Source organism: Callorhinus ursinus, unplaced genomic scaffold (assembly GCF_003265705.2).
Source record: "Callorhinus ursinus isolate GAN/ISIS: 27379988/994484 unplaced genomic scaffold, GSC_fseal_2.0 scaffold24, whole genome shotgun sequence".
Classification (NCBI taxonomy): Eukaryota; Metazoa; Chordata; class Mammalia; order Carnivora; family Otariidae; genus Callorhinus; species Callorhinus ursinus.
In genome coordinates this window covers 1,317,958-1,378,760 of record NW_027397086.1, presented here as the reverse complement: position 1 = coordinate 1,378,760, position 60,803 = coordinate 1,317,958, and the positions used below count along the sequence as shown (strand labels likewise).

The window sequence follows — 60,803 nt, the reverse complement described above, 5'->3', positions numbered from 1 at the left end:
CAGTGCTTCCCAGGGCTGCATGTCCCCACACTGGCCTCGCGGGGGCCATCAGTGCCCTCACCGCGCGGACTGGCCCCTTCTCTTTGCGTCCTTGGTCTCGGTCTCGGTCTCCGCCTCCGGTAACTGTCCCAGGTCCCTTAACTGGATTCGGAGGTGGCTTTGGATGAGTACCCGGTACTGAATTGCTTACTATACTAGAAAGTTGAAGAACCTCTGGTTCTGCGGAGCTGTTGGCCCCTGAGGAGGAGTGTGCTGGGAGGGGCAGGCAGCATGCTCCGGCCTGGGGCCCGCGGGTGGGTGCAGTCGGCTCTTGATGCACGTGGGAGATGCCTGGAGCGCCCTCCTGCTTGTAAGCGAGTAGAACAGACACGCGTGACTTGCGGTGCTCCGTGAGAGGTTAGCGGCAGGGCTCCAGGGCACCCCGAGGCCCCTCCAGTGGGGCAGCACTCCTGCAGATCAGAGCACCATCTCGTCCTCCTGCTCTGGAAGCGTCGAGGCCGGGTCCTCGTCCCTCCTGTCTGTCCCATCATTCCACGCTCCACCTGCATTTCCAGAGAAAGGCGTTTGTGGGACCTTTTCCCCCATTCCATCATCTTTTCTGTTCTTACTTTATCCTCTTGGCTTCATTTATTTTTGTTTATTAGTTTGTTTTGTGTTCTGACCCTATTTTTCACGTAGGCCCAAGCGACAGAACTGTATGACTAGTACAGGTAGCTAGTAACACAGAACGGTAGTGTCACCTGGAGTGGGGAGGGCAGCTCTGTGGAGAAGCAGATGTTGTCCCCCTGCTGCCACGGGCGGCGCTGAGCGGCATCTGGCCACAGAGGCAGACCCAGAGCTGACAGAGCCACCCGCGTCTGGTGAGTGTAGGAGAGACGGCAGCGGGCCTTTTGGAGAACATGTACAAGATAGAAGTAGGAGCCTGCACGAATGGCCTTTTGTTTTGTTGGTGCTGTGGTAGGGTGGGGAAAGTGGTGTGTTTCTGTAGGACGGTGTTTCCCAAGTTTTCTGGAAACGGCTTCTGAGGCATGCCCTGCCAAAAAAGGGTTCCCTGGTCAGGGAACACTGGGGGGGCATGCTTGGGGGTCGTGGCCCTCGGCACAGGGTTTGGGCACCCCCACTGTCGAGGGTCCTGAGGAACTCCGCACACAGCTCTTCTCAAGCTTTAGACCCCTAGTCAGCATCCAGGAGAACTGGTTGTCTGGTCAACGGAACACATTCAGAAAGATGTTCCAACAGATTTTTGTTCCTTTGGGTTTTTCTTTCCATTCGCTCCCCCCCCCCGCCACACACACACACACTGCCTAAAAAAGTGCAAACTGGGAATAAACTTGGCACCATTCTGAAATCTGCTTAATAGACCGTTGGTGTGGGTCACAGGGTCCCATTGGTCCAGACCCTCTAGACCCTGAGAGACGGTCGGTGCCCGTCTACCTGTCCGGTCAGTGTCTGCCCACAGCCGGGGCCTCAGCCCCTTTGCCCTTGGCCGTGTCTCTATGAGCTGCCCCGGCGCCCTCTGCACTCCGCTGTCTGAGGTCTTGGCTTTCCTCCGTCCGAGAGGGCGCCACCCGAGCCAGGGCCGCGCCGTGTGCTAGGCTTGACTCGGTTTCTCTGGCGACGCGTGTGTTCTCACCCCCTGCCTTTGGTTTTTTCAGGCCTAGCTCTGCTAGCCCCAGTGGGAAGCCCTCTGGATCAGCAGTTAACATGGGCTCTGTGCAGGGACACTACGTTCAACAGGTAGAAGATGGCTTTCCAGACCCTCCAGCCCCGGACGCTTAGGCCCATCTCCAAGCGCCAAAAGAGAAGGGACTGTCCAACCCATTTGAGTGCTCCTCTTAAAAAGAGAGACGTGCCCTAGCGCTTAGAGCCTGGCGCCGGGAGCCGGCAGCCCGAGTCCCTCCCGGCGAAGGCATTTCTCCTCTTGACGGGCGTCTGGATCCTTCCTTGTCCTGCAGAGAAGGGAGGATGCGGATTCCTCTGAGGAGGTGGCGCCAAAGGTGGACCCTGCCCCCATAGCGATTTGGGCTGTGAAGGCGCTGGGACTCGGTTAGGTCTGTGGGTCAGCTCTAGAAGCCGCGCGTGTGCGCGTGCGCGTGCCGTAGCTCTAGTAAGTGCTGTGTCTCGTCTCTGTCTTGGCTGGGTGGGAGTGCCCGTGGAACGCCGCTCTCCCATTTTGTAACAAAAAGGGTTTCTCAGTGTCTTTGCCTTCAGGCACTGTTCTCCACTACTCTCAAATGCAGTGGCGCTCCAGAGCTCACACACGGCAGGCGTGGCTTTTTATTAAAACCGCATTCCTGGCTGATGGAGGCGGAAGTTTGATCGCTCATTACGTTCCTCCTAACTTGGTTCCCCGGAGGGTCGCTCCCTGAATTGCTTGGACTGAGCTGCTAAAGCTTTCTTGCAGAGTTCACACCCTGGTGGGGGGCAGAGTCAAGGCTGGCCGCAGACCTGCAGGTTAATGGGACCCTGAGTGGGAACCTCGAGGCCAAATGAGGGTCCTGGGGAAAGATTTCTGGAGAGCCGGAGTTGGGGCGGGGCGGTTGTTGAAGATGGGGAGGACCAAGTCCATGTAGTGGCCCCGCGCCCCTCGGCAAACATTCAGGAGTTCCAGTTGTGAGGTGCACTTGGATCTGCACGTGGGCTTTTTGCCCTTGGGGCATGGCGTGCACTGATTTGAGAAGGTCCTTCCAAGTCGGCCTTGGATGTGCCACTCTTGCCGAGGCCCGTGGCCATCACGGGGTGCTTCCTGGAGGACCGAGCATCTTCCTGCCTCCCTGAATCACTGCCCTCAGCACCTGTGGGAGGGGAGCAGCAGCGCATGCCGTGTCCTTCCTCGGGGAGGTCCTTCTCGGTCTGGTCCTTCCACCAAAGGATGGGCCTCTTAGGGTAGCTTTCCTCTGTGACTCAGGAGCAGGCGGGGAGGGGGGTGTGTGGTGGGAGCTATGTACCCAGACAGATGTTTCTGCATAAGGGTAACTGTCTCTGTCTCCATTCATCTGTCCAAAGGCCAAACAACGAGTGGATGAAAAACCCAGCCTGGGAGCCGTGAAACTGCAGGAGGCCCCGTCGGCCGCCTCCCAGATGAAGCGAACAGGAGCAATCAAGCCTCGGGCGGTCAAAGTGGAGGAGAGCAAGGCCTGAAGGTGCTTGGCCACGCCTCCCCCCCCCCCCCCCCCCCCCCCCCCCCCGAGGACAGGGCCGCCGCTCCGCCTTGGCACAGCCAGACGCTCGGACATCTGGGACATCTCTCCAGACCCACCGTCCAACCACCTGGCCCGGACTGAGAGACCTCCCTTCCTTTGTCCACTCCTGAAAGCTCCATTGTCCAACAAGCTTGCCCCCGTGGATATGTGGCATTGACCTGCTCGCTTTACTACGAAGCAAACAAGCAAGCAAACGACCCCGTCCCCACGTTGTCCCCGTCTCCTGTCCACAGTGACTGTGGAGTGACTCGAGCCTTTGTGCAGTACAGATGAGCCCGCCCCGCCCCATCCCACCCCTCCGCCAGGGCGCTTTCTCTGCAGCGCTGCCCAGCCACCCCGCCCCGCCCCAGGCACAGTGGTTTGGCAGCAGGGCCATTTTAGTTTGAGGCTTTTTGTTTTAAAAAGCAGCTAAAGTTTTTACAAAGGAGAAAGGAAAAGAAAACAAAAACAAGCTATGTGTGCATAGCTGAACTTTTCTACGTTCTTCTCCATCTCCTCCCTCACCCCTCCTCTGTCCCAGCCCCACACTTCTCCCTCTCTCCTGGGCCACTGGGCCATCCCTGCCATATCTTAACACAGGACTCTTGGGCAGACGTCCCCCCGCACGCTCTCTGTGGGTTAACCGGTGCGCGTGCTCACAGAAAACGTGGAGGCCACGCCAGGGGGGCAGCTCCGTGCTCGGGAGCAGTGAGGGAGAGAGGCCCGTGAGGTTGGTGTCACGGTTGGGTTCTAGCCTCTGGCCTGTGGGTCGACTGCTGGAGCTTAGGGGCATTTTTAGTGTAATCATGACATAGAATTTCTGTCCTGGACTCTGTTAAAGCCAGTGGACATGCTGACCACAGGGCAGCTGAGGTAAATCATGGAGATACAGAGTCACTGGTGTTTCCCGGCACGGCCCGGACGGTGCGAGCTGACAGCACCACAGGCCCCGTGCAGGCCTCTGCGTCTGGGGCTCTGGCACCTGGGGGCTGCTGTTTGACCTGCACGCCCTTCCTCGAAGCCTTCCGTGACATGCCCTCCTCCTCTCCCCCTGAGCCTGTCTCTTGTCTGGATCCTCCTGTCCTGCCAGCTTTCACACAGCTCGCCCCTGGAAACCGTGAGGCTCCCTCACGGGGGGACGGGCGCTGACGCCTGGCTGATGGGGTCTGCGGCAGAGGCGTGCGGCCCAGAAGGCTGCTCCCACCGGCAGACCCGGGTGGTTGGGGCACAGGGGCCTGAGCCAGGCTGTGGGCAGCCTGGGAGAAAAGTGTGTAGCAACGCCGCTAGCAAAATATTTGTGTGAGCCATTTTATGCTGGGTTTTTTGTTGTTTCTTCTTAAAATAAGACCTAGAAGGAAATCATCCCCGATTTTGTCATTCCAAGGAGAGGGGAAGGGAACTGTCAAGTTTTGCACGTGCTCTTCGGGGTAACTAAGCGGCCAGCCACGTTCCTAAACGAGTTGCTGCCTGCCACCGCCGGGCTCTCCAGGGAGGGCCTGGCCCAGAGCACGGGCAGTAGGTGGGTGGGGATGCGCCCCGCAGAGCACGCCCTCGGGCCGCCGCTGCTGCGAGACGCCCGCGCTCTGAGCGCTGTGTCCAGCATGGGACCGGGAACGGCACGCGCAACTCCTCGGGGCCCTGTACTGCTTTCAGGAAGCGGGGCTCGTCCTGCCAGCGAGAGTGCAGGGCGGACGCAGGGGTCCTCCGGAGAGGGCCGGTGGTCTTGACAGATGCTCTAGTGCTTCGTCGACAGTTTTGCGCTCCCCTTCTGCCTCCACCCTGACCGCGCGCTCCTACCAGCTGGTCCCCTTCGGGCCGGAATCTTGCTTCTGAGGTCCCTTCTCCTAGGGTTGCTCGTTTGACGAGTTGCCCGCACTCACCTGCCCTGTGTGCTCATCTGCTCTCTCTCTTCCCTGCGGGTATGTGACTGCCGTCCCCGTGACCAGCTGCCCTGCCCCCCCCCCCCCCCCCCCCCCCCCCCCCCCCCCCCCCCCCCCCGCTGCCCCTGCGGGAGCCACACACGCTCACCGCCACCCGTGCACTCAGCATCACAGCCAGGCCCGCACACCGAATTCCAGGGCGCATTGTATGTCAGAAGGAGAGAAAGGTTTTTCTCGTTTTGAAATACAACAGAACAGCCCCGGATGCTGTTCCAAGCTCAAGGTGTTGTACCCTTCCGGTGGACGTGCCGTCAGCGCAACAGAGCTTCCTGGTTGAGAAAAAATAAAAACAAAAGGTCACCTGTTCGCCAGCCCTTTTCCCTACCCCTGTATTTTCTCTCCTCCCCCTCCCGAATAAAAACAGAAAACACTAGAATTTATTTATATGTATTGATGTTGTAGGTCTAGGTGAAAAAAAGTAAATGTTTCACTGCTCTATTTATATATAATGTCTGAATTATTCTGTGCAGGAAAGGCCAGGAAATTGCATGTGAAGTTCAGTGCATTCACCACCTCTGTGTGCCCGAGCTGCGGTCTCTTTCCCACTAAGATACAGATTTTAAATTGGGCTTGGGGCAGAGGGCAGGTCTGAGGCCTGCCTGACCCCACGTCCCTTCCTCGGTCTGATGAAATGCAGTTTTTAGTGCAGAGAGGTTTTAAGGTGCAATATCTCTTTTCACGTGGTTTTAGAACCAAACTCAAGGTAATAGGGCTTAGGGTCTTAGTCTGGTTTCAACCCCCATCCTTAGAGCGCAAATCCATGGGGAGGCCTCTGCCAGGATGCCATGGGGCCTTTGGTGGGAACAGGTGAAGAGCAGCAGTTACCTTTCTGGGGCTGCTGAGATTGGGGTGGAGGGGGAATGGTGGGGGGTGGGGTCAGAACCCTGTCACTGCACCTCTCCCTTCCTTCTGATGCTGGCAGCTGGGCCCCGGCCATTGATGGTGCAGCCTGTTGCTTGGCAACCAGTGACCCTGCAGTAGTGTCTGTCCAGTGTCAACTGCTCAGTGGGGTGACATCCTGGAGTGTGGGGTCGAGTGTCCAAGAGGCCTACCACCCCCCTTGAAAACCTCTCTGCCAGTTACATTTGGTCTGGTTTTCTTTACTGTTGCTTCCCCTTTTTTAGTCCACATTATTGTTTTGAAACTTGGAATTCATACACTTCTGGCTCTGGGTTCCTTATAAGGGAAAACAGAGAATGACTTATTCAGAAATTGGTTGAGTTCCAAAGATGTCATTCCAGCCACTTCTAGGGATATTGGGGAATCTTGTGGAATACTGACCTCGGGTCTCTCCAGCTATGCCCTCGCCCTCCTGTCTTCTGGATCTGCCCTCTGGATGGGTGATGAGGTTTGTGACTGATGCTCAGAGCCGAGGAGGCTGAGGGTGTGCACATGGGTGCACGGCTGTGTTCAGAAATGGCTCACTGTGGCAGACTGGTGAAGCCCCGCCCTGCTGTTCGGTTCCCCTCCACCAAATAGCTGCATGTTGCCTCTCAAATATGTATTTGTCCCTTTTCACTGCTTGCAGAGCAAGCCTGGGTTAGGTGGTCTGTGGGAAATGGCCTTTGACAACTAAGGACACTACAGTGTTTGTGCTTAGTCATGTTCTGTGCTGAATGGGAAATGCAGACTTCCAGAAAGCCAGCTCTTCCTGCTTGAAAACATGAGATGGACCCAAGAGATCACCTGGGACTGGGTGGCTCAGTGTTGGGGTCAGGCACTGTGCCCTAGCCATGCCCTCCATCAGGACCACCAGTACATACTTGGCTAGTGCTCTTCCAGGCGCCTCTGACCTTGCCGTTCACCATCTTCCCACCCTGGCTGGGTGGCTGTGTCCCCGGGACCCTGTCTTCAGCATGTTATGAAGCCTCAGAGAGGAAATGTCTATGAAGGCTCTGTGTGGAGGACTTTCTTCCGTGGTTTAAAGGGGGATTCTGTACTCTGAGCTTTTGACCTCATGCCTTGCGTAGTAAAAAGGGTTTGGGTTTTTTGTTGTTCTTGAGGGTTTTGTTTTTGTTCCCTTTTGTTTTGGCCTTTCCTCTTTGTCTTTTCATGTAGACCAGATATTTGAAAGGGCAGACGATGGCTAAAGGTGTAATGTGCAGCTTGTTTATGTATTTCCTGGGAAGCTTTTTGCCTTGGATGGGAAATGGAATCGTGGGTTCAGCAGGCCATGGTGGTACACGCACCCTTTGCCCTCCCCTCCGGAGCAGTACCTATTGTTTCTCCTTTCAAATATGTGATTGTACTAGCTCTTTCCATACGAAAGAATTCTCCTTATTTAAATAAAAAAATTAAAAAAAAAAGAAAAAGAAAAAGCCCAAAGCTGAACATGCTTTCTCAGGCTGTGTGTCCCTCGATTTTCTGTGGTCATTTGATGAGAGAGATGGAAGAGTTTTTATGGACAGCTTATGTGGAAATCGGGAGTGACTTGGCTGAAACGCTGTAAAAGCAAGGTGGGGGAGAGAAGGGATTGAAACCTCTAGACAGGGCGCGCCTTCCGAATGGGTGAGCATTAATGCTGGTCCTTTCCCCTGGTGGGTGATATTAAGGTGTGCAGGACATCTGCCTGCCCTGTGCCCTCCCCCTACTTCCCCTGAGGAGTGGGCGGGTCAGAGGAGAAAGCATCTGATTTGTCATGGTTTATTATTATTTTTTAATTTTTAAGTAAGCTTATGACCCCAAGATCAAGAGTTGCATGCTCTACCAACTGAGCCAGACAGGCGCCCCTGCTTTCTCGCGTTTTTGTTGGTTGTTTTTTTTTTTTTTTTTTGCCACTTTTTAGTGACCCTTTTCTATTGCTGGGAGGAGAGGATTATGCGGCGCTTTCCGGTAGGAAAGGTAGGAAAGGCGAGCGCTCCAGGCTTGGGGAAGTGAGGGATCAAGAGCTTGGATTTGAGTCCCAGCGGTGATGCTCGGTTCTGCCCCCACCCACCCCAGTTGCATGACTTTGAAGGACACTCCACCCCTTGGAGTCATAATTTTAACTGTAAAATGTCGATTTAACAGTACCTACCTCCTGGGGTAGTGTGGATTCAAAGAGGTCAGTTAACACAGTGGCCTAGCACCAGTTAAGAATATAGGAAACTTATAAATCATCCCCACGTAGAACATTTCCATGAGGAAGGACTCCCTGTCGATTCCTTCCTCCTGACTTAAAGGAATTGGGACCCCGGCACGGGCTGTCCGGGCTGTCTCAGCTCTAGTGGCCACACCCGTTCCCTGCATTCACTGCCCCTGGCGACGGGTGGTTTACGGAACTTCACCAGGAGCCAGCCAGCCCCATTCCTCCCGGGGCCCAGGGAGCCCCCAGCCTCAGGCGGGATGAGCCCCCGCTCGCTCCCTTCTCCACAGCCTTGAGCGAGGCATGGGTAAGTCAGAAAGAAGTAACCCTACATTTTTAACCGGTGCCTTCTAACGCTGGGTTGACCAACGTTCGCGGGGCAAAAAAAAAAAAAATCTTGCACAGTGAAGAACCGTAATTGTAGTTCTTAACCCTGCAGTACCCATCCATGAGATGAACACACACGTACACGAAAGGACCAGGAAGTGGGAGACTGGAAAGAAGGGTGGCGTTCCCGTCGTCCCGCCCCGCCGTTCTCCGGGCCAAGGGCGCTGTGTCTCCTGCAGGGCAGGCTCGGACAGGCCCCGCGGGGAGGCCCGGGAAGAGTGGCGGCGGGGGAGTGCAGGGGCCCAAGGGACCCTGGGGAGCGGTGGGCGGGGACGCCGGGGGTGCGGGGGAGCGGAGGCGGGGGGCGCGGGAGCCCCAGGGGAGGCGGGGCGGGAGAGCGGCGGCCGGGGAGGCCGGAGGCCGGGGATGATGAGACCCCGGGGAGTCTGCGCGGGACGCGCGTGCGCGACTTGCGGACAAGCTGGGGCGGGGGCGGGGGCGTGGGCGTCCGGCCCGACAGGGGGCGGGGCCGAGGGCAGGTGCGCCCGGGAAGAGAGGGGCGCCCCGGCAGGTGCAGCCTTGGGAGAGAAGGGGGTGCAGCCTGAGGGAGAAAGGGAATGCCTGGAAGAGGAGTGGGGGCCTCTCAGGGTCCATGAGGTCTCTGCCGAGAAGAGGCCCGCCAAAGGGGCGGCAGCACTGACCCTGCCCGCCCTCCCGGCGCACGTGCGCACCCGCGGGCTAATGGCAGACACCCGCACGCGAGGTGCTCGCCGGACCGCACTGAGATGCACAGGGTTAAGGCCCGATTGTCTTTTTTTTTTTTTTTTTTTTTTTAAGACACCGGAGCGTTCAGTGGGCACGGCGTTCCTGGACTACTAAAGCCGTCAAGCACGTTACTACAGAGGAGGGTCTCCGCGCCGCTCCAGACCCTGAGAGCCCTTGCGGCGCACGCGCGGTGCTCTGGCCGAGGGCGCACGCGCGCCGCTCCCGCGAAGGGTTCCGTAGGCACGGCGAGTCGAGCGTCGAGCAGGCGGTGCGTGGGCGGCGCCGAGTGCCGAGCGGTCTCGCCCCCGCGCGCGACGAGAACCCCTAACCGTCGCCGCCCCCCGCACCCCCGCCGGCGGGTCCGAGGCAGGGCAGGACGCGGGGAGCACCTCTGCGGGAACTCGACGAAACGAGAGTACGTTTGGGGCGCCAGGCACGAACGCCCAGCTGAGATCCCGGGGAGTCTGCGCGGGACGCGCGTGCGCGGCTTGCGGACGAGCTGGGGCGGGGGCGTCGGCGTCCGGCCCGACAGGGGGCGGGGCCGAGGGCAGGTGCGCCCGGGGAGAGAGGGGAGCCCCGGCAGGTGCAGCCTTGGGAGAGGAGGGGGCGCAGGCTGAGGGAGAAAGAGAATTTCTGGAAGAGGAGTGGGGGCCTCCCAGGGCCCATGAGGTCTCTGCCGAGAAGAGGCCCGTCAAAGGCCAGGTGCAGCTTTGGTGCGAGAAGGGGCGCTTAGCGTAGATGCAGCCTTAAGACAAGTGGAGCTCAAGGGAGGCTGACGCCTCGGGGAGGAAACGGGGGCGCCTGGGTACAGATGCACCCTCAGGGTGAGAAAGGGGGCGCCTAGGGGATGGGCTGCGGCGGGGACGGGCGGGTGGGGTGGCACTAGCGGCAGATGAGGAGCCTTCTGAAGCCCAGAAGGGCGAGGTTGGCGAGGTCCGCGCTCTTCCCTAATAAGCAGCTCCTCTCTGGGAAGTGCTCAGCTGGTGTTCGTGGAGTGACTTGTTGAGTGAGTGAATATTCATTCCTGAGGTCCCCGAATTCTCACCTTAGTTGCCTCCTGGTGTCCTCCTGGCTCTCTCTCAACGACCCCCTAACGCACAGTTCTTCGTGGTGCACCTGAGAGCCGGGGGGTTGCTGCTTATTTATTGATGCCATCTCTTCCCTTCTTCTCCAGGGCATCCTCAAGGACCTGCTGCTCTACGAGATGTTGGGATTTTTGAAGCGCCCTGTGGTGGTGAAGGCTGACATCAATTTGAATGTTGTGGTTCTGACTGCAGTGGCCTTACTGAGCCGCCTGTGGCAGCTTGCCTATCCAAGGGCTGTGGTGTAAGCCATACAACCCCACTCAGGGCGAATCGGAAAGAATTGTAATTTGTTCACGTGTTGGTGACAGAAAGTGCCCTTCTGAACAGCAGAAGTGAGAGAGTGGAACTCGGTGATGGGTGTTTTGGGCAGAGGAGAGGCCAGTTTGTCCCCCAGGACAGCACATGCTGAGTCCACCTATCACATCTTGCCCTGTAGTTCTCTAGCAGGTGAAATCTGGCCCCTGAACCAGGTAGCAGCTGTAGGTAACCACTTAAAATCAAGGGTGGAGGGTGGAGGATTGATGGATTTGGAAGTGAGTCGCCATTGACCTTTGAGTGCGTTCTTTGTTCTAAGGAGAGATGACTGCTGGTGGTATTACAGGGCTGTTCACTATCTGGTTAATACGTGTGTTCAAAAAAGAACAAAAAAGTTTAACTTTTCACTGTGGAACACATTAAACGTACACAAAAGTAGGGAGAATAGTTTAATGACCCCCTCCCCAACCAGTGTATTCATCACTCAACTTCAGTGGATTTTTGGGGGGGCAAGTCATAATAAGCAGCATGTTTAAGTAATTTGGTATGTTTCTGAAAGATGAGAACTCTTAAAAATAAAACTGAATTAACGTTATCACGCCTAAGAAATTGACAGCAGTATTGACAGGATCCTTGAATGACCCTGATTGTCTGAAAACATATGTTGCCGTTGGTTTCTGCACATCTCCCTGTTAGCCCTGCACCTGGTTACCAGGTGTGATTCTGACCCTTAGTCACAGATGTAGCCTCAGGTCTGTGAGGCCTCTCAGTAGGCTGCCTGCTAGCACGTCCCTAAATGAAACTGGGGAGGGTAAATAGAGTCTGTGTTGGGCAAACATCCTGAGTGTATGGCTGTTCTTGGTGAGTTTTCCCTCCTGTCCTTGTGGATGGATGATGCTGTGCACCTGTCTTAATATTTGGGGATGCGGTACAGTTTCGGCAGAAGCCCTGACCAAGGCTGAGCACTCTCTCACCTTGTTTGGAAACAGGTATACGTTTACCCTGATACCTGTGTTTGGTGAAAATTTCTAGTTGAATATCATGCGGGTTTGCTTTCCAGTTTTGATGAAGTATATTATGGGCAGTACATCTCTTTCTACATGAAGCGGATCTTCTTTCTGGATGGCAGTGGACCACCATTTGGCCACATGCTGCTGGCCTTAGGAGGTAGGATTCATTAGTAAGAGAAGTAGCCCTTTAAAACTTGTAAGTGAGGGGTGTCTCGCTGGCTCAGTTGGCGGAGCACGACTCTTGATCCTCGGGGTTGTGAGTTCAAGCCCCATGTTGGGCGTAAAGATTACTTAAAAATAAATTAATAAATAAAGCTTATTTACAACACCTAAATAAGTAAATAAATAAATAGAATTGTGGCAATTTATTTAAAAAATAATAAAACTCGTAAGTGAAATATCTTGAGGGCAGAAACCATGTCTGATTATCATTGGTTCCCTATTGCTGCTACCGTTTGGCACTCCCCCAACTCTTTGCTGCGCGGGATAGTTACTGACTCGTCTTCTATTTCAGGTTATTTAGGAGGATTCGATGGTAACTTTTTGTGGAACAGAATCGGAGCAGGTAAAAGGTTATTTTCACGAACCTTGTGACATTGCACATGTTAGGATGGAGAGGGATCGGCTTTCATAGGGATTAACAACGTGGTTTATTAATTTGTCCAGGGCATGATAAATTCGGTACAAGTGGAAGGCTCTTGAAAGGTCTGGTAGACATCTTAGCGCTGAGTCATAGTCCTTATTTTGTCCTTGGTTTTGAGTACACATAACACAGTCTGTACTTGGTGTCTGATCGCAGTTATCGTTTGTACATGTAAGTTTTGTCTGTGCCTCAAATGTTTTTGGGAAAAGATGGGGTAGATTTATAAATAAGTAAAGCACTAACTACTTTCAGAATCATTAGGCATTGTTTCTGCGCTTGATGAGAGCTAGGCTTTGACTGCGCATGGCCAATGTCAAAGCTTTTATCTGCAGCGCACACACTCCGTCCCTGACGTGGTCCCCAGTTTTGCAAACTTGCATTTTAGGGTCTGTGAACATGACACTGTGTTTGAAAACACACCTGCAGTGCAGGAAGATGGTGCGTGCACTGTGTGCTCAGCTCTGCTGTGGTTGCTTTTCCAGAATACAGCAGCAACGTGCCCGTGTGGTCTTTGCGCCTGCTGCCGGCCCTCACCGGGGCCCTTCTGGTGCCCATGGCCTACCAGATCCTGCTGGAGCTCGGCTTTTCTCATTGCGCCGCCACGGGGGCCGCTCTGCTGATGCTTATCGGTGAGACCCAGGCCTCCACCTGCTTTGGTGTCACGCAGGGAAGAACCCAGCGTGGGCCTTGGATATGTCCCAGTGTGCAGCCCAGGAGAGCTCATGCATTTAGTAGATGTGCCCCCTGCAGGGTCTCCTACTCCCAGGATGGAAGGAAGTATGCCCACTTTGTCCAGATTTAACTCTGGGAGTCAGTCGTCCTCTTCCCAGGGTGTGGGGTGGCGGGACCGTGTGGTCAGACTTGTGCAGCTGAATACATCCACGTGCCACAGAATTGGTATTCCTTCTGCCAATGAGAAAGATAAAGACCCAGAAAGGTTCGGTGACTTGCCCAGGGTCACACGGGTCTTGCTAGGCGTGATTCACACCTAAGAACTCGCTTTCACCGTTCTGGAGCCCATCCCCTTCCAGCCACCCAATCCTGAACTTCCCCTGGCCACGTTTTGTGGCATTTAGAGGGTGTCCTTTCTGTGGGTGCTCCCATCTCCTTACATTTGCCCCTGCTCCCTGACAGCTGACGTACGTATCCTCTTTCTAACAGAGAATGCGCTCATCACTCAGTCAAGGCTCATGCTTTTGGAGTCAGTGTTAATATTTTTTAATTTGTTGGCCGTGCTGTCCTACCTGAAGTTCTCCAACTCCCAAAAACAGAGGTATGCAGAAGGGGACATGTCCTTCCTAGTTAATGAGAAAGAAGAATCTGGGTGGTTTGTTGACCTGAGAAGGTCTGATGCCTTTTCATTTGGGGAAGCTGCTTGTGGACTGTCTTTCATCATTTAGACTGGCCCTTGGCTCCTGACTTCACAAATACGTTCTCATTTTTATATAATTAAAAAACATTTTTTTTAAGATTTATTTGAGAGAGAGAGAGAGCGAGGGCAGAGTGAGCAAGAGAGCACATGAGCAGGGGAAGGGGCAGAGGCAGAGGGAGAAGCAGGCTCCCCACGGAGCAGGGAGCCCGATGCGGGACTCAATCCCAGGACCCTGGGATCATGACCTGAGCCGAAGGCAGACGCTTAACCAACTGAGCCACCCAGGCGCCCCTCATTTTTATGTAATTTAAACTAACTTGGAAAATGTTCTGGCCAAAAAGAAAAAAATTCTGCCAGGACTGAGATTTGGCAGACGGTTCATTTTTCTCGTCTTGAAGCTCGGGATTGCCAGCCGACCCCGAGAGGTCTGAGGAGTGTGCCTTCTTGGGTGATGTTTCGTGAACCGTTCCCAGCTTTGCTTTTCTGCTTTGACCCCAGGCCCTTCTCTCTGAGCTGGTGGTTTTGGCTGACGCTGACGGGAGTGGCCTGCTCCTGCGCTGTGGGGTGAGTCTGGTCCACAGGGCTCAGACAGCCTTGGCATCCTCCTTGTTCTGTGCCTCGTTGTAACGATTTCTCCTCGGGTCTTTTCAGTGTCAAATACGTGGGTGTTTGCACGTACCTGCTGGTGCTCACCGTCGCCAGCGTCCATGCCTGGCACCTGATCGGAGACCGGACTCTGTCACACGTAGGTGCCGCCGTGGAGCGGGGGCGAGTGGCCGTCCCCGGGGTGGGAGGAGGTCGGTGTGAGATGAGTGGGGAGAAAGGCTCCTCCAGAAGACGGGCCTTCGTGAGCCTCCCGCCAGTGGCCGCGGGGAGCCCAGAGCTCCGCTGGCCACCTCCTCGGGGCCTGCCTGTCTAGAGCAGGTGCACCTTCCCGAGCGGCGGGACGTGACCTGTCCATCTGGCGGCAGGTCCGTGTGCTCTGTCACCTGCTTGCCCGAGCGGCAGCGCTGCTGGTCATCCCGGCCCTCATGTACTTGCTGTTCTTCTACGTCCACTTGATTCTGGTCTACCGCTCCGGGCCCCACGATCAGATCATGTCCAGTGCTTTCCAAGCCAGCCTGGAGGTAAGGAGGGGCGCCACGGCCGCCTCAGAGAGGAGACAAGGCTAGACTCAGGGTTTTCTTTTCTTTTCTTCTCTTTTTAAGATTTTGTTTATTTATTTGAGAGAGAGACAGAGCACAAGCAGGGGGAGTGGCAGAGGGAGAGGGAGAAGCAGACTCCCCGCTGAGCAAGGAGCCGATACGGGACTCGATCCCAGGACCCTGAGATCATGACCTCAGCCAAAGGCAGAGGCTTAACCAGCTGAGCCACCCAGGCGTCCCTAGACTCAAGAGTTTTCTTATGTAAACACTGTCAAGTGTTAGGGGGAAACCAGCTCGAGACGTAAAGAATCTGCGTTAGTATTTTTAAAGAAATTCTGCATGTGCAGATGGTGTGGAAATAGGCAAAGGGATCAGCTCTTCAGTGTGACCTGCCTGAGGACATGGTGAAGTCCTACAGACTCGGGACAGGTGCACACGCATCACAGGACAAGCTCTCGTCTGGCATTCATTCCTACTGACTTTGCAGAGAATGTAAAACGTACCGATTGGGGTGGTGAGGGCAGGAGAGTCAGATGGGACCCGTTCTTGAGTGCTGGCTCTGCTGACAGCCAGGCATGCAGGTTTGGGCAGATTTCTTAGCTCATCCAAGTGCTAGTTTTCTCACCCCTTTTTTCTTTATTTTTTAAAGATTTATTTATTTGAGGGGCACCTGGGTGGCTCAGTCGGTTAAATGTCTGCCTTCGGCTCAGGTCATGATGCCAGGATCCTGGGATCGAGCCCCGCATCGGGCTCCCTGCTCGGCGGGAGGCCTGCTTCTCCCTCTGCCTCTGCCCCCCTTGCTTGTGCTTTCTCTCTCGCTGTGTCTCTCTCTGTCAAATAAATAAAGTCTTTAAAAAAAAAAAAAGATTTATTTTTTAGAGCAGGGGCAGAGGGAGAGGGAGAAGCTCCAGCAGACTTCTTGCTGAGTGCAGAGCCCATCGCAAGGCGCGATCCCAGGACCCTGAGATCATGACCTGAGCCGAAACCCAAGAGTCGAACACTTAACCCACTGAGCCACCCTGGTGCCCCGTTCTTTTTTCTTTAAAGATTTATTTACTTATTTGAGAGAGTCACCTTTCAAATGTACAGAGTTGCCTTTCTCAGAAGATGCGTGGGGCAGCTAAGTGAGGGGGTGTGTGGAAGGACAGGAGAGTGCCTGGCCCCGGAGGCAGCGTCGAGTCCCCTGTGTTAGGGTTACATGACGTAACCCGTGAGGAGCAGGTCCTATGTTCTCATAGCCAGTTCTGTGACATGATAATGACCGCCACCACCCCGAATACACACCCCCCCCCCATGGAGGTGTGGCTGTCAAGAGGCTCGGTTCCTCATGTGCCACCTTTTGCTTTTGTCTTAGGGAGGGCTAGCTCGGATCACGCAGGGCCAGCCCCTGGAGGTGGCCTACGGCTCCCAGGTCACTCTGAAGAACGTCTTTGGCAAACCCGTGCCCTGCTGGCTTCATTCCCACCAGAGCACCTACCCCATGATGTAAGGAAAGCGACCGTTGTAACTCGAAGGTCGTAACATGTTTGTTTTTTTTCACATTTTTGCTGTCACCAGCTTTCGCTGTAAGTGAAATTTCTGAGAAAGCCATGGAGCTCTCAGATTCTGATTATCAACGGATCTTGGCATTTCTGTGTATGAAACAGGGGGTCTTGGGGAGCAGAGAGCCCGGGCTCTCCCACGTCTGCTGCACCACTCGCACGCTGGGCGCGTCCTCCAGCGCCTCTGAGACCCACACTTGCACCTTGTTTTCACCCGGACACCTTGCCAGGTGGTGTTTGCAGGAACCTCGAGAGAACGCGTTGTTGTGTTGGTTCCTTCACGCAGATACGAGAATGGGCGAGGCAGCTCGCACCAGCAGCAGGTGACCTGTTACCCCTTCAAAGACGTCAACAACTGGTGGATCGTGAAGGATCCCGGGAGGTGCGTGCGGGTCCTGGGACTCCAGAGTGGGGCTGGCCGTGTGGCCCCCTCTCCGTGGACGCTTCCTCCCTCGGAGCTTCGAGAGCAGCTCCGTGCTGATGAGCCCGCGGGCAGGGGGTTGGACGCTTCCTCAGGGAACTGCCCACCAGTATCTCGCCCGGGGGGCTCCACAAACTCTACCAGCGCTCCCTGCACCCCCTGAGGCAGTCCCTTGCTCAGGCCTCACGGACGGAGGACTCCCTTGTCCCCCTCTCCCGTCCGGTCCGGCAGCCCATCTGTGGCCTCCACCTGCAAAGGAGGTCTCGAACCATCCTGGCCTCCATCTCTACCCCCTGCCGCCTCCCCAGCGCTCTCCTCCCGCTCCGGTTTCTGCAGCTCTGCGTGTCTTTTAAAATGTCCCTCATGGCAGGTCACGGTCGTGCTGAAACCCTTCCTGGCCTCCGTTGCCCCTCCAGTGCCGTCCCGACCCCTGGCGGTGGCCTCCCAGCTCCCAGCCTCCTCCCCGCCCCACGCCTGGCCGGCCGCTCACAGCACCCGCTCTGTGCTGTCACCAGGCTGGACCGATCCTACCCAGCTGGCTCCTCCTTAAAACCTGAATGTCAGCTCTGGGAGGCTGCCTTGACCACCATCCTCCCGTCCCGGGCGTGTCGACTTCCCTGTACCCACCGTGGCGCGACCGCGGTCAGCTGCTGGGTTTGCTACTTGCGCGGCCGCGTGAGGCGGCGGCCCAGGCCTGGCTGCCCCCCCACGCTCGCCACCACCCTGCTGGGCCCTTGGTGTGCGTGCGTAGACCCAGGAGGCCCCGTGTCCAGCCGGCCGGCCCTCTGTCTCGGCAGGCATCAGCTGGTGGTGAGTAACCCCCCGAGGCCCGTGCGGCACGGGGACGTGGTGCAGCTGGTGCACGGCATGACCACCCGCTTCCTCAACACGTGAGTGCACGCCCTCGGCCCTCTGTGCTCCTCTCGGGGTGTCCGCCGGGGGTGCTCTGTCCCGATCAAAGCCCGCCCAACTGCCCCCACGGCTGGCTCTGGCTCCCTCGGGGTGGACCCATGCCATAGCCTGTGCTTGGTGTTGGGAGGGGCCCAGTGACAGCAGCACAGGGAGCGGGGGGAAGGGAAACGGAGCCTTAGCGGGGTAGCCCGCAACCCCGGTGCCACCCCGGACCCCGCAGCGAGAGGTTGTGGGCGGGGGGAGCTTTGAAAGACAAGTTAGGGAGAGCATGGGAGGGCTTCCCACACAGAATGAAGTGCGGGCTCTTCCATAAAGTTAAATGGCTTAAAGTGCGTGTGAATTCAAGAAGGATTGAAATCCCAGCTATGTAGGGTCCTGAAGGGTCCGTGTGTGTCGGTGCTCGGCCCTTATCTGACTTGACCTGAGCAGTCTCTGCAAACTGATGTGCCCAGCCTCCTCTCTTCCTACCTCCACCCAGCTTCTTGGGTCATCTCGTGGCTCCTCATGCCTCCCAAATTGTGCCTTGAGTCCCTGCTTCCCCCCAAAAGCCACACTGCAGGCTCCTCCTGGCCTCTGGCCTGCTTCCCCCTGCAAAGAGCCGTTTGCTCAGCCGCCACCCTGGCTGCTTCTCTCTCTTCCTTCTGCTCCTGCCATGACCCAGTCCAGGCCTGACCCCTGTGCTGTTAGGGCTGGTGCCCCGCCCTCCTGCCTCCCTGCCCACCCCCCACCGACAGCGGCGCCCTGTGAGCACACACCGTCTACGGGCCTGGTCTCACTTCTTGGCCAGAAGCCCTCCAGCAACTCCCACCGTGTGGCCGTCACACTCAGAATAACATCCCCACTTCTCCCAGTCCCTCGGGATCGTGCCCCTGGTGACCCCTCGTGAGCTTCACTGCGGTCCCCCCTGGCCTCCCCGCTGTCCCCAGACAACCGCGTGCAGCGCCCTTAGGGCCTTTACACCTGCTCCGTCTGCCTGGAGTGGTGTTGGACTCACGTCCCCCAGTGGCCCACTCGCTGTAGTCACGTGTCAGCTGAAATGTCGCCTCCTCAAAGCCTTTCCCAGGTGCTCCCTGCTGTCTTGGTTTTATTGGTAGCGCCCCACAGCCTGGCACTCTTGTCCATGCATGTGAAGGTCTGCCTTTTCCGGGGTGTGAGGACTGTCTCCAGCTACCCCAGAGCACCCGGCACAAAGTAGGATAAAGCGTGACAACTGCGCGAAGGAGGGAGGTGGGTGTTTCTGGACGTTTGAGGTCGCCGTCCCCGAGGGCACTTTGTCCCCCGACAGCATTCCTGGTCCCGCCATTTCCAAGGCCCAGGGTGCGTCGTCCTGCTCCCGGGACAGCGAGCACCTCCCTGAGACCGGCTTTGCTGTCCGTGGCGGAGTGGCGATGCCCACACAGCGTGGACTGCCGGCCGTCAGACCCCACATCATGTGGACTTTTCCCCAGAGGTGTGATCCCTGGGGAGCGGCTGCCGTCGAGTGTCTCGTTTATCCGCACGCCCTCAGCTGGCGCACCTCGGGGCCCGGGTGCTCCTGCAGGCTGCTCAGGCTTTGTTTCTGAAAGTGGCTTTTTTCCCTTCAAGGCGTAGTGATCGGCAGGGTGAGGAACTCCCTCCACTGGACTGTTTGGTTTTCCAGGCACGATGTGGCTGCGCCCCTGAGCCCCCACTCGCAGGAGGTCTCCTGCTACGTCGACTACAACATCTCCATGCCCTCCCAGAACCTCTGGAGACTGGTGAGTCCCTGGCGGGAACCCCTCGATGGCCACCAGGAATGCGTCCTTTCTGACACGGGACATTCAAAACCGCTCTTTAGAATAACTGTGACTCAGATGTAAAATTAGTGATTTTTAGTCCTAAAAAAAGCCTGAGATGTTTTCGTGGGGGACGGAGACTTCCTCTGCAGGAGGGACGAGCTTGCGGAGCAGTTGGTCGGTGTTCCGTGCTGCCGTCTGGCTCTCGGGGCCGCCAGGTGAAGCTTTCCTCGGACTTGGCGGCCTCTGCAGCCTCGAGACCAGGTCACGGAATGACAGGGGCAGGGCCCCGGCCACCCTCCCTCCACCACAGGAGCCCTGTCCTTGACCCTCGCCTGGCGTGAATGAACACCCTGGTCACGGGGCTTCCCTGGGGACGGCTGGGGCTCCGGCCGGGGTGGCAGTTCCTTGCAGGTGCCCTCTCCTGAGGCAGCCAGGCCTCTGAGCATCAGTGGGCACATGCTGCCCCCCCAAAGTCCCTCTCCGGGGCTGCACGCGGCGTACAGGGAAAGGTGGCAGGAAGAGAGTTGTGTTCTGGGCCCTTGCGCCGTTGTGAGTTGAAGGACGTGTGCAAATAGAGCTTCAGTCTGCTGGGCATACTAACGCCCCGGCTGGGGTCTCTCCGGGCTGCCCCGGAGCACCAGTTCCCCCCGCCAGTTCTGGTCTCGCAGGCGTGCTCAGTGTAGTGCCACCGGCAGGCCCTCCCCACAGAGCCAGGGGCTGCAAGACTGCCTTCGTGTGTGTGTGTGTGTGTGTGTGTGTGTGTGTGTGCGTGTGCGTGTGTGCGCGCGCATGTGCGGCAGCGACCCCCCACCTCCCGCCTCGGTGCTTCTGCTGCTCCCTCCTCTCCTCACTGTTGCCGCGGGGTGGGAGTGCTCTCCACCCAGGCCCCGTCCCCAGGAGCTCTCCCGGTGGAACCCCCAAGACCCCCCCCCCCCCCCCCCCCCCGCCGCTGCCCTTCTGCCACCCTGACGGCTTGCTGATCTTTGTCCTGCTCCATCCCCGCCGGCGGCACCTTCACCCCCACACGCCCACATTTCCAGGGACCGCAGCTCACGGAACAAGGAGGGAGGATGGCTGACGCAGGCTGTACCTGTGGGCCCCGCCTCCTCCCCGCTCCCCCGGAGCCTTGGGTCTCCTGGCTCCCACCAGCAGCCACACGCCCTCACGGGTCATCGCGGGGCTGCGATAAGATAGGACAAGGCCAAGTGCGCTCACGATGTTAGTGTTTCCGTTACCCAGCATCAGCCGGGCCGCCCAGGACGCCTCCCGGGGACCTTCTGTAACCCTCGCCTGGACCATCTCTGCGTTTGCCAGAGAGAGAAGGCCGAGTGCGGAGGCCTCCCGACTCCGAAGGAGGGTGGTGTGCTCCCCCGGCCCAGCCAGCAGCTTGCTGCGTGGGTGTCAGGAACAAGGTCAGGGGCGCCATCCTGTTAACTCCCCGGAGCTCGGCCCCTGGTTTCAGACAGTGTCGTTGTTTGGTGACCGGTCCTCACTTGACATGTCAGGAAATTGGGGATAGAACGAGATCATCGATAAGACCTGCTTTTAACAGGACATCGTAAACCGAGAATCCGACACGGAGGTTTGGAAGACCATCTTATCAGAGGTTCGTCTGGTGCACGTGAACACCTCTGCGGTCCTGAAGGTAAAGGGGCGCCGTGTTTGGCTTGCCCGTCCTGGCTGGGGGCTCACGACATCGGTTTACCGGACCCTCCGGGCTCAGCGGGCTCTTCGTGGGCAGGACGCCTGGCGAAAGCCTGTGCCGTGTTTCCCTCACACGGAAGGGTGAGGGCTCCAGCTTCTCAGACTGGATCCTGACGTGGTGGGCCCATGGGGGACCGGCTGCCGCTCTTGCCGGCTGCAGACAGAGGGACCAGGGGCCGGGGGCGGTGCGGGTGAGCCGGGGCCCCGGGCCTCCGCGTCACGCCCCGTCTCTCCCCCCCCCACCGGTTTCGCTAGCTGAGTGGGGCCCACCTCCCGGACTGGGGGTTCCGGCAGCTGGAGGTCGTTGGGGAGAAGCTGTCCCGCGGCTACCACGAGAGCATGGTGTGGAACGTGGAGGAACACCGGTACGGCAAAAGTGAGTCGGGCCCCTGGCTTCCGTCGCTGCCACTTCCACGAGCCGCAGGCTCTTGGTTCACGCGGGGACTGGACGTGCCACGCGCTCTGCTGAGCCGAGCCCTAGACGGGCCAGCTGTGCTCTGAGGTTCCGCCCAGAGGCGGTGCAAGCTGAGCTTTCTTGAGTGGAAAGATCGGGATTTGACCGGGGCTAATCGCGTCTGGTGGGGAAAGCCAGATGGAGTGATGATGACAACGACACTGTGGGTTGTTTGAAAAGTGGGACGTGGGCGTTTCTCCAAGCTGACGGCTTCTGTGGTGAGCCCCCTGACCTGCGCATGTTCCCTTGGGTCCATGTGTCCTGTCAGGCCAGGAGCAGAAGGAGAGGGAGCTCGAGCTGCACTCACCCGCACAGATGGACGTCAGCAGAAACCTGAGCTTCATGGCCAGGTTCCTGGAGCTGCAGGTGACCGGCGGGGGCGGCATGGCTCTGCCTGGGGGCGCTGACTTCCCGCCAGAGAGCAGTTCCCTTCCCCTCGTCAGCCTTTAACTGGGACCTGGCTGAGCAGGGGACGTTCCTCTCTGTCTGCTCTGAGTGGTCGACGCCACACGGTCGGCCCCGGGCCTGTGGCTTTGCGGGCAGGAGTGGTCAGGAACCAGGCAGTGTAGCCTTGCCACATGGCCAGAATACGTTTGGAGCCCCTCAGGTCAGGTCAGAAGTGCGCCAAGGTCAACGTGATGGAGCCCTAGAGAGGTCGGAACCGGAAACTCGGGGTCCCGAATCTAAAAGCGTCCTTAGCACCAAGTTCAATCCCTTGCCCCCGCAGACGGGGGGACAGGGGCCCTGGGGGGTGGGGGTCTCTGCCCCCGCCTGTGCTGCATGGTCCAGATGAATGTGAAGGGGACACCCCAGCCCCTCAGGCCCCTGAGCGAGGACGGCGTCTGGCTGTGTGCTCGACTCCAGCCTCTGGTCTTCTTGCAGTGGAGGATGCTGACGGTGAGGAGCGACGACTCGGAGCACAAGTACAGCTCCTCGCCGCTGGACTGGGTCACCCTGGACACCAGCATCGCCTACTGGCTGCACCCCAGGACCAGTGTGAGCGGGCACTCGTGCGGGCGGCAGGCGGAGCGCTTGCTTGAGACTTCTCTGGCGTGAACAGCAGCCGCCGCCTCCTACCCAGGCCTAGCTTGGTCCGGGCCCTTCCCGATGAGATTGGGCAGCACGGGGCCAGTACGCGCGTCAGATGTGAGGGGAGAGGTTCACCCGCAGTGGGCAGCTGTTGTTAAAGCGAGAACGTCGGCCTCTCCCGGTTGCGTTTCCGTTTATAGAATCAAGGACCCTACTCAGCCCTTTACCCAGAGCGGTGGGCTGGGTTCCAGCCCGTTTGGGCTGCAGGCGGGCAGGCACGCGGCCGGTGGCTGACGGGGTCTCCCTGTGCCCTCACAGGCTCAGATCCACCTGCTTGGGAACGCCGTGATCTGGGCCTCGGCCGGCCTCGCCACGCTGGTCTATGCTCTGCTCTTCCTGTGGTACTTGCTTAGACGGCGAAGGGGTATCCATGACCTCCCTGAGGGTTAGTGCAGCTTCTGACGAGGGCTCGCGGTGCTTCCGGCCACAGCCTGGCCTCACCAGGAACCTCTGCCTTAAGGCGACCTCCTTGTTTCTGCTGGGAGCAAGCTTAAATCTATTTTTTGTCTCCCTAGAGACGAAGTCTTGCCGTTGAGTTCCCACATTGGGTTAGATGCTTGTCCAGGGAAATGCAGGCACCAGGCAGGAAAAGCCCTCACCCCGGGACGTGAGCACGGGGTGGCTGGGTGGCACAGAGTGGCCAGCAGGCACTGAGTTACGCTGGTGCTGGTGGTTTGCATAACAGAAATCACTGCGGACCACCTTGAAACAGACAAGGAATACAGACCCAGGGCAGGGTGAGGCCCTGAAGGCTTCAGCAGCGTGGCACTGTCCTGCTCTTCCTGCTGACCCTGCCCCAGTGGGCAGGGTGGGGGCCCCATACGGTCCCTCACAGCTCGGGCTCCGAGGAGGCCGGCTCACTTGCTGCTGATCCCGGAGGAGGAGCTGGGGCCCCCGGGGGGCGCTGGTATGGCTCAGAGGGTCGGGATGGTGAGGACCCCGCAGGAGGCTACAGGAGGTTCTTAGGACATCGTTCTTTCTCCAGATTTCACGGGACAGGTCGGGCGGTGGGGCAAAGGGAGAGCGTGTGTTCCTTAAAGATGAGGAAAGCAGCTCGTGGGACTGGGGGAGAGCCTTACAAGCGAGGCCTGGGTCAGCAGCGCTGGCTCAGGGCGCCCCCCCCCCCCCCAGATTCCTGGCTGCGCTGGGCGCTGGCCGGGGCTCTGTGCGCCGGCGGCTGGGCGGTGAACTACGTCCCGTTCTTCATGATGGAGAAGACGCTCTTCCTCTACCACTACCTCCCTGCGCTCGCCTTCCAGATCCTCCTGCTCCCGGCGGTCTTGGAGCACCTCGGGGACCGCCTGTGCAGGTACGGGGCCTGCGCAGCCACACCCTGTGGGCTCCGGGTCCGGGGCTGTTGTGAGGACTTCGGTGTGCCATGCGAGGGGTCAACGGGGCGCCCCGGGAGAGGCGTGGGTGTGGGAGACAGGGAAGGACGCTTCTGGCTCCAGAACAGCCAGTGGTGTAGGCCGGGTCGTGCGCTGTGCCGCGGAGATGAACCGGAGTGAGCTCTGGAAGCGGGACCAGAGGGTGTGGGCTTGGTTATTTTGGGAGGGGTCGGGAGCCGCACAGCCTCTCAGAAGGGCTGTGGTCCCATCACGCTGGGTGTGGGGATGCTGCCCTGGCGCCGGAGCATAGATGGGAGAGTCTGGAAGATGCACGAGGGGTCCCGTCCGGCGCCTGGGCCAGGGTGCGAGGGGGCCATGTGCTCATGACGGCGAGGAAGAGCCACGTCCCCCGTGCCTGTGCTCCGGTCTCCGCAGGTCCCCGCTCCTGAGGAGCCTCTTCAGCGGCCTGGTCGTGGCCTGGTACTCCTGCGCCTGTCACGTGTTCAACACGCTGCGCCCGCTCACCTACGGGGACAAGTCACTGTCGCCCAGCGAACTCAAGGCCCTTCGCTGGAAAGACAGCTGGGACATCTTGATCCGAAAACACTAACAGGACACACACAGTGAACGTCTGGGCCGGGATCAGGGCAGGAAGAGCGGTCATCTTGAACCGTGTTTGTCCGTGACAGAGTAGCTTGAAGCTTGGCCGATCGGCCAGCCTGCTCTGCTTTTTCTTCAGACAGTCGCTGACAAGCAGTTTGAGCCAAGTTTGTGTTTTCCAGGCAATAGAGGACATGCCCTGGGTGTCCCCTGGCGCCCAAGGGCCCCCGAACTAGGGCATGCTGAGCGGCTAGGGCAGGCCTCGCGATGGGGAAAGAGCAGGAGCAGAGCGGGCAGCGATGGGGGTGAGTTAGGGACGAAGCGGCCCGGGCCCCGGCCCCCGCGCCCGAGCACCCGCTGACCTGCTGAGCCACAGCCGTCTCAGCCACGGTCCCGTGAGGCCTCGAGGAACCGGCCTGCCATCACATCAGCACCAAACAAGCTACCGAATGACAGGCCCTTGATTCTGGTCACTGCAGCGAAGACCCTGGGGCCCCTCGCCGCTGCCGACGCGGTGGGGGCAAGACGAGCCAGCAGCACCAGCAGGTTGAGACTCGTGTCACCCCCACGTACCCCCGTCCCGAATCTGCCCTCTGCGTACAATTAAACACGGACACGTTGGCACTGGTATTTGGTGTTATTTATTGAACCTCCAAAGGGCACAGTAAGCTGACGAGACTGTCACACAGCCATCAGACGCGGCCACGCGCCCGTGAGGTCCCATCTGTGTAACTACACTCGGGGCCCGACAGCAGGAGACGGCAGGTGCCCGTGCAGCTCGGCCGGCGGCAAGGGGAAAGCGTCACTTGGACACAAACCGTGCCTCGTGGGAGGGAAGACAAACCAGGACACCCGCTGCAGGCATCGTGCGTGCAGCTGGGGACGCTGGGTGTGCGCAAGGAGACTGGCCGGCGTTGGACGCCGTGCCCTGTCCACACGGTGCCCGGGGCCCAGGGGCTCCCGAGCAGGGCCGCTGGGGACACGGCGCGCGCCAGCCTGCCTCCCACCGCAGCCGCGGAGCCGGGCTCGGCCTGGGTAAGCAGGTGCCGCCGCCTGTGTTCGCTGCTGGTTAAGGAAAGGCTCGCTGCGGGGGCTCCTTCCCGGGCGCACAGCCCAGGAGGAAGGAGAGCTCTCTGCGGCTCCCTCCATCCGGGTGTGCCGCGCTGGATCGCACCCACTGGCGGGGCACGAAACTCGCTTACTGGGTCACGACTCACACGGGAGAATAAATAACGAAACATTCGCACGTGTAACGCACAGAAGGGGGACACGCTCTCCTCAAACCTGTTTCAGTCACACATGTGTGGGAACTGGGTCGTCCTAGGGCGAGTCGCTCTCGCTGTGGGTTCCTGTCAAGCACACCTGGGACAGCCACCACACCCAGGCCGCGTGCTCCGCGTTCCCGAAAGACGTGACTGGCTCACCACACGTTCTGGGTCATTTCTCAGCAACTTAGACTTCTAACCCTCTAACGTGACCAAGCAGGTACAGACGTCGGGAGGGTGTGCCAACATCCGGTTGGGCGTAACAGGTGCAGTGACCCCCGTCCCATCCCGTCCGTACTGTAGGGTGCCCAGAGGAAGCAGCGGTGGCGTTTATAGGGGCGGGTGGGCGTCTCTGGGCCCGACCCTGAACACGGTCTGTCGGGGGTCCTGCCCAGGAGGCTGAGCACCCCGCTCCTCAGTGGGGTCTGCTGCTGGACTCCAAGTGCGATCGCTTGCCAGAGGTCAGCACCCCGGGACGGTTTCCCGGCTCAGGAAATGTCCTCTTGTAGCTCCGCCCATTGGACCCTCGGTGCCATTTGCAAAGGTCGCCGCTCAGGATGTCCTGGATGTGCTGCACAATCAGGTTGATGGCCACTGTGGCAAAGACAGCGCGCACTCAGCCCATCTGGTCCCCCCTCGACGCCTCCATCTGCTGCCGGCTCCCTGGGCCGCGCCGCCCCGCAGCGGCTCGGGGCCGGGAACGCAGGCCTTCCCGCGGAGGCTTCCCGGCGCTGCCGGGCCTCGGCAGACAGAACACCGCGGGGCAGGGAAGGCACGCGGGAAAACGGCCCAGCCTGGGGAAAACACTTCCTGCTAACGAGCGAGCCCTGTATCAGTCTCTTTCTCCGGCCTTACTGACATAACTGACAAACAGGAGGGGATCCGTTTAAGTTATCCAACGTGTTAAACGTTTTTAAAATAGTCTTTGGACCTGCGCCACGAGCCGACGCAGACGGCAGACCCTCATCACTCAGTGTAACCGCCAGGACAGGGCAGGGTCTGCTCCGGGGCCCCGGGAGGGAGGCTGAGGAGTCGGGGCAGCGACAGGCCTGGTTCTTACCCATGTTGTCGACCCCTCGAGGGATTATCACGTCCGCATACTTCTTGGTCTGCAAGGCAAAAAGCAGGATCTCAGATGATCTGCTCCCCACCCCCCGCCGGGACTTCTGGTTGTTGGACACGAGACTCCACGGCAGGACAGCAGCCCTGGGGGTGGCAGGGGCCGGTGTGGTGGCAGACAGCGGGCCGGGACTCAGGTGTTAGGCAGGTGCGAGAGGCAGGAGAAGCTGAGGCAGCCAGAAGACACACGTTTCTCCCCCGGCGTCTCCGAAATGCGCTTGCGCTTTCCTGGGAAGGCCACTGTGGGAACAGTTCTCTGTGCTAACACTTCGCTGAGCCAAGTGACCTGCGGCATCCGTCGCCACATGTGACCCTCTTCCCCCGGAACTAGGAACCTTTCTGCTGGAAGCCCGGAGCAGGGAGCAGGCCGGGTTGTGGCATACTCCCTGGACGGCGCGGGCAAGGCCCTCTGCACCTCTTGCCCCCGCCTGGCGCTGCCAGGTAAGGGCAGGGACAGAGATACCAGGAGGAACAGGGCCACCGAGGGGGGGACCCCAGCCAGACGTTGCTGAGGAGGACACGCCTAAATCAGGCCAAGCGGGAGGAGCGGAAAAGGAAGTGGTCTGAGCTGAGGGACAGACCCCGCGGACCAGTCCGTGCGGCGGGCGTGTGGACATGGGCCAGATCCTGGGGCAGCTGTTGTCTGCACGCAGTGGGGACCCACGGAAGCCATGAGCACAAGACGCCCAGGCCAGCTTCACAGGGGGTGCTCGCTGGTGGGGTGCAGAAGAGGGGTTGGTGAGGGGCAGGAGAGCTGAGGAAGGTCGTACTTCAGGGACGAGGGAGGAACACGGTCGCCTTGGCCGGACTCGGTGTGTGGCTGCGCATAAAGGGATCAGGAAGTTCACGGACAGTGCTGGGGTGCAGCCTCCACACAGGGTCACCCGGTGGGACTGGGTGTCCAGAGTTTTACCGTAAACCACCTGCTCTGCCAGATGTCTTTCTTTCCATGAGTAACAGAGAGAGTACGATTATCAATTTACTTTTCTCGTCACTTTCCAGACACTTCAGAGAACATGAGTAAAATAAAAGACGTTCTCTTGCAACTGCAGCAAACCGCACGCATGTGTCTACTCAATGGAAGCGGGGATCCTGGCTCCATTTCCTTTGTGCTGTATTTTACTTTTAAGAAGCAACATGTTAAGTTTCCCTTTCAAACCACCTGTAAGTCCTATCCTGTAAGAGCTGGAAAGTGGAGGGCAAGACACCCGGCCGCAGGCCCCCGAGCGCCAGCCAAGGGCAGCCTGGAGGAACAGGTGGCGTGGGGGGGGGGGGGAGGGGGGTTCAGCAAGCGCCTGCGCCGCCGCGCCCGTGTGGGCCGGGGACAGACACGAGCCCCTGCCCCCGTGCAGCTCCCCATTCCGAGGGGGCAAGCAAGGCGCAGCGAGCTCAGCCAGCCAGAGGCGCCCTGGAGAACGGAAAACAGGTGGGCCAGGAGCAGAGGGTCCTCGGGGTGACCCTGGGCGGGCCACGCAGGTGGCGTGGGGAAAGGCCTGAAGCAGGGAGGAGGGGAGCTGCGTGGACATGGAGGCCGAGGGGCTTTTCCAGGCAGAGGAAGGGATATGCACGGACAATGCTTCTAGAGCGGAGAACGAGTCCCTATGAGGGGGTATGAGGAGCTAACTTCTCTGTTCAGAAATCAGACCCCACTGCCCCACGGTTCAGCTCTCATGGAACAGGGTGCCAAGAGTCCTCTTGAAAAGGGAGAAAAGGAGGTCCCCGAGTAAGCCAAAGGGGTACCGGCAGGCAGAACTCCTCGAAGGCTGGTTTGACGAAGGTAGTGTACTGGGTCAGGATCTGCTCCAGGTCCCTCCCGCGGTGCACGTCCCGGAGAACTGAGGCGGGAGGAGCAGGGTGGTGAGGACTCGCGGGCGCCCTCGGCCAGGGGCAGAGAGAGGCCTGCGTCCGCCTTACCTCTTCTCGACAGCCTGACGTCGGAGTCCGTGTCCACGAAGAGGCGCAGGTGGAACATGTCCCGGACCTCCTGGCTATAGAACACCAGGATGCCCTCGAACAGAACGACGTCTGCGGGGTAGACTACCGTGGTCTCTGCTAACCTAGGAGGCGAGACCAGGAGACGGGCCCCGCTGGAGCTACGGGATCTGGGAGCCCGGGGCACAGTCGGCTCCGGTCCCCAGGGGCAGACCGCGTGGAGGGGGACAGATCACGGCAGGGGACAGGGGTGTGCCCAGACACCAGCAGGGCCAGGCTGCTGCAGGGCACACGCTAGCTGGCCCCCCCGCACACGGCCCCTCTCCCAGGAAGCTCCACCTCGCTCACCTTGAATGGGTCACAAAATCATAGGTTGGGACCTCAACAGTTTTGCCCTCCACGATGTTTTTCAGAGTCCTGTGCATCAAATCGTTATCAAAAGCATCTGCAGGGATGGAACAGAAGGCAAGACCATCCAGGTGTCCTCGTGCTGGGGATGGGAGTGAACTTCCTTTGCCTTGGGGGTGGGCAGCCACAGCTCCACCCAGGAACATGTGGACTAGGGGCCACCCCTACAGTTTACAGTTGCAGACCGCTGTCCCACACAGAAGTCTGGCCCCAGGGATTTCCTGATCGGCCAGCACTGGGACATAGGTGGGTTAGGCATCTGCTTCTATTTCTGGGAAATAACCACCGACCGATGCTCCTCAGGCCTTCTTCCCACATGTCCCCTCCTTCCCACGCGGGAGCCAGCCACAGGGGGGAACCTGCTAGCAGCAGAGGCAAGGGCAGGCTGGCTCCTCCCCCTCACCTGTCTACCCCATTTGCACCCGCCCCCTGACCAGACCAGACCCGACACGGCCCTCTTCTTTACCCACTGCTTCCCCTGCTAGCCTCCCAAGGACTTTGCCCCAGGGCAGGTGGGGACCCCAAACAGCAGGAAGGTGGGGGGGTTTCTCCATGAGCACAGTCCTGGCAGAGCAGTGGTCCCCAGGGCTGCTCCGCAGCAAAGACTTCCTGCCTGGCTCCAACTGAGGGAGCCAGCAGCTCCTGCAGTGCCACTCGGGGCACAGAGAAGGAGGCAAAGTTCTTTCTGACTTAATCACACAGCCCGCTCCGGCTCAGGCTACCTCAGAAATGTCATGGAACCACTGGGGTCTCTCTGCATCGGCGGCCAACCCCGGAGCCAGTCCCCTTGTCTGTCCTCCTCCCTCACCCCCCTCAGGGTCTTCAGCTGCACCTGGGTGGTCGAAATTGTACTGTCCCTTCAGTGCCTTGGCCTTCTGTTCTGGGGTCAGGACCTTGTAGAACCTGTCCTGACTCAGGATGACCAGCTTCCGCTGCCGGTGGTCCACTTCGTTCTGGCCCAGCAGCTCCATGATCTTCTCACACACGGTGGACTGCGAATACACAAACAGGACTCCCGCCTGCACCTGCGCCCCCTGCCACGGAGCTGGCCCCCGGAGACACTGACCCACCAGCCCCCAGGGGACGCCCGGCAGACCAGCGACACGTGAGGCTGGCCTTCGGGGAGCGCCGCGGGGCACCGAGAGGGGCAGCACGCACCCGGGGGCCCGGGGGAACGAGGCCAGCGGGCAGGCTGGGGGGAGCCCGAGGGCAAGGGCCCCTCGCCCTGCCTGCACCCCGGCCCCGGCCTGCTCCACCACGGCCGCAGCCCCTCGCCCCTCCGCGTCCGCCCTGGAGGGGACGCCTCGGCAGCCAGGAGCCCGGGGTCTCGTCCCCGGCTGGTGGCCGGATCGCTCCGCCCCGAGTCCCAGGGGGCCGGGGTCGAGGTGGCACGCAGGCCCCCGCCGGGCCGCCCAGCCCCTTACCTTCCCGCTCGCGGTGCCGCCGCTCACCCCGATCAGGAAGGGCCGCTGGTGAGGACGGTCCGCCTCCGGCGCCGCGCCCTCGCAGTCGCCGCCTCCAGCCGAAGCCATCCCAGGCTCTGCCGGCGGGCATCGGGGCCCTAGCTCCCGCCGCCTCCCCGAACCAGCCGGCCCTCCCACCCCCGCGCGAAGGTCGGAGACGCTTCCCCGGGGCCCCACTTCCGGGAGGCGCGCGGCGTGGCCGGGGAGAGGCGGTGGGAGCGCGCGGGGCGCGGCGGGAGTTGTAGTCCGAGGCGACGGAGGGCGCTGCGCCTGCGTGGGGCGGGCCGACTCACCTGCGGCTGGGTTTCCCGCAGCCCCGGGTGCTGCGGGGTTGCTGCAAAGGACGGAAGCCACTCAGCGGCGCAGCTGGCCGCAGGAGTCTCCAGACGCCGGGCGGCCTCTCCAGCAGAGGCAGTGACCGCGGAAGTTCCCTCCGTCCGAGCCTCCGGTGCCTGGGGGCGTCGGGGATGATCCCACCCCGGAGACAGCGGGGCTGGGGGAGTTGGGGCAAGGGTAGCGCCAGGGCCGGCAAGTCAGCCCCCTGCAGCCTGTGCTCCCCGGGGGCCCTCGGAATTTCCTAACATTCCCCTGATCGTGCCGCTGGTGCCCCCCCCACCCCCGCCTTCAGAGGTTCCCCACTGCCCTGCAGCAAGTGTCACCCAACCTCCCCAGCACGTGGTGGTGACAGCGATGACTTTTGACTCCAGCATTAGGCAGGCTGTGAGCCAAGGAAGCCGAGACCGAGTCTGCTGGGTACCCCTGAACCCCCGGTGCCTGGCACAGAGAAGGCAAATGCTGATGGATTCAAATTGTGTATTTCCCCCAAGGCATCAAGACTCTTTGCGGGTGGAGCTCCTAATGCACTGTGAGCCCCGCATGAATATTTGATGAGGTATGAAGCCAGAGAGACTACAGTAACATGCAGACAGCAGGCAAAGTCGCTGTTTATGTAACTTCAGAAGCACTAACCCATCTCAGGAGAGGTTACAGGCAGCTTCTGCTGATGGGGGCGCAGGGGTGCAAGGGGCCTGGGACCTCCTGAGCTCTGTGACCTGGACAGACTGAAGCTGATGAAGGGACATGAGAGGAACTTAGGCAGGAGCTTAAAACCGGGAGGACCCTTCTGCTCACAGTGAGCGGGGCGGGGTCAGGAGCCAGGCTCCGGGCTGAGTGGTCAACCCTTGCCTCTGCTGAGTGACCTCTGGCAGTTATGTGATTCCTCTGCATTTCCTTTCTTCCCAAATGGGGCAATGCTATGACTTTTTGTTTACTTGTTTTTAAGATTTTATTTATTTATTTGACAGAGAGAGACAGCAAGAGAGAACACAAGCAAGGGGAGAGGGAGAAGCAGGCTTCCCACGGAGCAGGGAGCCCCATGCGGGGCTCGATCCCGGGATCCTGGGATCATGACCTGAGCCGAAGGCAGATGCTTAACGACTGAGCCACCCAGGCACCCCTGCTATGACTTTTTATACGCACAGGTCCGGCCTTGAGGGGCCACACAAGAGAGGTCAAGGCAGAGTGCAGACAGAGAGGCAGGACCAGGGGCTCATGCCTTTGTTAGGGTCTGCGGGTGGGGTGGTTTGGGCGTCCCGGGCTAGGGCCAGATTGGGCAACTCAGCCCAAAAGAGTGGGGCTTTGATAAGCTGCTTTTATGCTAGAAAGCCCACCACGGGGTTGATGCAGGGCCTGGCCCAGAGAAGGCACCTGTTCTGTGTTCTCTTCCATTCTGTATGTGTCTCTTTGGCATCCATTCCTCATAGGCCCAATTTTATTAACTCACTTTTATTTATTTATTTGTTTGTTTGATGCTCTGGCATCTGGGGCCTTCCGGGCTCCCCGGGGAGAGACTGCCCTTCCAAGGCTCACCAGTTCTCAGAGATAGCAAACCTGTTAACCAGCCAGTCCCCAACCCCTTCTTTCTTTTTCTTTCTTTTCTTCTTTCTTTCCTTCTTTCTTTCTTTCTTTCTTTCTTTCTTTCTTTCTTTCTTTCTTTCTTTCTTTCTTTCTTTGAGAGACAGCGAGAGAGGGAACACAAGCAAGGGGAGTGGGAGAGGGAGAAGCAGGCTCCCCGTGGAGCAGGGAGCCCGATGCGGGGCTCGATCCCAGGACCCTGGGATCATGACCCTAGACGAAGGCAGACGCTTAACGACTGAGCCACCCAGGCGCCCCTCCCCAACCACTTCTTATCTGACTCTCACAGACTCCCACCAAGCCCCAGGCCTGGACCCTGCCTCCCCACTGTCCCATCCTACCCTTTGGAGGGCTGAGTCTTCCCAGCATCCCTCCCCAGCTGGACTGGGCGAGGCCAGTCTAGGTCCTCGGTGGTCTGGGCATTTCTCCTGGGAGGCCCCAGGCACAGCTGCAGTTAAGCCATGGATTCTGCAATCTCCTGCTTGATGCTTGTCTGGAGAGCAGAAGCCCCATGAGGGCAGGCCCCTGCTGGCTTTGCTAGGCTGAGCCTCCGCTCCGCGTGGTCAACATTTGTTGTTGCTGAGTGGGGCACAGGCTGAGCAGCCGCTGGGTTTCTCATAAGCAAGCGAGGCAGGATTGGTAAAGTGAACAGTGACAACCCTCTGGGGTCCTCTGCTCCTGTCCTCACCATCTCTCACCCCCTGCCTTCCAAGGCTGCCCTCCTTCCCCACCCCTGCACCAGCCCCAATCACTTGCAAAAGTGTCGTTCATTCCAGGTACGCCTTTAAGCTTTTATTGAACACAGGCTGGTACTCAGCACTTGAAGAGCTGACCAAGTGTCATTTTTTTTTTTTTTTTAAGATTCATTTATTTGAGAGAACAAGCACGAGCTGGGGGAGGGGCAGAGGGAGAGGGAGAATCCTCAAGTAGACTCCGCGTTCGGAGCACAGAGCTCTGTCCCAGGACCCTGAGATCATGACCTGAGCCGAAATCAAGAGCAGGCTGCTTAACCGACTGAGCCACCCAGGCGCCCCGAATGTCAATGTGTTAAGTAGCATTTACTGCCATCTTCCTAATCATTGAATTAACCCATACTCATTGCAGAAAATGCACACACACACAAATAAAACGAAAATCATCCATCTCCCCTCCCCCAGGGAAAGCAGTGGGTTTGTATTCCAGTGTTGGCTTTCTGGTCTGATAGGGCTCTGGCTAGACAGTGGGACGATAAACAAGGTTTGGTTCCGTACCTTAAATTAACAGTGAAGCCTCACAACAGACCTATGATATGGGTCCCCTTATTATCCCATTTTCCTGATGGGGAAATTGAGGAGCAGAGAGATCACATGGCTGGTCCCAGCCTTCTAGTCAAGATAGCTGAGCTAGTAGGAAGTCAGCACACCCATATCCACACTCATGCACACCCTCCCAACACCAAGAAGTGCATAATCTCTCTGTTCCAAAACAAGAAAGGGAAATATGATATGCAGGCCCTTGAAGGGACCAGGACCAGCCTTGTGGAAGTCAAAGCCACTGGCTCTCTGCAGACAGCTGGAGCCTGAAAGGGACTGCCCTTTGGCGAACCTGAGCCAACCACGATACCGATGGCTCTAGGTAGAGTCATCCCTAAGAAGGTGGAACCCCCAGTGTGTATTGCATGTGGGCCACCCACAAGGAGCAGAAGCCCCAAGCGGGGAAACTCACATAATGTGCCCCACAGCTGGTGACTTCCGTAAGGATCCATAGAGACAGATGCAAAACTGTCTTGCATCCCAGGGCGCACCCCAGGGCAAACCCTAGGGCGTAGGCAGGGAGCCTTGAAAAGATAACTCCTGCTGAAGGTGAAATCTGCCATGTCTGGAGTAGTCAACTGATGTGGCAAACGGGCCTGATCATGTCTGGAGAATTAGCGAGGAGATGCCGATTTGGAAAGAGTTTAAAAGGAAGTCTACAAAAGTAAAGACAGAGCAACTAAATGCAGCACGCCATCCTGAGCAGGATTCTATGGTGGGAAAATACGCCAGGAAACGGTGCTCATTTGTGCCACCCTTGCAACTTTTCTCTGAGTCTGAAATTCCTTTCAAATGAAAAGTTTAAGAACCGTTTGAAAAGAAAGCACATGGAATAATGTGCATAACAACAGAAAAGATACAGGGAAAAACTGTAGACTTTAAAAGAAACAAATGGGAAGGGGGTGCACTGGGCTGGCTCAGTCAGTAGAGCATGTGACTCTTGATCTCAGGGTTGGGAGTTCGAGCCCCACGTAGGGGGTAGAGATGCCTTAAAAGTAAAATTTTCAAAAAAAGAAAGCAAGAAAACCAAATGGAAATGCTCACTGTACGAAATGAAGACATCAAAATGTTTCGAAGAATGCTCCTCTGATAGACTTGTCTAAGGTTTTTTCTCAAAATTTTTAAAAGCAATCTCTACACCCAGCATGGGTCTTGAACCCACAACCTGAGATCGATAGTCACACACCTCACCCACTGAGCCAGCCTCGTGCCCCTGAGGTTTTCTCTTGGTGTGATGGAGTTTATGTGTCCTTGCAGGGAAACCACAGATGAGCGGGCATCGCACGGGGGCAGGTGACATCCTCAGGTGTCACTACTGATGTTAATCTTGATCACCTGGCTACGGGGGGTGTCTGCTAGGGTTCCCACTGTAAACTTACTGTCCTTCCCTTTGTACTTGGAAAGTATGCTGAAGGAGGTACTTCCGAGACTATCCAAGTATTGTTTCTGCTTAAAGAACTTTCACCTGCTAGGCTTAGCATCTGTTGGTGGGTCTTGCCTGTGGCAATGATTACCATGAGGTTCTAATGGTGATTTTCTATTTCCCTCATTCCTTCTGCTATTTATTGGGATTCTGCTGCGAAAAGAGAGCTATCTCTTCTCTCCCATTTATTTATTCAGTTATTTATATCAGCATGGGCTTATGGATCTTTATTTTATTCCTGGGTTATATCATGATGGGATTATTTTGTTATCCAGGTTATTCCAATTTTAGCCATAGGGACCAATTTTTTGTTTGTTCCTGTGCCTTTTTTTTTTTTTTTTTTAAAGCACTTCATCACCTTCTAGTATTACAGCATGCTCTAGGCTCACCTTATGTTTTCCCTGCCACTGCCTTGGAATCCGGCACTTCCCCAAGGGTTCCTGGTTTCTTTTATTGGAGACTGCTATTTAGAAACTGAGATTTGGGTGCAGGTATAGTAAGGACTGCTTTTTAGATGCACCAGTCTAAATGTAGTGTAAGGTCTGCTTTTTCCATATGTAGACCCCTATGTTCCTTCGCATCTTTTGTGCAGTTACTATACTGTTGTACAGTTTACTTTTTTTTTTCTAGAGTAGACTCCACGCCAAGCATGGAGCTTGAACTCACAACCCTGAGATCAAGACCTGAGCTGAGATCACGAGTCGGATGCTTAACGGAGCCACCCAGGCACCCCATACAATTTACCTTTAAAGGTGCTAGAAGCAGGGGCACCTGGCTGGCTCGGTTGGTAGCTCACATGACCCTGGATCTCAGGATCTTGAGTTTGAGACCCACATTGGGCACAGAGCTCACTTAAAAAAAAAATGTGCTAGAAACATTTAGTACATTGCCTTTTTTTTTTTGCCTTAGTTTGTCAGTTACCTTTTAGCACAACTAAAACTAAAGACATTTTTTACTGTACTGTTTTCCATTTCTACACTTCTTGTAGATCCATGTTTCAGTCTGACATCTTAGTTCTCCCTGAATCAGTTCCCTCACTGTTTATTTCTGAGGTCAGCTTTTTTTTTTTTCTGATGTCATCTTTTGAATTCTCAAGGGTGTTTTTGTTTTGTTTAATGAATGTTCTTTTTCACAGCGTCTTGTTCTTGTTTCATGGATGTCTTCCCGAATCTCTGAGGATCCTGAAGAGAGGTTTTAAAAGTTTTCTTCTCTCTGCATGCTCTGTTTACTCATAATTTCTTCCATGTGTTTGATCTGTGCCTCTCCCCCCTGACCTGCTTTCTTCAGATCTACAGTGGGGGGCCCTCGCCTGATGAAATCTAAGAGCGGGGGACTAGCCGATGGTTGGAAATTCTGAGCGTGTGTGGGACGTTTGCTAGGCTGAGTATTTTCATGCAGGAAACCCTGGTATTTCTGTATCTTTTCTCTTGGGCTGGTCATCGTCCCAGGAGAGGATTCTGCTAGTCCTCGCCAGGAGGGTGAAAGCCTATCCACTAGCTTTCTGTGAGCCAGCAATAACCACAGCAATTGTTCAGAACTTAGACCAACAAAGTATTTTTTTCAGGCGGAGTGTTTTGTCCCTGACCTAGTTTAGAATCACTGTCGGTGGTGATGAAAAGCTGAACAACTTCTAGTCACTTTCAGCGTCTTTAAATCCTCTTCCAACGATGCACCCCTCGGGGCCGGCGCCCACCAAGGCTTCCTCTCCCGTCCACATCTGGGTGTACAGCTCAAGCCCCGCCCGCCGGGACCGCCACCTCACCACGGCGCGCCCCCGGGCCTCCCAGGCGCTTCCCCTCTGGTCCCCGGGGACCTCCCTTCCGCTCTGGGGAGCTCGGCTAGGAATTTACAAAGACGTCTGGCCCTTCGGTGTAGCCCCTCTAGCCCTTCTCGGTGTTCGCACGGGGCCCTGCTCCAGGTTCTCCGGTCCGGCAAGCTGCACGGAGCAGACACGCGCACACGTTGTTTCAAAAACTCAGATTTCACGCGAAACTCTTCCTTTCTGGCCTTTCTTGCTGCGGAAAATGGAAAGGCCGGTCGGGCAGCCGCGATTCCCCGGGCTCGTGGGCCACGCCGGTGTCGCCGTGCGCTCTCGGGTCCCCCGGCCTCCGGCGCTCGCGGCGGGGGAGGGGCGCCCGCGAGGGACCCCGGCCTCTCCCCGCCCCCTCCCCCCCGCTCGCCGCGCGCGAGGCCACCTGCTGGCGCAGCGGCGGGCCATCAAGGCGGTCAATCATTAACCGGCCGCGCAGCCGCCACCAGGAAACCCGAGCCCGCGGCGCCAGGCGAGCCCGGCCCGACGGCGGCGGGAGGCGGGGCGCGGGCAGCGGGCGGCGTGCGCCATGGAGGCAGGTGAGGGCTCCTGGGGGGTCCCGACGCCGCGGCGGGGGGCGGGCCCGGGAGCTCCTCCCGCGGGGCCCAACCTGGCCCTGGGACCCCTCCTCCAGAACCCGGAACGCCGGGAGGATGCTATGGAAAGTTTTGGCAACTCAGGCGGCGCTCCTCTCCAGCTCCCTGGGCGCCCCTGCGGGAGGGGCGGGGGAAGGGCGGGCAGCAGGTGCCCCGCGCCGGGCCATTTGGGGGGCGTTTTCCCCTCTTCTCCCCCACGCCCGGTCCTCCCCCTGGTGACTTTGCCTGTCCCTCCGGCCACGCAGAGGTTCTTAGAGCGAGGGCAGGGGGCCCTGGCCGGGAGTGGGCTGGGCTGGGCGTGGAGGACCGAGACGGGGTCGGGGAGGGAGGCGCGGCGGGAAGAGACAGCACCAAGGCCGGCGCGACGGAACGGGGTGCGGGGACCGAGCAGAGAGATGGGCAGCAAGGTCGGGGCCGAGAGAGGTTCGTTCCGGGAGCATCGACGGCCCCCCCCACCCCGGGACCGAGCCCTGTGCTCGGGAGCCCCAGGCTGGCGGGGCGGGGGGCCACGGCGGCGGGCTCGGAGCTCCGAGGGTGGGGGGGTGGGGGGATGGGTCCAGAGCTTCGGGTCGGGGGCGGGGGATGCGCCCGGCGCTGCCCGCCCTCCGCCCCCCTTGCGGCTGGAATGTCCGCGGAGGCTCGGGTGTCGAGAACCCGAGGCCGCGGGCCCAGCGGCCCCGCCAGCAAATTTATTTACTCAGCAGCCCTATCTCCGCGCCATCGGGCCAGGTATTTGCCCCGGCGGGGGCCCCGGGAAGCTGCGGTTTTTGTTATGATAATTAGGGCTGTGACGGGCCGGCCTCTGCGCGGGACCGGCCTCCGGAGCGCATCTGCATCTGGCCGGGCCCCCGGGGAGCGGCCGGCGGCCTCCCTGCGCGCACCTGTGAAATGGGGCAGGTGCCCCGGCCCGTGACCTGAGATACTAGAAGAGAGCGGGCCAGAGCTTCACGGTTCTTATTTGGAAGTGATTGTTACTCTTCCCATTTCACAGATGAGGCGTCTGCGGTATGGAGCGCGCGTCAGGGCCCTCAGCTGGTGCAGCCAGACTTCACGCGTTTCCTGGGCCCCGTCCGCGTTCATGCGGATGGCTGTCGGGGGGGGACGGGGTGCTCATCTCAGTCGCTGGAGTTCATGGCCTTGCCGTTAGCCTTCACCTGGACGTGTTATCTGCACAGCCTCATGGGCTCGGCAGCCCCCGGGCGCCTGAACCTGCTGAAGTCGTGATCTTTTCATAGGGTTTGTGTACAGAACTGCGTTTCTGAGCCCACAGCGCTGGACCGTAGTGGGTGCCCCACAAGAGCAGGCGGGATTGAACGGCTGGTTGGTTGCCTCCGTGTATCACCTACGCAGAAGGCCGGTTGGGGGCTCCGAGTACGAAGACGCCTCCGCGGTAGACAGCAGACAGGACTTCCCTCCATCCCCCAGTACTGTAGGCTTGCTTGTTCAAGAACCCCAGCCCTTGGGGGCGGCAGTGAGGTTGGGGCCCCGGAATTCTCCGGAGCATCTCCGGAGGCCTCTACAGGGGCTGGGGTCGGACTGGTGTCTGTCGTCCTCTCCCAGTCTCTTCCCAACCTCAGGTCACAGTAGTCAGTGTTAGGAGCACTTTACCCCAGTTTAATCCCCACGGCAACCCCAGGAGTTGGTGGTGTCCCCATTTTAAGGATGAGGAAACTGAGCGGCACAGGGAGGTGAAGGGGCCCAGGCGGCATGGTCCCTGGGCGCCAGCTCCCGAGTGGCACCAGCCCCGAGGAGATGAGGGGGGTCCGGCGTGCCTGTCACTCTCCATGTTGCTCTTCGTGCCTCCCCTCTACACGCCGTCAGGCCGGCGCACCTCCTCAGTCCTGCCTGGGTCTGGCCGCTTGCCCATGTCCCTCCCTTTTGCTCAGGCCACTGTCACTTGTCTCTCTAACCCCGCCGCTTCCTTCCTGCTCTCCCGTGTGCCTTCTGGCCACTTCCCGCACTCCGGCTCTGGCTGCCAGAGGAAACCTCCCCTCTCAGTTATCCGTTGGCTTATGCTGTGTAACAAACCAGCCCAAACTGAGTGGCTTCAGGCAACAAGCGTGTAGTGTTTCTCAAACTGCTACGAATATTTGTGTGTGTGTGTGTGTGTGTGTGTGTGTGTTTAAATCTTCTTGGGCATTTACATGTATTTATTTTTTAAAGATTTTATTTTTTTAAAGATTTTATTTATTTATTTGACAGAGTGAGAGAAAGAGCGGGGGGGGGGTGCACACAGGGAGAGGGAGAAGCAGGTTCCTGCTGAGCAGGGAGCCCGATGCGGGGCTCAGTCCCTGGACCCTGGGATCACGACCTGAGCTGAGGGCAGACGCTTAACCAACTGAGCCACCCAGGTGCCTCCCGTTTTGTTTTTTTTTTTTTAAAAGATTTTAATTATTAGAGAGAGCATGTGCACACAAGCAGGGGGGAGAGGGAGAGGGAGAAGCAGACTCCCCACTGAACAGAGAGCCCGATGTGGGGCTCGATCCCAGGACCCTGGGGTCATGACCTGAGCCGAAGGCAGACGCTTAATCCGCTGAGCCACCCCAGGTGCCCCTGCTACAGATATTTGTGAACAAGTCTTTCTGTGGTTCTATTTTTTTCTCTCGGGTGCATGCCTATAAGTGGGGTAGCTGGATCCTATGGCAGGTGTATGCTTGACTTTTATTTTTTTTTTTAAAGTATTTTATCTTTATTTTTTTAAAGATTTCATTTATTTATTTGAGGGAGAGAGAGAGAGAGAGAAACAGCATGAGAGGGGAGAAGGTCAGAGGGAGAAGCAGACTCCCCGCCGAGCAGGGAGCCCGATGTGGGACTCAATCCCAGGACTCCGGGACCACAACCCGAGCCAAAGGCAGTCACCTAACCAACCGAGCCACCCAGGCGCCCTATGCTTGACTTTTAAAAGGAACAGTCGAAGTGTTTCCCAACATGGTTTCACTGTTTTCCTTTCCCACCTGCTGTGCCTGAGAGCTGGGGTGTTTGGGTCAGGGTTGTCGGTGGTGGTTAATCCCAGCCCCCTAATGGATGTGTAGTGATACCTCCTGGTTTTAGTTGGCATTTGTAATTTTGATGGCGTTTCTGGTGACTACTGACACCAAACATCTTTTTTATGTGCTTATCAATCATTTGAATATCCTCTTTGGTGGAGTGTTCACAAATCTTTCACCCATTTTCTCATTGGGATGTTTGACCTACTGAATTGTGGGAGTTTTTTATGCATTGTTGATACAATTCCTTTGCCTGATACATGTGTTATGAATATTTTTCTCCCATTCTGTGACTTGCCTGTGTATGTTCTTACTGATGGTTTTCTTTTTTTCATATTGGCTTAAAAAAAAGTCCCGTTGTTGTTAACATAGAGTGTTATTAGTTTCAGGTGTACAATATAGTGATTCAATAATTCCTTAATTAGTGCTCATCAAGGTAAGTGTACTCTTAATCCCCACCACCTATTTCACCCATTCCCCCCTCACCTCCCCTATGCTAACCATCTGTTTGTTCTCTATAGTTAATACTCTTTTTGTCTCCCTCTCTCTCTTTTTCCCTTTTGCTCATTTCTTTCTTTTTTTTTTTTTTTAAGATTTTATTTATTTGACAGAGAGAGACACAGCGAGAGAGGGAACACAAGCAGGGGGAGTGGGAGAGGGAGAAGCAGGCTTCCCGCCGAGCAGGGAGCCCGATGCGGGGCCCGATCTCAGGACCCTGGGACCATGACCTGAGCCGAAGGCAGACGCTTAACGACTGAGCCACCCAGGCGTCCCTGCTCATTTCTTTTGTTTCTTAAATTCCACATATGAGTGAAATCATAGGGTATTTGTCTTTCTCTGATTTATTTTGCTCAGCGTTATACTCTCTAGCTCTATCCGTGTCATTGCAAATGGCAAGATTTCATTCTTTTTCTTTTTTTTTTTAAAGATTTTATACCTATTTAAGAGTAGAGTGAGAGAGAGCATGAGCAGGGCTGAGGGGCAGAGGGAGAAGCAGACTCCCCCATTCCCCACCCCCCGCAGGAAGCCCAATGTGGGGCTCCATCCCAGGATCCCTAGATCATAACCTGAGCCAAAGGCAGACACCCAACTGACTGAGCCACCCAGGGGCACTGATTTCATTCTTTTCATAGCTGAATAATATTCTCTCTCTGTACCACCTTTTCTTTATCCATTTGTCTACTGATGGACACTTGGACTGCTTCCATGTCTTGACTACTGTAAATAATGCTGCAGGTAACCCTTTGAATTAGATATCCTTTGGATGTATCCCTTTGAATTAGTGTTTTTGTAATCTTTGGGTACATACCCAGTAGTGGAATTACTGGATCATAAGGTAGTTCTGTTTTTTTCTTTCTTTTAAATTTAAGTAGGCTCCATGCTGGGAGAGGGAGCTTGAACAGGGGACTTGAACTCATGACCCTGGGATCAAGACGTGAGCTGAGATCGAGGCAGATGCTTAACCAACTGAGCCACCCAGGTGTCCCTGTGTTTGCTTTTTTGAGGAACCTCCATACTGTCTCCCACAGTGGCTGCACCAGTTTGCATTCCCCCCAATAGTGCACGAGGGTTCTTTTTCCTCTATGTCCTTGCCAACCCCTTGTTGTTTCTTGTGGTGGCGATTGACTGATGTAAGGTGATAGCTCATTGTAGTTTTGACTTGCATGTCCCTGATGATGAATGATGATGAGCATCTGTTCGCGTGTCTTTTGGTCATCCGTATGTCTTTGGAGAAATGTCTAAAAATGGGCAGAAGACATGAATAATCAGATTGTTTTTTTGTGTGTTGAGTTGTATAAGTTCTTTATGTATTTTGGATACTAATCCTTTATCATGTATGTCATTTGCACATATCTTCTTCCATTCGGTAGGTTTTCTTTCAGTTTGTTGTTGTTTGTTTTCTTTCAGTTTTTTCAGTGATGTCTTTTGAAGAGGAAAAGTTTTTTTGTTTTTAATTTTGAAGCCCAGTTTACAATTTTTTTCTCTTATGGATCATGCTTTTGGTGTCATATATAAGAAATCTTTATCCATCCTAAGATCCCACAGATCTTCTATGTTTAATCTAGGAGTTTTATAGTTTCAGGTATTACATTTAGGTTTATGATCCCTTCGGAATTATTTCCTGTGGATGTTGTGACGAAGAGTCAATATTCACTTTTTTCCATGCAGGTAATCAGTTGATCCTATTTCAATTATTAAAAAGGCTTTTCTTCGGGGCGCCTCGGTGGCTCAGTCATTACGCGTCTGCCGTAGGCTCAGGTCATGATCCCGGGGTCCTGGGATCGAGCCCCACATCGGGCTCCCCGCTCTGCAGGAAGCCTGCTTCTCCCTCTCCCACTCCCCCTGCTTGTGTTCCCTCTCTCACTGTGTCTCTCTCTGTCAAATAAATAAATAAAATCTTAAAAAAAGGGGGGGGGGCTTTTTTTCCCTTTACTGAATTGCCTTAGAAACTTCGGCAAAAATCAACTGACCAAGTGTGTGTGCGTGTGTGTGTGCACGTGCGCTTCATTGACGTGTGTATCATTTCATTTTTAATGAATGGTCTGGTTTCTCTTGGATTTATAGTAAGTCTTGAAATCGGGTAGATTCTTCCAATTTTGTCCTCCTTTTGAAAATTGTTTTGGTGATTCTAGGTGCTTTCTATTTTTGTAAAAATTTTATAATGAGCTTGTCACTTTCTATATCTTAAAACAAAACAAAACAAAACAAAACCCTGCATGGGGCACCTGGGTGGCTCAGTCGGTTGAGCGACGTTCTCTTGGTTTCGGCGTGGGTCATGGTCTCGGGGCTGTGGGATCAAGGCTCCACGCTTGTCGAGGAGTCCACTTGGGATTCTCTCTCTTCCTTTGCTTCTGCCCCTAGCCCCACTCTCTCTCTTTCTCTCAAAAAAAAAAAAAAATCTTAGAGAAAAAAGCCTGCTGGAATTTTGATTGTGATTGCAATGAACCTATAGGTGAATGTGGAGAAAATCGTTATCTTAACAGTTTGAGTGTTCTGAGCAATGAGCATAGTATATACCTTTCCATTTATTTGGGACTTCTTTAATTTATCAGTGGTGCTTTGTAATTTTCAGTGTAGATGTTTTGGAATTCATTGGTTCAATTTATTCTTAGTTATTTTCCAGTTACGTTGGTGCTACTGGGAATTGGATTTTAGTTTTAATTTGTTTTCCAATTATTTGCTGGTAGTGCATAAGAACATAATTGATTCTGTGTACTAGCCTTGTGAACTTTTACTATATTAAATCCATTTATTCATTTTAGAAATTGGTGTGGATTTCCTGGATTCTCTATATAACAAGCAAATCATCTGCAAACAAGGAGAGTTTTATTCCTTTTGCAGTCTGTGATTTTTATTTCTTGTGCCTTATTGGTATGGCGAAGACCATCAGAATAGTGTTAAGTAGAAGTGGTGAACGTGGACATCCTTACTTTGTTTCTGATCCTGGGGAGAAAAGGGAAGCAATTTGGTCTTTTACCATTAAGAATGTGGTTAGCTGTAGGCTTTTCATAGATGCCATTTATCAGTCTGAGGATACTCTCTACTATTATTAGTTTGTTAAAAGGTTGTTTGTTAACCATTAATGGGTGTTGGATTTTGTCATGTTTTCTCTACATCCTTTGAAATGATAATATGGTTTTTCTCCTTTATTCTGTTAATATGGTGAATTATATTGCTTTTTTTGAATGTTGAACCAACCTTGAATAATCCTGTTTGATGGTGAGGTGTTTTTATGTATTGTTGGATTTAATTTGCTATTATTTTATTAAGGATTTTTTTTGTGCTTATATTCATGAGGGATATTGGTCTATAATTTTCCTATTTTGGCTTTTGGTGTCAGGTTTATGCTGGCTTCATCAGGTGAGTTGGGCAGTGATCTTACCTCCTCTATTAAAAACAAATCTGTGTAATGTTAGTGTTATTTTCTTCTTTGAGTGTTTGATAGACTTTAACAGTGAAACCATCTGGGCATAGAACTTTTCTGTTTTTGATAACAAATTTAATTTCTTTTTTTTTTTTTTAGAGATTTTATTTATTTATTTGAGAGAGAGAGAATGAGAGATAGAGAGCACCAGAGGGAAGAGGGTCAGAGGGAGAAGCAGACTCCCCGCTGAGCAGGGAGCCCGATGCGGGACTCGATCCCGGGACTCCAGGATCATGACCTGAGCCGAAGGCAGTCCCTTAACCAACTGAGCCACCCAGGCACCCACAAATTTAATTTCTTTAATAGATATACAATTATTCTGGTTTCCTGTTTCTTGTGTCAATTTTGGAGAGCTGGAAAGAGAAATTTCTTCCACCTATGCTGTCACATTTGTTGGCATAATGTTGTTCAGAGTATTAATTTTCTTTTAATGTCTGTAGCTCTGTGATGGTAACCCCTTTTTCATTCCTGACATAGTTATTTGTGTGTGTGTGTATGTGTGTATGTTTTAGATTTTATTTATTTGACAGAGAGAGACACAGCGAGAGAGGGAACACAAGCAGGGGGAGTGGGAGAGGGAGACGCAGGCTTCCTGCTGAGCAGGGAGCCCGATGCGGGGCTCGATCCCAGGACCCTGGGACCATGACCTGAGCTGAAGGCAGACGCTTAACGACTGAGTCACCCAGGCGCCCCCCCCTTTTTTTCTTGATAATCAGTCTAGAAGTTTGTCAATTTTGATCTTTTCAAACAACCAACTTCTGACTTTGTTAATTTTCTTCTTTTTTTAAAGATTTATTTATTTATTTTGAGAGAGAATGAGAGAGAGAGAGAGAGAGTACGTGAGAGGGGGAAGGGTCAGAGGGAGAAGTAGACTCCCCGCAGAGCAGGGAGCCCGATGCGGGACTCGATCCCGGGACTCCAGGATCATGACCTGAGCCGAAGGCAGTCACCCAACCAACTGAGCCACCCAGGCGCCTGTTAATTTTTCTTTTTTAAAATTTTCTTTTATTTGAGAGCGAGGGGAGAGCGCCCAAGGAGGGGGAGCAGCAGGCTCCCTGCCAAGCCCTCCCAATGCGGGGTTCAGGCCCCTCCATCCCAGGGTCCGGGTACCATGACCTGAGCCAAAGGCAGATGCTTAAGGAACGAAGTCACCCAGGTGCCCCAACTTTGTTAATTTTTCTATTTTCTGCTTTCTATTTCATTAAAAAAAAAATATATATATTTTAAATAATCTCTACACCCAGCACAGGGCTTGAACTCACAACCCCGAGATCAAGAGTCACACGCTCCTCCAACTGAGCCAGCCAGGTGCCCCTATTTCATTGACTTTTATATTCTTTATTGCTTTCATCCTTCCCGCTACGTTGTGTTTGCTCATTTCTAGCAAGATTCCAGCGTGGACTCTTAAGTCATTGATTTGAGACATTTTCTAATGAAATCATTTAAAGCTCTTTGTTTCCCTCTAAGAACTGCTTTAGCAGCATCTCACACATTTTGATGCATTGTGTTTTCGTTGTCATTCAGTTCAGAATGGTTTTCTGGTTTAGCTCATGATTTTATTCTTGATCCATAAATTCTTTAGAGGTATGTTGTTTAATTTTCAGGTATTTGGTATTATCCTATAGAGATCATTGTTACTGGTTTCTAACTTATTTCTGTTGTAGTTGGTCAAAGTACAGTTTGAATTATTTCAGTTCTTTTAACATTGAGACTTGTTCTATGGCCTGGCATGCGATCTTCATGACTGTACCTTGTGTCCTTGAGAAGAACGGTATCTGCAGTTGTTGGATGTAGTATTCTGTAAACATCAGTTGGGTCAAGATGGTTTATAACGTTGGTCAGATCAATTATGTCCTGACTGATGTTTTTGTCTAGTTATTGTATCAATCGCTATAAGAAGAGTATTAACGTGTTTTGCTACTATGGTATATTTTGTATATTTCTTTATTTCTATAAATTTTTGTTTCATGTATATTGAAGCTCTGCTATTAGGCACACATGCATTTATAATTGTTACGCCTTCCTGGTGAATTGTCCCTTTTCTTGTTGTGAAATGTTCCTCTTTATTACTGATGATACTCTGTCTTGAAGTCTGTTTTATCTGAGGTTGAAATCCACTTAACCTTTTTTTTGCTTACAGTTTGTATGGCATATCTTTCCCACCCATTTACTTTCAACCTCTCTGTGTCGTTCTATTTAAAGTGTGCCTAGGGGAGCCTGGGTGGCACAGTTGGTTAGGCGTCCAACTCTTGGGTTTTGGCTTGGGTTGTGATCTCAGGGTTATGAGATGGAGCCCCGCACTGGGCTCTGAGTTCAGTGTGGAGTCTGCTTGAGATTCTGTCTCTCTCTCACTGCCCCTCCCCCAACTTGGTGCGTGTGCTCTCTCTCTCTCAAATAAATCTTTAAAAAAAAATAGTATGTCGGGGCGCCTGGGTGGCTCAGTGGGCTAAGTGTCTGCCTTCAGCTCAGGTCATGATCCCGGGGTCCTGGGATGGAGCCCTGCATTGGGCTCCCTGCTTAGCGGGGAGTCTGCTTCTCCCTCTGCTTCTGCCTCTCTTCCTCCATTTGTGCTTTGTCTCTTGCTTTCTCTCTCAAATAAATAAAATCTTAAAAAAAAAAGTGTGTCTATTGTGGGTAGCCTTGTAGGTCTTAGTTTTTATTCATTCTGTCCATCTCACTTTTTTTTTATACAGATTTTATCCATTTATTTGAAAGAGAGAGAGCACAAGCAGGGGGAGGGGCAGAGGGAGAAGCAGACTCCCCACTGAGCAGGGAGCCGGATGCGGGACTTGATCCCAGGACCCTGGGATTGTGACCTGAGCCGAAGGCAAATGCTTAACTGACCGAGCTTAACTGACTGAGCCACCCAGGCATCCCTGGGTTTTTTGTTTGTTTGTTTGTTTGATGTTGTTGTTGTTTAACTCTGTGATTATAACGGGTGTGAGGCGGATGGGTGCTTTAAGCTGTGTTTGTGGTTACTTTGTTAGATGATGACAGAAAACTAATACATACCTTTATTCCTCAAGCACATTTTCTTTAGGTCTCAGTTTCTGGGGTGACCATTCTTTCGGCACCGTAAGATCCCGATCTATTGTCTTCTGACCTAGCTGTCTATTGAACGTTTATGGAAGTTCAAGTTATTTCAATAGAGGTCTTGCATTTTCTTCTGCCTTCTTCTGTTTTCAAGACTTTAGTACTTAATTGGTTTCGAGAAGTTATAGGAAGATGCATTTAGTTTTCCCCAGAGTCCCTGCTTTGGATTTTTCCAAGTTTTATGCATCTATCAATTGGTCTTTGGCCAAATTTGTGAAGTTTGGATCTGTTAGTACTTCAAATATATTTCCCCCCCAAATCTCTCCTGGGACTTCACTGACCCATCCATTTAGACCTTCTTGTGTTACCAGACAGGTCCCTGAGGTTTGGTTCTTTTCCTTTCCCCCCCCTTTCCTTTTCTTTTCTCTGTTCTTCTGATGGGCGTGTCGTACCTTCAGAGACTCGTTTTTATCCCTGTCTCCTGCCTTCTGCCACGGAGGCCAACTGATGACTTTTTAATTGGACATTATATGCCTTAGTTGAGAATTTCCATTTGGTTCCTTTTTAAAGAATTGTTTCTGTTCTCTGTGGAGAACTTATTTCAGGCGTATTTCTCTCTATCTCCTGGAGCACAGTCGTGCCGGCAGCTCCGCGGCTAGTCCCTGCAAGTCGGGCCCCTCGAGCGCGCCTCTGCTTGTCTGGCTCCTCCCCAGAGGACGGGGCACCTTTTCCTGGTTCTTTGTGTGGCACGTTTTCTCGTACCGTGTCCCGGGCCTTGTGACTATTAGGTTGTGTAGATTCTCAGCCCCGTTAGAATTCCCAGGGAGAGGATGACTTGTTGGGTTTTAGCCAGCAGTCGGCCGTGGCTCTCAGATCCCGAGTTCTGTGGCCTCTTCGTGGGCGGGGCGTCCAGCTGTGGTCCAGTTTTCTGTCCGTCTTTTTCTTTTTTCTTCTTCTTTTTTCTTTTTCCTCCCCTCTCTTCCCCTCCCGTCCCTTCCTCTCTTTTCTTCTTTATGGGGCGCCTGGGTGGCTCAGTCGTTAAGCGTCTGCCTTCGGCTCGGGTCATGATCCCAGGGTCCTGGGATCGAGCCCCGCGTCGGACTCCCTGCTCCGCGGGAAGCCCTCTCCCACTTTCCCCGCTTGTGCTCGCTCGCTCTCTCTGTCAAATAAACATTTATTTATTAGAGCATGCATGGGGGGAGGGGGAGAGGGAGAGAGATTGTCTTAAGCGGACTCGATGCTGAGTGAGGAGCACGATGTGGGGCTCCATTTCCCGACCCTGAGATCATGACCTGAGCCGAAACCAAGAGTCGGATGCTTAACCGACTGCACCACCCAGGCGCCCCTTGGTGGTTCTATTTTTAATTCTTTCAGGAGGCTCTACTGTTTCCCCTCATGGCTGCACCAGCTTGCATTCCCACCAGCTGTGCACAAGGGTTCCTTTTTCTCCACATCCTCACCAACACTTGTCATTTCTTGTTTTTGATGCTAGCCACCCTAATAGGTGTGAGGGGATGTCTCCTTGCATTTCCCTGATGATGACTGATGTTGAGCATCTTTTCATGCACCTGTTGGCTATCTGTATGTCTTGTTTGGAGAAATGTCTATTCAGATCTTCTGCCTATTTTTTACTTGGATGGTATGGGTTTTTTTTTTTTTTTTGCTATTAAGTTGTATGAATTCTTTGCATATTTTGGATATTAGCCTGTTATCAGATACATGATTTGCAAATATTTTCTCCCATTCAGTATGTTGCCTTTTCATTTTGTTGATGGTTTCCTTGGCTGTGCAGAAGCCTTTTAGTTTGATATAGTCCCACTTGCTTATTTTTACTTTTGTTGCTTTCATTTTGCTTTTGGTGTTAAATCCAAAAAATCATCACCAAGACTGATGTCGGGAAGTTTTCTGCCTATGTTTTCCTCCAGAAGCTTTCTGGTTGCAGGTCTTAAATTCAAGTCTTCAATCCATTTTGAGTTAATTTTTCTGTACAGTGTAAGAAAGTGGTCCAGTTTCATTCTTTTGCATGTGGCTGTTTTCCCAGCGTCATTTATTGAAGAGACTCTCATTTCTTCATTGTCTGTTCTTGGCTCCTCTGCCGTAAACTGATCGACCATATATACATGGGTTTATTTCTGGTCTCTCTGTTTCATTGACCTATGTGTCTGGTTTATTTTTTATTTTATTTTTTTCAAATTTCATTTAAATTCTAGTTAACATACAGTGCAATATTGGTTTTGGGAGTAGACTTCAGTGATTCATTGCTTACATACAACACCCAGTGCTCATCACAGTGCCCCGCTTAATAAACATCACTTATTTAACCCATTGCCCTGCCCACCTCCCCTCCAGCAACCCTTGGTTGGTTCTCTAGAGTCAAGAGTCTTTTTTTTTTTTTTTTAAGATTTTATTTATTTATTTATTTGAGAGCTAGAGCGAGAGAGAGCCTGTGGAGCAGGGGGAGGGGCAGAGGGAGAGGGAAAGAATCCCAAGCAGTCTCAGAGCTGAGTGTGGAGCCCAAGGTGGGGCTCAATCCCACGACCCAGAGATCACGACCTGAGCCGAGACCAGGAGTTGGGCTCTTAACCGACTGAGCCACCCAGGCGCCCCAGTCCAGAGTCTCTTATGGTTTGTTTCTCTCTTTTTTTTTTTTCCCTTCCCACATATTTATCTGTTTAGTTTCTTAAATTCCACATATGAGTGAGATCATAAGGTATTTGTCTTTCTCTACTTATTTTGTTTAGCATAATACATTCTAGCTCCATCCACATTGTTGCAAGATTTCATTTTTTGATGGCTGAGTAATATTCTATCGTGTGTGTGTGTGTGTGTGTGTGTGTGTATAATATATATATATATATCACATCTTCTTTATCCATTCATCTGTTGATGGACATTTGGGCTCTTTCCATAGTTTGGCTATGTGGACATTGCTGCTTTGAACATTGGGGTGTATGTGCCCCTTCAAATCTGTATTCTTGTATCCTTTCGGTAAATACCTAGTAATGCAATTGCTGGATTGTAGTGTGGCTCTATTTTTAACTTCGTGAGGAAACTCCATACTGTTTTCCAGAGTGGCTGAACCATTTTCCATTCCCACCAACAGTGCAAGAGGGTTCCCTTTTCTCTGCATCCTCACCAACGCCTGTTGTTTCCTGTGTGTCTTTTTTTTTTTTTTTTTTACAATCTCTTTGTGATATAGTGTGAAATCTGATGCCTTCAGCTTTGTTCTTTCTTGAGATTGCTTTGGCTATTCAGGGTCTTTTGTGGTTTCATACAAATTTTAGCATCATTTGTTACATTTCTGTGGAAAATGCCATTGGGATTTTTTTTTTTTTTAAAGATTTTATTTATTTGAGAGAGAGAGCACAAGCAGGGGGAGCAGCAGAGGGAGAGGGAGGAAGCAGGCTTTGTGCTGAGCAGGGAGCCTGACGCAGGGCTTGATCCCAGGACCCTGGAACCATGACCCGAGCTGAAGGCAGACGCATAACCGACTGAGCCACCCAGGGCCCTTCCACTGGGATTTTGATAGGGATTGCACTGAATCTGTATGTTGCTTTGGGTGATAGGAACATTTTAACAGTGTTCTTCCAATCCATGAGCATGGGATGTCTTTCCATTTATTTGTGTTTTCTTTATTTTGTTTCATTAATGTTGTCTTCTCATTTTTGATATACAGGTCTTTTACCTTCATGGTTAGATTTATTCCTGGATGGGGGGCGCCTGGGTGGCTCAATCAGTGGAGCATGTGACTCTTGATCTTGGGGTTGTGAGTTCGAGCCTCACGTTGAGGGTAGAGTTTATTTTAAAAGAAGGATAAAATTATTCCTAGATATTTTATTCTTTTTCCTTTTTGTGTGTGTGTTTTATTCTTTTTGGTGCAATTGTAAATGGGTTGTTTTCTTTTTTAAGATTTTATTTTTAAATAATCTCTACACCCAAAGTGGGGCTCGAACCTATAACTCTGAGGTCGAGAGTAACATGCTCCACCAACTGAGCCAGCCAGATGCCCTTAAATGTGTTATTTTCTTTTTTAAAAAATGTGTTATTTTCTTAATGTCTCTTTCTGATAGTTCATTGCTAGTGGATAGAAACGCAATAGATTTTGTGTATTGATTTTGTTTCCTGCCGCCTCAATGAATTCATTCATTAGTTCTAAGTTTTCTGGGGAGGCTTTTAGGGTTTTCTATATATGATATCGTCTCATCTGCAAATTATGAGTTTTACTTCTTCCTTTTCAATGTGCATGCCTTCTGTTTCTTTTTGGTGCCTAACTGCTGTGGCTAGGACTTCCAGTACTACGTCGAACAACAGTGGTGAGGGTGGGCATCCTCGACTTGTTCCTGATCTTCGAGGAAAAGCTCTCAGCTTTTCACCAGTGAGAATGATCCTCGGTGTGGACTCGTCATGTAGGGTGGCCTTTCTTATGTTGAGGTGTGTTCCCTCTATCCCCACTTTGTTGAGAGTTATCATAAATCGATGTTGACTTTTGTCACTTTTTCTGCATCTACTGGGATGGTCCTATGATTTTTTCCTTCATTTTGTTAATGTAGTGAGTGTATCACATTTGTGTGTGTTGAACCCTCCGTGGAATCCCATTCCACTTGTGTCATGGTGCGTGATCCTTTTAACGTATTGTTGAATTTGGTTTGCTATCATCTATTGAGGATGTTTGCATGTGTGTGAATCAGGGCCACTGGCCTGTGATTTTCCTTTTTTCTTAAGATTTTATTTGACAGAGAGAGTGAGCACACACATGAAGGGCGGGAGAAGCAGGCAGAGGAAGCAGGCTCCCCGCGGAGCAGGGAGCCCGATGCAGGGCTCGATCCCAGGACCCTGGAACCATGACCCGAGCCGAAGGCAGATGCTTAACCGACGGAGCCACCCAGGTGCCCCAGCCTGTGATTTTCTCTTCTTGTGGACTGCTCGTCTTGTTTTGGTATTAGGGTAATGGCCTCGTAAACGGAGTGTGGGCGTGTTCCCTCTGCTTCTATTTTCTGACTGTTTGGTAGAGTTCATCAGTGGAACCATGTGGTTCTGGACTTGTGTTTGTTGGGAGGTTTTTGATGAACTGACTCGGTCTCCTTACTAGTAGTTGGTCTGTTCAGTTGTTTTTTTTTTTTTTTTTTTTTTTAGTTTTCACGATTCTGTCTTGATAGGTTTTATGTTTCTAGGAATTTATTGACCTCTTCTAGGTTGTCAAATTATTGGCATATAATTGTTCATAGTAGTCTCTTTGATCCTGCGTGTTTCTGTGGTATCCGTTGTAACATTTTGTTTTTCATTTTTTTTTAAAGATTTTATTTATTTATTTGAGAGAGAGAGAATGAGAGCCAGAGAGCACGAGAGGGAAGAGGGTCAGAGGGAGAAGCAGACTCCCCGCTGAGCAGGGAGCCCGATGTGGGACTCGATCCTGGGACTCCAGGATCATGACCTGAGCCGAAGGCAGTCGCTTAACCAACTGAGCCACCCAGGTGCCCTGTTTTTCATTTTTGAGTCTTTTTCAAACCTTTGTGAGTCTAGCTGTAGGTTTGTCAGTTTTATCTTTTCCCAAAGAACTAGCTCTTAGTTTCATTGACCTTTTGTCTTTTTAGTCTCTATTTATTTCTGCTCTCATCTTTGTTATTTCCTTCCTTCTCCTAACTTTGGGATGCATTTCCCCCTAACTTCTTGAGGTGTAAAGTCTGGTCATTAATTTGAGATTTCTTTCTTGTTCTTTGGTTAGGCATTGATTACCACGAACTTCCCTCCTAGAGCTGCTTTGGCTGCATCCTGTACATTTGGGATGTTGTATTTCCATATTCATTTGTCGCAAGGTTTTTTTTTTTTTTTTTAATTTGCCTTTTGATTTCATCTTTGACTCAGTGGTTGGTCAGCAGCAAGGTGTTGATTCTCCACATACTTGTGACTTTTCCAGTTTCCTTCCTGTAATTGCTTTCTAGGTTTGTACCACTGTGGTTCGTGAAGATTTTTGGGAAGGGTTCAGTCTTGAATTTATTAAGACTTGTTTGTGGCCTACGGTATATTCTGTACTAGTGAACGTTTCTGGTGTGCTTGGCGACAGTGTTTATTCCCTTGGTTTTGGGTGGAATGTTCTGTGTAGTTCTGAGTCCATCCTGTCTGACATGTTTAAGGCTGGCGTTTTCCTTATTGATTTTTCTGATCTATCCATTGATATTTGTGGGTACTGAAGTTTCCTACTATTATAATATTGGTGTTTGTTTCTTCCTTTTGGTCTGTTAATATTTGCTTGTATATTTAGGTGCTGCTATGTTGGGAGCATCCGTGGTTATATGCTACATCGTCGTGTTGGACCTCTGTATCATGTAATACCCTTCTTTGTCTCTTATTACAGTCTTTGTTGTTTGTATGTATGTATGTATGTATGTGTAGACCAAGAGCTAGCGGGCACATGCATGCGTGGGGGGGTGGAGAGGCAGAGGGGGGAGGGAGAGAACCGTAAGCAGATTCCATGCCTAGTGTTGAGCCTGACACGGGGCTCAGTCTCATGACCCTGAGATCATGACCTGAGCCGAAACTGAGAGTCAGACCCTTAACCGACTGAGCCACCCAGAGGCCCCACAGTGCGTTTTAAAGTTTACTTTGATATAAATACAGCTGTGCCAGGTTTTGTCTGGTTTGCATTTGCATGGAATACCTTTTTCTATCCCTTCAATTTCAGTCTGTGTGTCCTTCCATTTGAAGTGAGTCTCTTGTAGGCAGCATACAAATGGGTCTTTTTTTTTTTTTTTTTCCCTTTCAGACACTCAGTGTCTTTTGACTGGAGAATTTATGCCATTGACATTTACGTTAATTTTTTTTTAAAGATTTTTATTTGAGAGAGAGAGAGCCAGCAAGAGGAGGGGCAGAGGGAGAAGTAGGCTCCCCACTGAGTAGTTATTTTTTTAATTTTTTAATTTTTTAAAGATTTTATTTATTTGACAGACACAGCGAGAGAGGGCACACAGCAGGGGGAGCGGAAGAGGGAGAAGCAGGCTTCCCACGGAGCAGGGAGCCTGATGCGGGGCTCGATCCCAGGACCCTGGGACCATGACCTGAGCCAAAAGCAGATGCTTAATGACTGAGCCACCCAGGCGCCCCTATTTTTTTTTAAGATTTTTTTTCAATTCATTTGAGAGAGTGAGAGAGCCTGCGAGAGCACATGAGCTGGGGGGAGGGTCAGAGGGAGAGGGTGAAGCAGACTCCCTGCTGAGCCACGGGGGGGGGTGGCATTGACATTTATTTTATTTATTTTTAAAAAAGATATTTATTTATTTGACGGTGAGAGACACAGTGAGAGAGGGAACACAAGCAGGGGGAGTGGGAGAGGGAGAAGCGGGCTTCCCGCCGAGCAGGAAGCCCGATGCGGGGCTCGATCCCAGGACCCTGGGATCATGACCTGAGCCGAAGGCAGACGCTTAATGACTGAGCCACCCAGGCGCCCCGGCATTGACATTTAATTTAATTATTGATAGGTATGTACTTATTGCCATTTGGTTAATTGCTTCTGGCTGGCCTGGTGGTCCTGTTTGGTGGTCCTTTATGCTCTTCTAGGTCTGTCCCCTACGAATGCAGCTCAGGGGTGAGTCCCATGACCCGTGTGGATCCGGTCTGGGGTGACTAATCATCCTGGTTTGTCTGAGACTAAGGGTTTTTCACAGGATGTGAGATTTTTAGTAGTGAATCTGAGAAAGTCCTGGGGAAACCGAGATCCACTGGTCACCTCAGTTCACCCACAGAGGCAGGGGATCCCCCTCTGCAGCGCCTTCCTTTCTAGATGTCGGTTTGTATGCTCCTTGGGAGCTTCTTGGGTGTGATCGAAACTGGCCCCCTTACACTGGAAGGTGGGGAGAGACTGGAGGGAGAGGGGGGCCCGGTGGGCAGGCAGCAGGGTTAACCAGCAGGGGGACTCACAGACGAGGCTCGGCTCGTGGCGGGAGCCACGAGGTGGGTAGGTCTTTGCACCCGCCCGCCACGTCTTAACGAGTCTGTATAGAGGTCTTAACTGGGTTCAGTCACATCCAGATACTGTCTGGATGGTCTCAGCACCACGTCTTTAGGCTGTGACCTCAGGGCAGCCTCCAGGAGTGAGGAAGGCAAGTGGGACCCACGTTCCCAGGACCGGGAGGGGGGTGAGGAGCCTCTGAATGCCGGGGTCCAGCCGCAGGGTCATCCACGGTCACATCCCCTCCATGACGCCCCCTAACACAAGAATTTCCTTGCTCTTTCCACTCTGCGGGGCCCCATCTTACTTCTTCCAGCCAGAATGTGACAGGGTTTCTGGAGGGTTTTTTTTTTTTTTTTTAAGGTTTTATCCATTTATTAGAGAGAGAGCGTGAGCACATGAGAAGGGGGAGGGTCACAGGGAGAAGCAGACTCCCCACGGAGCAGGGAGCCCAAGGTGGGGCTCGATCCCAGGACCTTGGGATCATGACCTGAGCCGAAGGCAGATGCTTAACCAGGAGTCCCTCCTTTTGTATTTTGTCTAGAGTTTGTAGATGTGAGCCACAGGAGATACAGGCTTTTATTTATTTTTTTAAGTAAATTCTACACCCAACATGGGGCTCGAACTCACGACCCCAAGATCAAGAGTCACAGGCTCCTCTGAGCCAGCCCGGCACCCTTGTTTAACCACAGTATTTAAAAAGCCTTTCTCTTGGGGCGCCCCCCTGCATCTTCACCATTTTTAAGTGCACAGTTCAGGGGCATCAAGCCCGTTGGCACTGTTGTGTGGACACTACCACCATCCGTCCTCCGGGTCCATCCTCCCTGACTGAAATCTGCCTCCATTAAACACTGGCTCCCCCTCGTTCTCCAGCCCTTGGTAACCTGGAGAGAAAGGTTTTTGAAGCCTCTGCTTGGAAGTTGTTTTTAAAAATATTTTACTTACTTGAGAGAAAGAGAGCTGGCGTTTGGCCCTTAGTGACCTCCTGGCTCTTTGAGGTCAGTCCATTAGCCAGGGTCTTAACCCTGGAGCACCCCGTCTCCCCTGCCTCTCAAGCCAGGAATCTGTTCAGCTCGGCTCATCTCGGAGCAGCTCTCGGGCTGCCCTGGCCGGACCCCTGCGTGGTCCAGGCTACCAGCAACAGGGCAGTGGGTGCAGCAGGGGCGAGGCCCGTGTTCTAGCCCAGCCTGGTGACGCACTGGCCATGTGACTGCCAGCAAGTCCCTTCCCCCCTTGTCCCACGCTTGCACTTTGGGTCGATTCTTCCAGCGCCCCGCGGGAGAAGCCTGAGTGCCGGAGACGGGCAGGGTGGGGATTGGCAGCGTCCTGGAACTCTGTCCTTGGAGGGGCTGTGATTTGCGGCAGGGAGCGGGGAGGAGTTCCACCTGGCTCAGTGGTGCCTGGGGTTCACGGCACCTGGCTTTTATTTCCAGGAGGGGATGCAAAAGGGGGCGGCGGCCCCGCAGCCTCTGAGGACCCCCGGAGCCCTGCGCTCCCGCAACTCCCGCGCCGCCCGCAGCTCCTGGATGAGGACGGAGGGCCCAGTGAGGAAGTGGCCGCAGATGGGGGCAGGTCCCCGGCCCTGGAGGACCCCTCGGCCAACGCCCAAGCCGAGGCCGTGGCCGTGTCCCCCGCCCAGGCTGAGGCTGCGGGGGAGGCCCACCAGGGACCCAAGGTGGCAGCCGGCGGGGTGCCCAACATCGGCTTTGTGGGCGAGCCCCCACCCTACGCGCCGCCGGACCCCAAGGCCGTGCACCTGCTGTACCCATCCTTCCCGCAGGGGCCGGTCCTCTTCCAGCCTGGGCCCTCGGCCCAGGTCCTGTACCCGCCGCCGCCCGCCGCGCCGCCGCTCTTCGCACCCTTCCCGGTGGTGAGTGGGCCCGGCCCCCCGCCTCCCCCACAGCCCGGGGCCCCCAGCCCCACGCCCACTTACTTCCCACGCAGCCCCCCCAGCCCCCGCCTCCCCCATACCCCGGGACCCCCGGCGCCACGCCCACTTACTTCCCACTCAGCCCCCCCAGCCCCCGCCTCCCCCTCACCCCGGGACCCCCGGCGCCACGCCCACTTACTTCCCACTCAGCCCCCACCCAGCCCCCATCTCCTGCCCCCCCCACCTCCCCCTCACCCCGGGACCCCCTGCGCTGCAGGCACTTACTTCCCACGAATCCCCCTTGCTGCCCCCCACTCACCACCACCTCCCTCGCCAGGGGAGAGCTTGGCACATGTAGGTTACGAAAAGTCACCGTCAGTGACCCCTGCAGAGGGGCGTCAATGCCCAGATGAGGGAAGGGAAAGGATTCTGCAGCCTGGCGGGGGGGGGGTGGGCGAGCTTGGAAGGCTTCCCAGAGGTGGGGGCTTTTGAGCTGAGTTCTGAGGGGTGAAGAGCTTTCAGGTGGAGAGGAGGACGGTCATCTGGGCACAGGCCTGGGGGGTGGCCGCCCCCCCCATCACCTGGGGATGACAGGGGTCGGCTCAGCTTAGTGAGGAGGACAGGGTAGGAGGGTGAGGTCCCTAGTGAGGGCCCCAGGGCTTTTGGGTGGGAGGTGACTTGATTAGATTTTTAGAAAAGCTGAGAGACCCTGGGGTGCCTGTGGGGGAGAGCTTAGATGCCCCCCGTGGTGGGAGCGCAGTCAGGGCAGGGAGAGACGGGGATGGCCCCCCCCGACTGAGCGGTTTGTAGAGGGCAGAAGCCAGAGGACTCCTGGGGCTGGTGACAGGCGGGGGGTTGTGGAGCGAGAAGGCAGAGGGGGGCCCGGACCTGACCCCTCGGTGACCGGCAGCCTCACTGGGCGGGCGGTGGCCCTGGATGGCTGTGTCCTCACCGCGGCGTGGTGGCCTCTGTCCCCGCAGTACAACGGCCCCGTGGCCGGCGTCCCGGCCCCCGCGGCGGTGGACCACAGGCCCCACCCCAAGGACTACATGATGGAGTCCGTGCTGGTGTCCCTCTTCTGCTGCCTGCTCACGGGGCTTGTCGCGATTGTCTACTCCCACGAGGTAGGTGGGGGTGGACAGCCCGGGGCCGCACTCCCCGCCCGCAGCTGGCAGGGCCGGGGGTGGGGGGCGCCCAGCCCCTGGCCCAGCCACCGGCTCCCTCAGGAGGGTGGCAGGAACCGGGGGATCGGGGCTTGGTTGTCCGGCGTCCCTGTCTCACTTGGACGGCCACCTCTGCCCCTCCTGTCTCTGCCCCAGACCACGGGGGATCTGCTCTAGAAAATCCCGCTAAGCCAGTTTCTAACAAAAGGTGTGAATGATAAGGCCCAAGGAACTGCCTGCCTCAACGGGAGCTTGTGTTCAATGGGGTAGAGCCTGTCACCCCTCCACCCACACATTTCTACCCATCTCCCTCTCCCCATCTACTCTACCCACTCATCCATCTGCTTACTACCTCCCTAGTCTCCATTCATCCCTCCATCTGTCCACGCGCTCTCCCACTCACCTCTCTGTTACAATCTGTCAACTCAGCCACCCATCCGTCCCTGTCTACTCACTACCATCCGTCCATCTGTCCGTCCGTCCACCCATTACCTGCACAGCTTCCTTCCTTCCTCCTGACATTCCTGACCAGGCATGGGGTTGGTCCCTGGCGACCCAGTGATGCCCGTGTGAGAACGTTCCAGGAAACGGTAGTGAGCCCCCTATGTGTGCAGAGCAGACCCGGCCATGGCCCTGACGTCCCCACGCCGGTCAGGCTCCCCCCGTCACGAAGCTGGGAGGGTGGGGAGAAGGCAGCTCTCAGGACTGCGGGGAGGCGGGAGTTCCGGAGGCCGCTGGCCGCCTGCCTGTGAGTTCTGGCTCCAGGTGGGTCACTGAACTGAGCCTCTGTTTCCTCCTCTGCAGGGTGGGGGCAAGAGCGGCCCCAGTCTCAGGATGGTTGTGAGGGGGGCAGGGGAGGCTGTGGCTCGGGGCCCGGCCCGCGGGGCAGGTGCCCAGGGGCGGGCGGCCGTGGCCTCCCCGGCTGTTGCTGCTTCCCACGCGGTGGCTCGGGCAGGTCGCAGGCTTCTCGGGGGTGCCCGCAGCCCGGGCTGCACGTGGGGGGGCGCGGGGGCTCCGTGTCCACACCCGGCCTCCGTCTCGTTGCAGACACGCGCCGCCCTGAGCAGGGGGGACCTGGCCCAGGCTGAGGAGGCGTCCCGCAAGGCCCGCTCGCTCGTGCTCTTCAGCCTGCTCTTCGGGGTCTTCGTGTCCACCAGCTGGGTCATCTATGTGGTGGTGGCGCTCTACCTCCCCTGAAAGCGGCTGGCTCCTTTGGGGATGCCGGGACGCACAAGGACCCCCAAGCTGGGCAGACTCTTTCTGTGGACTTTGACCCCCACCGCTGGCCATCGGTTGCCTAACAGAGGGGCCCCGGGGCCAGAAGACGGTGGGATGTGCAGCCCCGGGCACACCTGCAGCTGGGCCTCAGCCCCTCCAGGTGGCCTCAGGCAGCGTCCTAACCTGAACTGGCCCCAGGGCCCAGGCCCACCGGAGCCCCCATCCTCTGTGCCTCCTCCCAGGGTCTTTCCGGGGCTGTGCTGGCTGGGCCCCAGGGCCCTTGCCTCCACCTTACACCCGGGAGACCATCAAAGGGACCAGAGCTGTCCTTGTCCTCAGAGCCATCAGGAAGGACACCACCAACTCCCGCCTCCTCCCACCTGCAGCCGGGCCTGGTGACTGCCGGGCAAAGCTGCTGGCGTTAGGTCTTCCCTGTGGAGGAGCTGAGTGGCCTCCTCTCTCCCCGGTAGCTCCTGGCTGATTGTTCTGAGCCCCTGCCCCGTCCCTGGAGACAAGCGCTCTCATGCTGACTCCGTGTCCAGAAACCAAGGCCGCCGTGTCTGGTCAATAAACAAAAAGCAACCCCCTGGGCAGAGCTTCACATTGCTACTTCCTGGCTGCCTTGCAGGGTGCGCGGCAGCATCGGTCCCCAGCTGGGCTCTGGGGGCTCCCCTGGCTGCCTCTCTCTGAGACGCTGTTCGCATGAAGGCAGCTCGGGCAAGGGTCTGTTTGTTGCTCACGTTGTGTGGCCCCTCTGAGATGTGACCCACTACTCATGGGGCTCCTTTACCAGAAACTTCTTTCTCCCCTCCTCCCTGCCTCCTGCTTACTCCCTCTGTCTGCAGTCTT

General features: G+C 55.0%; 4 protein-coding genes across 22 annotated transcripts in view; 3 read left to right on the top strand and 1 right to left on the bottom strand.

Annotated features, from left to right (window-relative positions):
* PRRC2B (proline rich coiled-coil 2B) overlaps window positions 1-5,571 on the top strand; it is an 88,106-nt gene extending 82,535 nt beyond the window's left edge. For 6 of the 9 annotated variants that reach the window (XM_025888113.2, XM_025888115.2, XM_025888110.2 and 3 more), the window contains exons 31-32: window positions 1,656-1,737; window positions 3,007-5,571. In XM_025888113.2, the coding sequence (XP_025743898.1) occupies window positions 1,656-1,737; window positions 3,007-3,141 (217 nt within the window). In that variant the 3' untranslated portion in view covers window positions 3,142-5,571. The remainder of the gene's footprint in view (window positions 1-1,655; window positions 1,738-3,006) is intronic. The other 3 variants (XM_073905604.1, XM_025888116.2, XM_073905605.1) reach the window with 1 other exon arrangement.
* A 2,841-nt stretch (window positions 5,572-8,412) lies between these two features.
* On the top strand, window positions 8,413-25,224 carry POMT1 (protein O-mannosyltransferase 1). 9 transcript variants are annotated; one of them, XM_073905590.1, is made up of 22 exons: window positions 8,413-8,493; window positions 9,351-9,693; window positions 10,453-10,604; window positions 11,679-11,785; window positions 12,143-12,193; window positions 12,754-12,900; window positions 13,433-13,544; window positions 14,142-14,207; window positions 14,295-14,388; window positions 14,615-14,770; window positions 16,143-16,273; window positions 16,616-16,711; window positions 17,548-17,640; window positions 18,973-19,112; window positions 19,247-19,398; window positions 20,972-21,064; window positions 21,379-21,499; window positions 21,846-21,943; window positions 22,460-22,573; window positions 22,925-23,051; window positions 23,798-23,975; window positions 24,430-25,224. In XM_073905590.1, exons 3-22 carry the CDS (start codon window positions 10,483-10,485, stop codon window positions 24,602-24,604), a joined length of 2,373 nt encoding a protein of 790 aa, XP_073761691.1. In that variant the 5' UTR covers window positions 8,413-8,493; window positions 9,351-9,693; window positions 10,453-10,482; the 3' UTR covers window positions 24,605-25,224. The 9 variants fall into 9 exon arrangements, 8 of the variants coding, with proteins under 8 accessions (XP_073761691.1, XP_073761690.1, XP_073761689.1 ...); XM_073905589.1 differs by lacking the exon at window positions 8,413-8,493 and adding an exon at window positions 8,917-9,052; XM_073905591.1 differs by lacking the exons at window positions 8,413-8,493; window positions 9,351-9,693 and adding exons at window positions 9,876-9,980; window positions 10,237-10,284.
* Window positions 25,220-30,963, bottom strand: UCK1 (uridine-cytidine kinase 1). 3 transcript variants are annotated; one of them, XM_025888263.2, is made up of 7 exons: window positions 30,743-30,963; window positions 30,151-30,310; window positions 29,259-29,355; window positions 28,893-29,035; window positions 28,719-28,813; window positions 26,920-26,968; window positions 25,220-26,453 (listed from the first exon to the last, which is right to left on the bottom strand). In XM_025888263.2, exons 1-7 carry the CDS (start codon window positions 30,848-30,850, stop codon window positions 26,275-26,277), a joined length of 831 nt encoding a protein of 276 aa, XP_025744048.1. In that variant the 5' UTR covers window positions 30,851-30,963; the 3' UTR covers window positions 25,220-26,274. The 3 variants fall into 3 exon arrangements, with proteins under 3 accessions (XP_025744048.1, XP_025744049.1, XP_073761695.1); XM_025888264.2 differs by having other exon boundaries at window positions 30,770-30,963; XM_073905594.1 differs by lacking the exon at window positions 28,719-28,813.
* Window positions 30,964-37,671: 6,708 nt separating this feature from the next.
* PRRT1B (proline rich transmembrane protein 1B) lies at window positions 37,672-60,352 on the top strand. Its single transcript, XM_025888509.2, has 4 exons — window positions 37,672-37,759; window positions 57,137-57,573; window positions 58,554-58,697; window positions 59,784-60,352. The coding sequence occupies exons 1-4, from the start codon at window positions 37,750-37,752 to the stop codon at window positions 59,931-59,933; spliced, it is 741 nt and encodes a 246-aa protein (XP_025744294.1). The 5' UTR covers window positions 37,672-37,749; the 3' UTR covers window positions 59,934-60,352.
* Window positions 60,353-60,803: the final 451 nt, after the last annotated feature.

Excerpts from the sequence above, each read along its gene's own strand:
- POMT1 (XM_073905590.1), top strand. The coding sequence starts at position 10,483 with ATGTTGGGATTTTTGAAGCGCCCTGTGGTGGTGAAGGCTGACATCAAT. Across the intron at positions 14,208-14,294 it reads GCCTGCTCCTGCGCTGTGGG|TGTCAAATACGTGGGTGTTT; the intron begins GTGAGTCTGGTC and ends GGGTCTTTTCAG. Across the intron at positions 16,712-17,547 it reads ATCGTGAAGGATCCCGGGAG|GCATCAGCTGGTGGTGAGTA; the intron begins GTGCGTGCGGGT and ends CTGTCTCGGCAG.
- UCK1 (XM_025888263.2), bottom strand. The coding sequence starts at position 30,850 with ATGGCTTCGGCTGGAGGCGGCGACTGCGAGGGCGCGGCGCCGGAGGCG. Across the intron at positions 29,036-29,258 it reads GATTTTGTGACCCATTCAAG|GTTAGCAGAGACCACGGTAG; the intron begins GTGAGCGAGGTG and ends CTCGCCTCCTAG. Across the intron at positions 28,814-28,892 it reads CGTCAGGCTGTCGAGAAGAG|TTCTCCGGGACGTGCACCGC; the intron begins GTAAGGCGGACG and ends CTCCCGCCTCAG.
- PRRT1B (XM_025888509.2), top strand. Across the intron at positions 57,574-58,553 it reads TCTTCGCACCCTTCCCGGTG|TACAACGGCCCCGTGGCCGG; the intron begins GTGAGTGGGCCC and ends CTGTCCCCGCAG. Across the intron at positions 58,698-59,783 it reads CGATTGTCTACTCCCACGAG|ACACGCGCCGCCCTGAGCAG; the intron begins GTAGGTGGGGGT and ends GTCTCGTTGCAG.